The sequence below is a fragment of the Pocillopora damicornis genome, chromosome 14 (genome assembly GCF_964200805.1).
Source record: "Pocillopora damicornis chromosome 14, jaPocDami1.2, whole genome shotgun sequence".
Classification (NCBI taxonomy): domain Eukaryota; kingdom Metazoa; phylum Cnidaria; class Anthozoa; order Scleractinia; family Pocilloporidae; genus Pocillopora; species Pocillopora damicornis.
In genome coordinates this window covers 13,953,659-14,022,677 of record NC_142683.1, presented here as the reverse complement: position 1 = coordinate 14,022,677, position 69,019 = coordinate 13,953,659, and the positions used below count along the sequence as shown (strand labels likewise).

At 37.1% G+C, this 69,019-nt stretch overlaps 10 protein-coding genes and 2 pseudogenes across 20 annotated transcripts in view; 7 read left to right on the top strand and 5 right to left on the bottom strand.

Moving 5' to 3' along the window:
• Positions 1–5,397: 5,397 nt before the first annotated feature.
• On the bottom strand, positions 5,398–7,785 carry LOC149034588 (high-affinity lysophosphatidic acid receptor-like). The gene has a single exon (XM_089193496.1). It carries the CDS (start codon positions 7,268–7,270, stop codon positions 6,344–6,346), a length of 927 nt encoding a protein of 308 aa, XP_089049622.1. The 5' UTR covers positions 7,271–7,785; the 3' UTR covers positions 5,398–6,343.
• A 510-nt stretch (positions 7,786–8,295) lies between these two features.
• Positions 8,296–9,688, top strand: LOC113665809 (uncharacterized; annotated as a pseudogene).
• Positions 9,689–15,185: 5,497 nt separating this feature from the next.
• LOC113665807 (tachykinin-like peptides receptor 99D) lies at positions 15,186–20,609 on the bottom strand. 2 transcript variants are annotated; one of them, XR_016182931.1, is made up of 2 exons: positions 17,718–20,609; positions 15,186–17,042 (listed from the first exon to the last, which is right to left on the bottom strand). XR_016182931.1 is itself a non-coding variant. In XM_089193824.1 (2 exons), the coding sequence occupies exons 1-2, from the start codon at positions 17,767–17,769 to the stop codon at positions 16,060–16,062; spliced, it is 1,035 nt and encodes a 344-aa protein (XP_089049950.1). In that variant the 5' UTR covers positions 17,770–18,792; the 3' UTR covers positions 15,186–16,059. The 2 variants fall into 2 exon arrangements, 1 of the variants encoding a protein (XP_089049950.1); XM_089193824.1 differs by having other exon boundaries at positions 17,718–18,792.
• Positions 20,610–22,934: 2,325 nt separating this feature from the next.
• LOC113665814 (sphingosine 1-phosphate receptor 1-like) lies at positions 22,935–25,313 on the top strand. The gene has a single exon (XM_027181535.2). The coding sequence runs from the start codon at positions 23,520–23,522 to the stop codon at positions 24,456–24,458; it is 939 nt and encodes a 312-aa protein (XP_027037336.2). The 5' UTR covers positions 22,935–23,519; the 3' UTR covers positions 24,459–25,313.
• Positions 25,314–26,145: 832 nt separating this feature from the next.
• On the top strand, positions 26,146–27,167 carry LOC113665815 (uncharacterized; annotated as a pseudogene).
• Positions 27,168–29,324: 2,157 nt separating this feature from the next.
• Positions 29,325–30,524, bottom strand: LOC113665797 (uncharacterized). The gene has a single exon (XM_027181521.2). It carries the CDS (start codon positions 30,158–30,160, stop codon positions 29,552–29,554), a length of 609 nt encoding a protein of 202 aa, XP_027037322.2. The 5' UTR covers positions 30,161–30,524; the 3' UTR covers positions 29,325–29,551.
• A 2,934-nt stretch (positions 30,525–33,458) lies between these two features.
• LOC113665799 (uncharacterized) lies at positions 33,459–35,561 on the top strand. 2 transcript variants are annotated; one of them, XM_089193823.1, is made up of 3 exons: positions 33,459–33,594; positions 34,342–34,467; positions 35,061–35,561. In XM_089193823.1, the coding sequence occupies exons 2-3, from the start codon at positions 34,383–34,385 to the stop codon at positions 35,342–35,344; spliced, it is 369 nt and encodes a 122-aa protein (XP_089049949.1). In that variant the 5' UTR covers positions 33,459–33,594; positions 34,342–34,382; the 3' UTR covers positions 35,345–35,561. The 2 variants fall into 2 exon arrangements, with proteins under 2 accessions (XP_089049949.1, XP_027037324.2); XM_027181523.2 differs by having other exon boundaries at positions 33,459–33,599.
• Positions 35,562–37,327: 1,766 nt separating this feature from the next.
• Positions 37,328–44,468, top strand: LOC113665780 (uncharacterized). 6 transcript variants are annotated; one of them, XM_089193816.1, is made up of 5 exons: positions 37,328–37,623; positions 41,266–41,471; positions 41,585–41,786; positions 42,602–42,807; positions 43,373–44,468. In XM_089193816.1, exons 1-5 carry the CDS (start codon positions 37,518–37,520, stop codon positions 43,586–43,588), a joined length of 936 nt encoding a protein of 311 aa, XP_089049942.1. In that variant the 5' UTR covers positions 37,328–37,517; the 3' UTR covers positions 43,589–44,468. The 6 variants fall into 6 exon arrangements, with proteins under 6 accessions (XP_089049942.1, XP_027037304.2, XP_089049943.1 ...); XM_027181503.2 differs by lacking the exon at positions 37,328–37,623 and adding an exon at positions 38,814–38,999; XM_089193817.1 differs by lacking the exon at positions 37,328–37,623 and adding an exon at positions 39,413–39,430.
• LOC113665782 (regucalcin) lies at positions 43,661–51,618 on the bottom strand. 3 transcript variants are annotated; one of them, XM_089193821.1, is made up of 13 exons: positions 51,463–51,618; positions 51,020–51,226; positions 50,720–50,756; positions 49,928–49,998; positions 49,797–49,830; positions 49,457–49,500; positions 48,472–48,546; positions 47,933–47,977; positions 47,405–47,475; positions 47,146–47,230; positions 46,644–46,709; positions 45,978–46,099; positions 43,661–45,719 (listed from the first exon to the last, which is right to left on the bottom strand). In XM_089193821.1, exons 2-13 carry the CDS (start codon positions 51,158–51,160, stop codon positions 45,611–45,613), a joined length of 900 nt encoding a protein of 299 aa, XP_089049947.1. In that variant the 5' UTR covers positions 51,161–51,226; positions 51,463–51,618; the 3' UTR covers positions 43,661–45,610. The 3 variants fall into 3 exon arrangements, with proteins under 3 accessions (XP_089049947.1, XP_027037308.2, XP_089049946.1); XM_027181507.2 differs by having other exon boundaries at positions 51,020–51,618; XM_089193820.1 differs by lacking the exon at positions 49,457–49,500 and having other exon boundaries at positions 48,472–48,542; positions 51,020–51,618.
• A 392-nt stretch (positions 51,619–52,010) lies between these two features.
• LOC113665781 (regucalcin) lies at positions 52,011–61,102 on the bottom strand. Of its 2 annotated transcripts, none has more exons than XM_027181505.2 (13): positions 60,888–61,102; positions 59,543–59,579; positions 57,760–57,830; positions 56,653–56,686; positions 56,440–56,483; positions 56,278–56,296; positions 55,922–55,977; positions 55,098–55,142; positions 54,528–54,598; positions 53,886–53,970; positions 53,246–53,311; positions 52,850–52,971; positions 52,011–52,475 (listed from the first exon to the last, which is right to left on the bottom strand). In XM_027181505.2, exons 1-13 carry the CDS (start codon positions 61,035–61,037, stop codon positions 52,367–52,369), a joined length of 909 nt encoding a protein of 302 aa, XP_027037306.2. In that variant the 5' UTR covers positions 61,038–61,102; the 3' UTR covers positions 52,011–52,366. The 2 variants fall into 2 exon arrangements, with proteins under 2 accessions (XP_027037306.2, XP_089049948.1); XM_089193822.1 differs by having other exon boundaries at positions 57,760–57,920; positions 60,888–61,082.
• A 4,243-nt stretch (positions 61,103–65,345) lies between these two features.
• Positions 65,346–68,030, top strand: LOC113665798 (histamine H2 receptor-like). The gene has a single exon (XM_027181522.2). The coding sequence runs from the start codon at positions 65,726–65,728 to the stop codon at positions 66,638–66,640; it is 915 nt and encodes a 304-aa protein (XP_027037323.2). The 5' UTR covers positions 65,346–65,725; the 3' UTR covers positions 66,641–68,030.
• A 196-nt stretch (positions 68,031–68,226) lies between these two features.
• The window catches only part of LOC113665802 (beta-2 adrenergic receptor-like), a 1,759-nt gene continuing 966 nt past the window's right edge, over positions 68,227–69,019 (top strand). Inside the window, exon 1 of the mRNA XM_089193815.1 lies at positions 68,227–69,019. This exon is cut by the window's right edge and continues 966 nt beyond it. Within this exon, the coding sequence (XP_089049941.1) occupies positions 68,928–69,019 (92 nt within the window). The 5' untranslated portion in view covers positions 68,227–68,927.

Genomic DNA, 69,019 nt, shown 5'->3' with positions numbered 1-69,019 from the left:
AACAACTAAACAGACACTGTAATGACAATTGTAAATGTAACAGCTGTAAACGCTAACACGATAAATATGTTTTTAACAAATGGAATCTCATCAGCAGCAACATTAACAATGAATAATTTTAAACTAAGTTATGTTGCCGTACTCTGGTGATGTCTGATTACCTAAGTATCAGATACTAGAAAGAACTCTTTCTTGTAAGAGGGTCACAACCGATGCTGTGATGAAAGAATTTGTCACACTTGGTTGTATAAATCGTAATAAAGTTGTAATTTCTGAAGGTGGAATAGGAGTTAATGAGCTTTCAATTTTAGATTTAATGTTATATTGTCATATCACAGTACTGATATCCTTCTATTATTGTTTCTCGATCCACCTTGGGAAGCCCAAGTAATAATATTTCTTGCCATACATGTACAGATCAAAAGTCTACGTTTCTATGCTCTTCAGACGACCACAACGATAAAACAATGATATTTCAGCGGCAGCGATAGTGGCAGTTTTATCGCCCTTGGCGGTGGTGAAGAATGGGTTGATTTTAGCGACGATTCGGAAGAGGAACTTTGCGAGAACTTCGTTCCATATTTTTCTCGTTAGATTGGCAATGACTGACTTTTTGGGTGATCTAATCGGTGGGCCCCTTCATGCTTTGAGCATATTGGTTAAAGCTTTTACAGATTCGACGTTGTCACAGGATAACTAAGCGCCATTTGTCCTCAGTTCGTGAAGCTTTGTCTTTTTTTTGCCACAATTATTATCTTTACCATGACCTTGATGTGCTTTGAAACTTGGATGCAGATGTCTCGATGATCCTTTAAGAAATCACTCCTTCTGATTCCAACCGTTTTCCTTTCATTTTTATATACAAACGATCTAGCTTTTTTTTTTAATATATTGTTAATAGGGGTGAACTCAGAGATTTCATTTTGTTCTCCTGGGCAATGCTCGCTTATTTCAAAGTTTATCGGATTATTCGCCGTTATAATAGCAAAATTCAAGGCGGCGGACTTTTTCAGAACTTTAGTTAACCCGCAATTGACTTATCAAAGTAAAACAAACCTGTAGCATCTATGCTATGTATTTTATTGTTATTCTCAATCTGTGTCTTGCTGTGCGTTATTTCCACTACGGTACGTGGATATGTTAATTCACAACGGCTGGCAAGGGACGAAGAAAGGACAGCTCTCTGCCATGGCACCAGTGATGCTGATGTTTTTGTCATCGTCTTTCAATCCAGGGTTGTACCTTTGGAGAATAAGAAATAATAGTTATGGTCTCAGGAAAACAATTTTTCAAACTGTTAAGGAAAACGGTTTTTCTGTTGCGTTTTGATTGATTTTAAGTCAAGTTAAATTGATTTTAGTCAAAGTAATTTCCGAAAGAGAGTATTAATATCATACAGGTTTTCATTAAGAGGCTTTCTTGGTAAAGTAGCCTTATTCACATTTAAAGTTGTACAATAAATTAAATCCAAAGTTTAATTAACTTCTACATTTTTTCTTCGGAGGTTTAATATAAATTTAAAAAATCTGTTTGAAGTTTTCCTAACAATCTATAACATACGGGTTTTGGTTGGACGATCTTATTTAGTGAAAAAATTAATTTCGGACACTAATGCCAATAACAATGTTATTAAAATGGGGGCATGATCTGTTATTTAACTTACAGCATTGATTATGCAAACATTGATTTGTGTTAGTGATCTACAATACGCTTTGCATTTTAAATTATCTAAAGAAAAAGAAAGGGATTAAAACGGAAACAGCATGCGGCTGCAAAAGTTAAAACAATGTATTCGTTTGAAAGGCTGCGCTTTATTTCATTACTTTCTAAGAGGAAACAGGTGATAAATTAGCTCATCAGTCGATGAAAATTCAATGTAGAGCGTAAACCTTCGAGGTTCATCGGACAGCTACAAAAAAGACTTTTATTCTAACGTTCACTTCAAAAGCTTCATTAAGCTGCGAACACAGCGTTGTATAACTCAAGATAATTTGGCCGATGTTACCAACTGAGTCGATAGTGCAAATTACCACCGTAAAGAGTTTGTAAGTCTAACATTTCAAGCGTTAGCCCTTCGTGAGAGCAAATGTATAACTCAGACGACCATAATTGGAAAGACAATGACAAATTTCGTTCGGTAGTTATTTTTTCAAAGGCAACCGCTATAGCTGTGGTAGGAAATGCGATCATTTTGGCGACAGTTTGGAGAAAAACTTTTCCACGAACAACCTTTCATATCCTTTTGAGTAGAATAGCATTAAACGATCTTTGTACAGGACTCATTGCTCAGCCATGTTATGCAGCGAGCTTTCTAACATCTCCAACGAAGAATTCGAAGGTAAAGGATAATACAAATCTTGCTGCCATCTTGCATACCGTAGGCGAAGCAACTGCCCATTTCTTTGTCTCCGTCACAATTCTAACCATAACAGCGATGTCCATTGAGCGATGGCTGTATATGTCTCGAAGCTCCTTCATCACATCCCGTCGTAGATATTTCATTCTAATTTTAATGCTATTCCTCCCTATTCCCAACGTTGTAATTCGGGTTTTAATACATCAAAACTTCCGATATGAAAATATATATGAGATAACTATGGTCTCAGAAATTTCGTTTTGTTATATAATCATATTATTCGCTTATTATAAAGTTTATAAGATCATTTGACATCATCAACAGCAGATTAAAGCCAGCGAAGTGTCAACTCAAAGATTTGGTCAGAATGCAATAAATATGGAAAAATACAAAAGATCCGTTGCCACTATGATATATATTTTATTGCTGTTCTCTGTATGTTTCATACCATTTACTGTGGCTGTTCCTGTCGATTTTATTACACGTTCGAAAGCTGGAATGGTCACCGAGAAAGTCTCTGTTGCGCTTGTATTTCTATCTTCTTCTCTCAGCCCAGTTTTGTACTTTTGGAGAATGAGGGATATTCGGGCTGGTCTGAAGCAACTGTTAACCATACACAGATAAAAAAGAAATTCGCACCAAATTTAAGTGACGCCATTTTCTTTTCATCAGTCCTTTTAAACTGCATTATGCTATAATTTGAAGCTGCCAAAAAATTGTGTTTCTGCAGATATATAGTCCATCTGCCTGATTTAATGGCAGGGTTTATTAAAAGTTACGAGAAAATAGTCAAGGAATCTGTAAATAATAAAGGTTGTCTCAGTAACTGTATGAAAAGCATTAAGCACAGTTTATTCTAAGTTTTTTCGTTTCGTTATGTAATGAAAACGAGGGACAGAATGAAGAAAAACTACCATGATATTATTCAAAGTATTTACATGATGTTTTCTTGTCTTTTAAAGCTAACTTGTAGAGTTATCCTGTAGAGTCATAGTAATGATAACAGTAAATATAATCACAATGCCAAGGTAAAAAATAAAATGAAACTGTTTCATTTAACAATAACTCTGCCCTGATGGTAGTTCTTGCTTGGCATAATGTTTGGCGGTTCGTGAAGCTTGATATTCCTTGCTCAGCATTCGAGAATGAAATGAAGGTTCTGCTTATATGAAAAGCTAAATTATGCACTATGACTGGTTCATAGATACATATCATCTATTGGAAGACAGACACATAGCTGACACCACTTTTTTCAATATTTTGCTTTGTCATCATACAAAACAAATAGATTCCATGTTGCCGTTGATCTGTACAGTAGTAGATCACAGAAGACGTTGAAATGCGGTAAGTACATCAGTGACATACTTGGCTGCTTCTCGTCAGTAAACCTTTTTTTGTTCTAATCACCTTTTGACGTCATCTGTGGTTTATCACTAGGGACCTTTAACAGTCAGGACAGCAACGCTAAGGGAGACATCGATTTAAAAATGAATTTCTGCCTTTAATTAGAATTTTAAAATGGCTGCATTTGTTTACCGTCTCATACGGCGTCACACTTCAACTTCACCATAACGTATAAAAGAAATATTGAGTTCCAAATGGAAATTAAAATAATTTGCCGTCGCGGTTTCGGTTCGCAGACGAAGCAAATTGGGGGGATTTCAAGTTGTTGTTTTGCATGGGATGGCTTAGAAATGTACAAAGTTTTAAAACGCACGTGCTAGGCTATTGTTCTGCCAATTAAATCGTTTGTTTTTCTATGTACTCGTTACCGTCGCCGTCGTGGTTTGCGTGGTCCCATACTGAACACGTGCACGGTAACAGGACTTCTATTTGTCATAGATTGCACAGTGAATTATATGATGAAAATTTAGAAATTGGACATGTTGAGCTGGCTCACGTTTCCTTTGGGTATTAGTGCATTGCTGCAATCCCAGATCCCTTGTGTTACGTTCGAGGAACTTATCACAACAGAAAATGTCCCTAAAGCCTTTTCGAAAGGACTCATGAAATACCGCATAGACGATGGGATTTACTGCACTGTTGAATATCTTCAACCAAATGGTGAAAGGAATTAGCCATATCTAGCTGCTCAGCAAATGAATGGAGCCACGGAAAAACAAGTTGTGGCGATCGAGCAAAGAAAGATCTTGATGACATTCTAAGGATCTCATGTGACACGAGTCAGTACAGCTTAAATCAGGAATGCCGAGAGTCATCTGTGTGGTTGGAGAGCTCTTGAATATTCTGATCCTGAAAGTACCTCAAATGCTTCTTGTTTTATCCTAAATTAGAACTATCTGGCAGAAGGCATACCACCGAGGGTCTGTCATGACTGTTACAAAACGTTATTGCTCATAATTTTTTCTCATTCTCTAGACATAATGACATTCACAATGAAAAACTGTCTAAGTTTACACCCCAAACTTCACACGATATTAGTCGTTTGAATTATTTTCACAAAATTCGATTAATATCTTCTCTTATCTTCAGTTTTATCTTTTTGGTAAAATAAAGCAGATATATTGACAAAGAACTGAAATAATCAGTCCTAATCCAAATTCGTTAGCATTTCAAAGCTAAAAGCGAACAAAGTTACTTTCGCTTTACTCTGCCACCAAATTTTATAGGAGAGTGACTCCTCTTAGAGTATTATTTTTCACCCTACCCACTGTCGACGCACTTTTGTTGCTCACCCTTAATACCTTTTCCGATTGCTTCTCCTGCTTGTAGAATTAAATATGAGTGGGCTTCTGTGTACTGATTTATGTCCTTCGAATCCTTTTCTATAAACATTATGCTTGCAAATTGACCCGGCGAGAGCTTTTAATTGACTTCAAGTTCGAATGTTTGCCAAGTATGGTGTGATGTTGCATCTCAAACCTTGTTGAACTTTATCTAATCTTAGTAACGTCAAAGCTGCGAAGGCAAGATTTCCGTTGAACCTATATTTCATCATCCATGCAAGTCTTTGATAAAATAAAACAATGACGCCTTGCGCCAATGGGCCTCGATACATTACTCTTAATAATAAAATGGCCTGTTAAGGTTTATGCGAGTTTTATTTTAGAAGTGTGTTTATTCATAATTAAAATTTTATTACCCCTACAGAAGCTATCACCGCTGATATTAATGTTTGCCCTCCAGATAATATAATATATATAATATTGAGACGCGTTTGTTTTAATGCTGGCGAAAACCAGCGAAGTTTTCAACCTATTCAGTTATTCATTGGCACAGAATCCTCCTGTAATAAAAATAGGTTTGTATGGGGTAATTGAATCACAGCTCTGCGAAAAATTAAAACTAATATCATTTTCCATATTGAAGCAAAGTCGCACCTCTCTTCGATACGCAAATGCACGTAGACGCTAAACATGATCTTCTTGAGTACCACAACCTGTTCAAGTCGTGATAGAGTTACTGAGCAGAGGTTTCAAAAATGAATGGAGAAAAAGGGGAGGCTTCTATTTCTGGGCAAAAGACATGAAACAGGCCTATACTGGTTGGCTGATCAGTTAATGAGATATGAAGATAAGAGGCTATTGTGTTGGGTGCTTTTTCCGCGGCACTAAATCTTCTCCGTGGCCATGGATAACCCAACTTCATTAAATAATTATGAGTTGTTTTGAGTTCCTTTTGCTTGTCGACTGCCTTCTAGGACGGTCAATGAAATATCCATGTGTGTGCAAACATGTTTTTATAAAATCTTGAGGTTGTTAGGCAATAAAGAAAGGTGTCTTTAAACTAATTACAGTGGTAGATTACTCCTAGTCTCTAACGCAAGACAAAGTAAGCAAAATCTTTGTTCCTAACAGGAATCGATCGTCAGACCTTCAGACTCCGTGCTCTGTTGCTGTATCAGTAACCTGTAGTAAACTCTTTGGTTAGCCAGGGTCATCACTAGGTTTATACATGTTTGGCAGCAGTTACTCCGGTTTAAATATTAAACATCGGCAGATCATGGACCTGGGGGGAGCAGCTTCTCTAATTACTTCTGCCCAACATTCGCTTAAGGCCAGTACGGATATCTTTCATCCTCCAGACATACAGCCCTGGGTTGAGTGTCGAAGACAAGAATACAAGCACCAGTGACACTTTCTCAGCAATGCAGGCTCTTTCTTCATATTTGGAATCAGGAGTAAATTTTAGGGGAGCTGCAACAATGTAAGGAATGAAACAGACAGAAAACAATAACAAAATGTACACCATGGTGGCCACAGATTTCCTGTTCTTTGCAAAGTCTATGGTGGGCCGACCAAAGGTCTGAGACGCCCAATGGGCACGAATTTGTTGCTGGTGAAGGCGTAAAATTCGGTAAACTTTGAAATAGCTGAATAATGTCATAAGATAACAACACGACATCTCTATGGCTGTGGTTACGGCAAACATATATTCATACTCCGGATCTTTATGGTTAGCTAACACGCAAATAACAGTGGCTGGAATGGGGAGAAAAAACACCATAATAAGGAAGAAGTATCTACGACGTGATGTACTAAATGATGTTTGAGACATATACAGCCATCGTTCAATGGACATCAACGTTATGGTAATAAGAGTTATGGAAATGAAGTATGCACTGCTGCTCTCGCCAATTGTGCGAATGTTTATCGAGTTTGTTAGAAGCGACGCAGCGAAAAAAGGTTGGGCAAGAAGTCCTGTTAAAAAGTCAGTTAACGCCAATCCACTTAAAAGAACATGGAAAGAAGTCCTAGTAAAAGTTCTTTTCCAAATGGTGGCCAAAATCAGTGCATTCCCAACCACAGCCGATGGTGATAAAACAGCAATGATGACTGATGTAGAGAAATCAAATGAACTGAGGAAGGAAACCTGGTGTTCTCTGCCACAATCATCTGAACTGAAATTAGCCGACTCTTGGTATCGAGAAGTGCAATTTGTGGTGTTGGACATGTTGTATTCCGGTTCTATGGTGCATGAAAAACACCACCGCCAAACATTTCTGCTGAATGTACTCGATTAGTTAGATTTGCCAAATAGAGTTCACCTTTCAAGCCTAGGCCTAAACAGCTGTTAGCCGGATAAAGAACCCGATCTTTTCAACACATTTATGATTGAAACTTGAACGGTTTTGTCACCAGCACACAAATGATATATTTATTAAAAATGCTGTATTTATTGCCAAAAATGTCCAACTCAACTTTTGTAAATATTTATTTCTTTTCTTATAAAATTAATTACGTTAGCAATGACTTTCATGAGGGATTTAAATCCAGTCTTGAAGATGCATCAGCTATATCGATTAGCTAGAGATCTTAATGGCATGAAAAGTTGATAAAAATTAATTCATGGTCAGCTTCATTTCATTTTAGATAAAATTACTTTGACAGCTATTAGCCTTCTTGCAAAAGTACTAAGCCGATTTGTTTTAAAAAGGTTACGGAACCAGGCAGTTGCCGAATGATGACATATTTGAAGATTTTAGATATATGAAAATTCACATATTTGCACTGCGGTGGAAAGATGAAATTAGAAGATCCTCGCAGCTAAGAACACTACTGAAACTAGTAGTTGTAAGTAGGACCTGAAAAAAATTTCAGGCCCGTACGGGATTTGAACCCATGACCTCTGCGATACCGGTGCAGCGCTCTACCAATTGAGCTAACAAGCCAACTGGGAGTTGGTCAATGAATTGGGTACAAATAAACATCCGAGTGAAAACTAAAATCTTCATTCACTCGGATGTTTATTTGTACCCAATTCATTGACCAACTCCCAGTTGGCTTGTTAGCTCAATTGGTAGAGCGCTGCACCGGTATCGCAGAGGTTATGGGTTCAAATCCCGTACGGGCCTGAAATTTTTTTCAGGTCCTACTTACAACTACTAGTTTCAGTAGTGTTCTTAGCTGCGAGGATCTTCTAATTTCAGATGACATATTTATTTATGATATATAGATTGTGCTTGCAACTGGCTCAAGATGGTTTATGAAAACCTCTCCATACCCATTGAAACCCGTGTAAACATGTAAGACCCCTGATTAATAATTTGAAAAATCATATTATTTTAAAGCTTGGGAATTTCGTGAATGACATTGTATTTACTCTCAACGTGATATCAATGAGTAATCAGTACAAGCTATTTTCGAGATGATATATCGGCGGTGCGTTTGTTCAAAAGACTTCGTCAAAAGACATTAATCAATATGCAACCTTGGCTTGAAAAACCATCAATTAATTAAAGCCGAACAGAAAGTCAAATGAACCGTGCCAAATTTGCGCTGCATATTTCTCGACAGAAAACGAATTGAAAAACCGTCGGGCAAATCGTTCAGGCCTCAAAGCTAATCTTTACTGACGCCGCACTCATCTGTTTCAAGCCGTTCGGGTTGTGGGCGGAAAAAGAAGTTCTTCCTAGTGCACTGACTATTTTGGTGTGGTGGCGTTTGCAAGAAATCCGATCGGCATCGTCTCGTTCATGACTGAAGCTGCGCCATTTCCGTGAACACTTCTTGTCATCATAAGTTTACTGATCAAAACTCTACCTCTCCAAGCTTTTTCGACGACTTCAACGACCAAAACCTCGATTCTCCTGGTGATGAACTCACCTTCTCGACAGCAGTGGCCATCGCTCTCCTATCAGCCCCAGCAGTAGTGGGAAATGCGTTGATTTTAGCCACAATCTGGAGGAGGACTTCTTTTAGAACATCATTCCATTCTATTTTCAATGGATTAGCAGTCATTGGAATAATCGCTGGATTTAGTACCGACCTCTTCGTCAAAATCACTATTGCTACCATGACAGTCCGTTGAACGATGGTTGATATGTCTAGGAGCTCTCTTACAACATCCCATCACCGATATTACGCTGCTATCATAATATTACTCTTTCCGATTCCTTCACTAGTTGTCTACATTTTAGTTTTGAAGGAACTAGCTTTTTGGAATACCTTATTTAAAATGACAATTGCAAACTTTTCGTTTTGTTATTTTATTACATCGCTCGCTTATTTTAAGGTTTATCGAATTATTTGTCGACACCAGCTTCAAATTCAGGCCAACGGAACATCTCAGAACTTTGGTCAACCCGCAATAGACTTAGTGAAGTATAAGAAATCTGTGGCAACTATGCTATATATCTTTTTTCTATTCTCTTTGTGTTTCTTACCTCCTTTTGTGTCTAGTGTGGTAGCTCTTATAACTACAGCTGAGCTGACAAGAAGCGCTATAAGGCTATCACTAGTGCTCGTATTTCTGTCTTCGTCACTCAACCCGGGGTTGTACATTTGGTGAATGAGGGATATTCTTAGAGGTCTTAAACAGCTATTAGCTGGCCTAAGAACATAAATTTATTAAAATATTTCCTTGATCTGACTAGCGGTATTCGTAGAAACACTACTGAACTAACTAGTGAGCTTCCGATAAACCGTCGAAAAAACGAATTTAATTGTACATAGCTATTCCAGCCCACAAGAAATTCAAATGTTATGTTTGACGCAGGTCTTTCTAAAATAAAGTATAAAAATTATTTCCAGAGAAAAAATTGTCCTGCTTAGGCCTTAGTTATGTAATGCCGATTCTCAAATATACTTGCCAAAACAGTTAACGAACTGAACGAAAATTTGATTGCGTCGTATAGTATTCTTTGCGGGTTTACGCGTATTTCCAAGGAGCTGTATAAAAATTCCTAAGAGATGGTACATATACAACTATATTTGGCATTAAAGTCAGCTTTCCTAATAATTGAAAGATGTAATTACGGATGAAAACGACAAATATAAGCTTTGGTAAACTTACATCACTTTTTCTTACAGTATTAATTGTCTATGCATTGGCTTTCGTGAGTTAACTACAATAGGTTTTGAACAGATGAACCTAATGATAATTGCAAGGTAAAAGTCATGAATATTTAAAAATTTTAAGCAAATGAAGATCATCGCAGTATATACTCAACTTAAGCAGTTGAGAAATAAGGCCTGAAAAAAATTCAGGCCTGAACGGGAATCGAACCCATGACCTCTGCGATACCGGTGCAGCGCTCTAACCAACTGAGCTATCAAGCCAACTGGGAGCTGGTCAATTGTGAGTTCGTTATATACCCGTAGATGGAGAAGGTGTGATAAGAATACATGAAAGTCATATATTTGTACTGCGGAAAATACATTTTAAGCAAATGAAGATCATCGCAGTATATACTCAACTTAAGCAGTTGAGAAATAAGGCCTGAAAAAAATTCAGGCCTGAACGGGAATCGAACCCATGACCTCTGCGATACCGGTGCAGCGCTCTAACCAACTGAGCTATCAAGCCAACTGGGAGCTGGTCAACTGCTTAAGTTGAGTATATACTGCGATGATCTTCATTTGCTTAAAATGTATTTTCCGCAGTACAAATATATGACTTTCATGTATTCTTATCACACCTTCTCCATCTACGGGTATATAACGAACTCACAATTGACCAGCTCCCAGTTGGCTTGATAGCTCAGTTGGTTAGAGCGCTGCACCGGTATCGCAGAGGTCATGGGTTCGATTCCCGTTCAGGCCTGAATTTTTTTCAGGCCTTATTTCTCAACTGCTTAAGTTGAGTATATACTGCGATGATCTTCATTTGCTTAAAATGTATTTTCCGCAGTACAAATATATGACTTTCATGTATTCTTATCACAATATTTAAAAATGTTATCAAGTAATGCTACTCATAAACAAATCTGAAAAGGAAAAGAAGAAATTAAGTTTTAATTTAATTTCATCTCAGTTTATTTAAACAGCTCTAAGGGGTCTTGAAAAGATAATAATTTCTTTCAACATGATGTCGATAAGTCAATACAAAAAAAACCAACTACTACAATAAAGAAAAAACACATGTCAAAAACTGAGTGTTTGTATTACTGTGGAGATGGGCTGATTTGAAAGATATCTGAAGCAAATCGATGAAAAGCGACTGGAAACACGCAAAATAATTATTTATTTAAACGTAAGCAGTAATGAAACAGTGAGATTAATATTTAAGAGAGTGTCTCTGTAAGAGCGGTCCGGTCGATTTTGCTTGAGTCACGGATTTCGCTCGTTTCTCGTGTGTTGTAAGACATTCATGTACCTGTACTAAAACCACAATCAGTTTGATCGGATCTCTTTATTTTTCAGAGTTTTACTGAAATTAAATTTCAATCGAGCGAAGGCTTGTCGTGACACTTTTCAAGACTTTAATTTCATACAACTTTGGAGGACAATTTACAAAAAACTACGGAACTCAGAAAAAAACAAATACCACAGCCATGTATGTTAACTCTATCTTATCTATCGAAGCGACTTTCGTAAACATCACGTGTCAATCAAGGAAACAGGAAGACTTGAATGACACCTTATCGGTTCGCCTAAATCACACACGCCAAAACCGATCAAATTCAAGGTAAATTTTTGAAAAAGTGAGGCGTTCTTAACTGATCCAACTAACATAGCTAGGAAGTAGGTGCCATAGAAAAGGTAACTACAGAAAAAAACTTTGCAGCCCGACCTTTACGAGAACTTTATAACTCCGTGAACTTACCTAATTTTCGGCAACATGGGGATTGTATGTTTAACGAACAATTTAAAATTTTTCCGCTTGAATTGAAAGTAAAGTTCATTTGAATTGCTTTCGTATGTATTTCTGACGGTTTTAGATCTACCTGCTTGATTTATATCGGTTACGCTTCATGTTGACGAGTCCCTCAAAATGGTGGCCAAACTTGGAGATTGCCGAAAATTAGGTAAGTTCACGGAGTTATAAAGTTCTCGTAAAGGTCGGGCTGCAAAGTACCATGGCTGTGGTATTTATTTTTTGCTGAGTTCCGTAGTTTTTTGTAAATTGTCCTCCAAAGTTGTATGAAACTAAAGTCTTGAAAAGTGTCACGACAAGCCTTCGCCCTAGTGAAATTTAATTTCTGTAAAACTCTGAAAAATAAAGAGATCCGATCAAACTGATTGTGGTTTTAGTACAGGTAGATGAATGTCTTACAACACACGAGAAACGAGCGAAATCCGTGTCTCAAGCAAAATCGACCGGACCGCTCTTACTGAGATACTCTCTTAAAAACTTGCTGGAAAAATCATTTAAGCAGTTAGCTGCAGGAAGTCATCAGATTGTAAACGTGAAAAAAGTTCTTGTTCATCATTTTTGGCCCATAGGTTTAGCAAGAAATCTGATTGAGATTTTCACGTTTACTCCCCAAGCTACACCATGTTCAATAAGACTTCTTGCTATTCATATACAGAGCAAAATTATACATTCCTATGCTCTTCAGACGACCACAACGATATAAACCTCTATTCCCTTGACAATGCATTTGATATTTCAGCGGCAGCGGCAGTGACAGTTTTATCGCCCATTGCCGTGGTGAAGAATGGGTTGATTTTGGCGAAGATTTGGAGGAGGAACTTCGCGAGAACTTCATTACATATTTTTCTAAATAGATTGGCAATGACTGACTTGTTGGGTGATCTAATCGGTGGGCCCCTTCATGCTTTGAGGATATTTTTTTCCAGGACTTTGTACTCATTTTCTATGACTATTTGTCCTCAGATCGTGAAGCTTTGTCTTTTTCGTCACCGTTACTATTGTTACCATGGCTTTGATGTCAATTGAAAGTTGAATGCAGATGTCTCGAAGATCCTTTAAGAAATCACTCCGTACATATTACTCCTTCCATTTCCAACCATTTTCCTTTTAATTTCATGTACAAAAGATCTAGCCTTTTTTAAAATATATTGTTAATAGGAATGAACTCAAAGATTGTCACGTGTTTTCCTGGAACAATGCTCGCATATTTCAAAGTTTATCGAATTGTTCGCCGTCATTATAACCAAATTCGAGGCAGCGGAATTTTTCAGAACTTTGGTCAACCCGCAATTGACTGAACGAAGTGCAACAAACCTGTAGCGTCTATGCTATATTGCGTTGTGTTGTTATTCTCAATCTGTCTCTTGCCGTATTTTGTTTCCACTGTGTTACGTAAACAAGTAAATTTACAAAGACTGGCAAGAGACGAAGAAAGGATAGATCTCTGCTGCCATTACAGTGGTGCTAATGTTTTTGTCATCGTCTCTCAATCCTTTGAATGAGAAGAAGAATGAGAGATATCCATTATGGTCTTGAACAACTATTCAGGAGGTTAAGTAAAAAAAGTTTTTCTGTTGTTTTTTTCATTGATTTTAAATCAAAATTTGATTTTAGTTAAGGTAGTTTCCGAAAAAGTGCATGAAAGTATTAATATTGTAGAGGTTTTCATTAAGTAACTTTCTTGATAATATAAGTTAGCCTTACAATTCAATTCAGATTCAAAGTTATACAGTAAATCGAATATAAAGTTTAATTAGGTTCTACAATTTGCCTCGGAAGGCTTAGCATAAATTTGAAAGAGCTGCTATTTGAAGTATTCTTAACATTCTGTTACATACGGCTTCTGGTTGGACCGTCTCAGTTACTGAAAAAAACTAATTTCGAACACCAATGTCAATAACTATCTCATCAAAATGAGGACATCGTGTGTTATTTGACTTACAGGATGATTATGTATACATTAATTTGTGTTAGGGATCTACAATACGCTTTGAATGTTTACTTATCTAAAGAAAAAAATGATTAAGACGGAAACAGCGTGAAGATGCAAAAGTTAAGGCAATATATCTGTTTGAAAGGCTGCACTTTATTTGATTAGTTTCTAAGAAGTAACTGATGAAATATCGGCCCACCACTCGAAAAAAATTCAATGCAGATCGTCAATCTTCGAGTTTCATCCGACAACTACAAAAAAAGACTTTTAATCTAACGTTCACTTCAAAATCTTCATTAAGCTGCGAATACAACGTTGTATAACTCAATATAATTTGCTGTTGTTAACTGAGTCGATAGTGTAAATTACCACTGTAAAGAGTTTCTAAGTCTAACGTTTCAAGCGTTAACCCTTCTCGAGAGCAAATGTATTACTCAGACCACAACTGGGAAAACAATGACAACTTTCGTTCGGTAGTTTCTTTTTGGAGGGCAATCGTTATGGCTATGTTATCACCCGTGGCTGTGGTAGGAAACGCAATCATTTTGGCGACAATTTGGAGAAGAACTTTTCCACGAACAACGTTTCATATCCTTTTGAGTGGAATAGCATTAAGCGATCTTTGCACAGGACTCATTGCTCAGCCATGTTATGCAGCGAGCATTCTAATATCTCCAACAAAGCATTCTAATGTAAAGGATAATCCAAAGCTTGCTGCCATCTTGCATACCGTAGGCGAGGCAACTGCCAATTTCTTCGTCTCCGTTACCATTCTGACCATAACAGCGATGTCCATTGAGCGATGGCTGTACATGTCTCGAAGATCCTTCATCACATCCCGTCGTAGGTATTTCGCCCTAATTGTGGTGCTGTTCCTGCCTGTTCCCACCGTTGTAATTCTGGTTTTAATACACCAGAATTTCCGGTATAGAAAAATATATGAAGTAATTATAATCACACAATTTTCATTTTGCTATACAATCGTATTATTTGCTTATTACAAAGTTTATAAGATCATTCGACGTCATGAACAGCAGATTAAAGCCAGCGAAGTTTCAGCTCAAAGATTTGGTCAGAATGCAATAAATCTGGTAAAATACAAGAGATCCGTGGCCACCATGATGTATATTTTATTGCTCTTCTCTCTATGTTTCACACCATTTGCTGTGGCTGCTCCTGTCGATTCTAGCACACATTCAAAAGCTGGAATGGTAGCAGGGAGTGTGTCTGTTGTGCTTGTATTGCTCTCCTCTTCTCTCAGCCCAGTTTTGTACTTTTGGAGAATGAGGGATATTCGGAATAGTCTGAAGCAACTGTTAACAATACACAGATAGAAGAACAATTTAAATGACACGATTTTATTTCTATCATTCCTTTTCAACTAAATTATGCTACAATTTGAAGCTGCCACAAAAATTGTGTTTCCGCATATATATAGTCCATCTGCCTGATGTAATGGCAGCGTTTATTAAAAGGTACGAGAAAAACGTGAAGGGATTTGTAGATGATAAAAGTTGTCCTAGTAAATGTATGAAAAGCATTAGGCATAGTTTATTCTGAGTTTTTTCGTTTCGTTATGTAATGAACACGAGGAGCATAACGAAGAAAAACTACCATGATATTATTCAAAGTATTTACATGATGTTTCCTTATCTCTTAAAGCTAACTTGTAGAGTTATCCTGTAGAGTCATAGTAATGATAACAGTAAATATATAATCACAATGCCAAGGTACAAAATAAAATGAAACTGTTTCATTTAACAAAAACTCTGCCCTGATGGTGGTTCTTGCTTGGCATGATTTTTGGCGTTTCGTGAAGCTTGATATTTCTTACACAGCTTTGGAGAATGAAATGAAGGTTCTGTTTATATGAAAAGCTAAGTTTTATATGCACTTTGACTGGTTCATAGATACATATCATCTTTTGGAAGGCAGACACATAGCTAACACCACTATTTACAATATTTTGCTTTGTCATCATACAAAACAAATAGCTTCCATTTTGCCGTTAGTCTGTACAGTAGTAGATCACAAAACACGTCAAAATGTGGTTAGAACATCAGTGACATACTCGGCTACGTCTCGTCAGTGAACCACGTTTTTGTTCTAATCTCCTTTTGGAGTCATCAGTGGTTTATCACTTAACACGCCCACGGCACCAGGAATTCTAATGGTCATACATTCCACAGTAAGTTATAGAATTGAAGTTTAGTTATTGGACATGTTCAGCTGGCTTACGTTTCGTTTGGGTATTAGCGCATTGCTGCAGTCCCAGATCCCTTGTATTGTGTTCAAGGAACTTGTCACAACCGAAAATGTCTCTAAAGCCTTTTCGAAAGGACTCATTAAATACCGCGTAGACAAAAGGATTTACTGCACCGTTGAAAATCTTCAACAAAATGGTAAAGGGAATCAGCCATATCGGTGCTTTCATCACTAGCTGCTCAGCAAATGGATGCAGCCACGAAAAAACAAATTGTGGCGCCCAACATATGAAAAAGATGACTATCACTGTGATCATCATAAATGTGACTCTTCGCGCTGTGCGATTTACTATTCGCTGTTGCTGGGCGTTGATTTCTCCTGGGACCTTCCTCTTCCAGAGACGATAACTGATCAAGGGATAAAGAACTGACATTAACGTAAACGGCAGTAGAAAACATGACGCAAGTATCATGAAATTGGCATGGGACATCGTAACACTACACGTAGTGTTCCCAGACTGATTGGATATTTCATCTATTTCCAACAAAGTACCAACTGGCAGCAGAAAGGACGTTGCCCATATGACCGGAATGGCTATTTTGGTCCATTTTGAACAACGCTTGTGTTTCAAGGGTCGACTGACTGCCATGAAGCGATCTACTGTTATACCAACCAAGCTAAAAATACATGCAAGAAAGGAAACCAAAGCAATGTACAGGCTTGTTTTACATAACAAAATTCCAAATCTCCCGAGGGGCCAAACTGATGTAAAGAGCAAATATCTGATTAACATAACACCAGTGCATGTCGATATCACCAAATCTCCGCACGCCATGTTGAGTATCAGCAGATAAGTGGTAGACTTCATGTTTTGGCTTTTCCTAACAATGTGAATGACTGACGAGTTACCAATGAAGGAGAAAAGAAACAGCACACCCGCCAGGAACGAGAATGCTACTCTGGAACTGAGAGAATAGTCCAGTAACCCTGCTGGAAAAAAAGTATAGATATGAACATAATCAATTTTGGAATGATATGATTCTGAGATCTTCTAAGATTTGAAATAAAGTTATCGAATGACGTTTTAAACTTTTCATCGAACGTCACTGGAAGTATTAATCTCTTCTCATACTGAGATACAATTTATGAGTCGACTTTGTCGCCGATCGAGCAAAGAAAGATCTTGACGATATTCTAAGGATCTCATCTGACATAAGTCAGTACAGCTTGAATCAGCAATGCCGAGAGTGATCTATGTGGTTGGAGAGCTCTGGAATATTCTGATCCTGAAAGTACCTTAAATGTTTCTTATTTTGTCCTAGATTAAAACTATCTAGCAGAAGGGATCCCACATAGTGTCTGTCATTTTTCTCATTCTCTAGACATAATGACATTAACAGTGAAAAACAGAGTCTAATTTTCCGCTCTAAACTTCACTCGATATTAGTCGTATGAATGATTTCACAGAGTTCGATTAATATCTTCGATCTCTTATCCTTATCCCCTTAAAGTAGATATATTTACAAAGAAAATTAAATAATCAGTTCTCGTCCAAATTTTTTTTGCATTTTAAAGCTAAAACCGAACCAAATCACTTTCGCTTTACTCTGCTCCCAAATTTTTAGAGGAGAGTGACTCATCTAAGAGTATTATTTTTCACCGTACCCACTGTCGACGCACTTTTGTTGCTCATCCTCAATATCTTTTGTGTTTGCATCTCCTGCTTGCGGAATTAGATATTTGTGGGCTTCTGTGTACTTATTTTTTTTCCTCGAATCCTTTGCTATAATCAATATGCTTGCAAATTGACCCGGCGGGAGCTTTTAATTGACTTCAGGATCTATTGTTTGCTAAGTATGGTGTGATGTTGCATCTCAAACCATCTAATTTAAGCGACGTCAAAACTGCGAAGGCAAGATTTACGTTGCATTCAGTTCTTTGGTAAAATAAAACAATGACGAAAATGATAGATTATCTTTGGAACTTGGGCTTTGTTTTAGAATGGTTTGAAGTTGAATGATTATCTGTCATGGTAAACTACACCACACTTAGTATAATCAAATGGTCTGTGAAGGTTTTATTCGAATACGGAAGCTTTTCTATAGACGTGTGTTTATTCATGATTAACATTTTTATTGCCCCTGCAGAAGCTATCACCCCTGATATTACTGTTTGCCTTCCAGAAATATAATATTGAGACGCGTTTGTTTTAATGTTGGTGACTGACACCCAGCAGAGTTTTAAACTTATTCAATTATTCATTCGCACAGAATCCTTTTGTAAGAAAAATTTATTTGCTTGGGGTAATTGGATCACGGCTCTATGAAAAATTAATCCCAACATTATTTTGCATATGAAAGCAAAGTTGCACCTGTCTTCGATAGGCAAATGCATCCACATGCTAAATATAATCTTTTTGTGTATTACAACCTGTTCCAGCCGTCCTACAATTACGTACTGAGCAAAGTTTTAATAAATAAGTGGAGAAAAAGGAAGGCTTCTATTTCTAGGCACAAGACATGAAACAGGCCTTAAATTTTTGGTCGGCTGATCAGTTGATGAGATATGAAGATAAGAGGCTATTGTATTGGGTGCTTATTCCGCGGCACTAAATCTTCCCGGCTGTCATGGATAACATAACCTCATTAAATAATTGTGAGTTTTCTTGAGTTGCTTTTGCTCGTCGACTGCGTTTTAGGACGGTCAATAATATATTCATATATGTGCAAACATGTTTTTATATTGTTAGGCAAAAAAGAGACGTGTCTTTAAAACTGTTTTCATTGGTAGATTCCCGTTGTCTCTAGCGCAAGACAAAGTAAGCAAAATCTTTGTTTCGAACAGGAATCGAACGTCAGATCTTCGGATTCCGTGCTCTGTTACTGTACCAATAACCGGTCGGAAACTCTTTGGTTAGCTAGAGTCATCACTTGGTTTATTCATGTTAGGCAACAGCTATTCCGGTTTTAAAATTGATCATCGGCAGATCATGGACCTGGCGGGAATAACTTATTTAATTGCTTCTGCCAAACAGCTGCTTAAGGCCAGTACGAATATCTCTCATCCTCCAAACGTACAGTCCTGGGTTGAGTGTAGAAGACAAAAATAAAAGCACCATTGACACTTTCTCAGCAACGAAGGCTCTTTCTTCATATTTGGAATCAAGAGTAAATTTTAGGGGGGCTGCAACAATGTAAGGAATGAAACAGACAGAAAACAATAGCAAAATGTACACCATGGTAGCCACAGATTTCTTGTTCTTTGAAAAGTCTATGGTGGGTTGACCAAAATTCTGAGACCCCCAATGGGCACGAATTTGTTGTTGGTGGTGGCGTAGAATACGATAAACTTTGAAATAGCTGAATAATGTCACAAGAAAACAACACGACATCTCTACGGCCGTAGTTACGGCAAACACATATTCATACGCCGGATCTTTATGGTTAGCTAACACGCGAATAACAGTTGCTGGAATTGGGAGAAAAAACACCATGATAGGGAAGAAATATCTACGACGTGGTGCATTAGATGATGTTTGAGACATATATAGCCATCGTTCAACGGACATCAACGTTATGATAATAAGTGTTATGGCAATGAAGTATGCGCTGCTGCTCTCGCCAATTGTACGAATGTTTATCGAATTTGTTAGACACGACGCAGCGAAAAAAGGTTGAGCAAGAAGTCCTGTGAAAAAGTCAGTTAACGCCAATCCGCTTAAAAGAAAATGGAAAGAAGTCCTGGTAAAAGTTCTTTTCCAAATGGTGGCCAAAATCAGTGCATTCGCAACCACAGCCGATGGTGATAAAACAGCAATGATGACTGATGTAGACAGATCAACTGCGCTGAGGAAAGAAACCGGGTGTTCTCTGCTACAACCATCTGAACTAAAATTAGCCGACTCTTGGTATCGATAAGTACAATTCTTGTTGTCAAACATGTTGTATTGCGGTGCTATGGTGCATGGAAAAGACCACCTCAAAACCTTTTCGCTGAAAGTACTTAGTTAATAAGATTTGTCAATTAGAGTTCACCTTACAAGTACTGGTAAGTTTTTGACATCGCCAAGCTGTTGTTAGATTCCGTGTAACTGTTCGCTCAAAACGCATTATATGGACCATCTTAGGGCCTTTTCCAAATGTCGTATGATAACCTATTTATCACCTGTGCTCAAATGTGTGTGCAGGTTTTCAATTACTTAAACTGCAGTGTCACGAGCCAAAAATATCCCCTGAGCTCATTGGAGAGTTTTATATCTATATCGCTCTCCAAGATAGGTTATACAAATGCTGTTTAGTTGCTTATGTCAAATTTGCGTCTTCTAAAATCCATGACAAAAAGATAAAGCAACTTTTTATCAAGAGCCGCATGAGGGCGACAAGCAGTAATTAAGAAGCTCTAACTTCTGTCATAAAATTGCGAGGAAAGCGTAATTTTTTGGAGAGTTCTTCGGATTAATTTAGAGCAAAAAGTGCTCTTCGTAATGGCTTTACCAACAGATACAAATTAAACAATTACTTCTGTTTGTCTTTGTGCTACTCTTTAAATTAAACGTTATTAAAAAAGCGCTAAAAAAAAGCGCTAAAAGCGCTTAAAGCGCTCTTCGTAATGGCTTAACCAACAGATACAAATTAAACCATTATTTCTGTTTGTGTCTTTGTGCTACTCTTTAAATTAAACGTTATTAAAAAGTGCACTCCAAAATTTGTTGCTGTGAAGATTTTCTCCGAAGGATCCTGTCTTTATTTCAGTTAATGTGCGGCCCCAACTAGAGGTTTGTCTTTTTACATTCGCGGACAAGTCAAGTCGATGATAAATCTTGATGATAGAAAAACCCGCTGTTTATCACTTGATAATATTTGTGTTGTTATTAGAGGGTCTTAATGGGGCGGTTGCTTTTATGGTTTGAGGTTATCGGTTATAATTTTGGCTATTTGTTGTTGTTACAAGAAATTTTCTTTACGGTTAACTTTTTATGACGACTATCGGTTACAGTTTGTCAATGTTTACGCCTGACGGCTAAAGTTTTTGGCGGTTTTACGGATATCAGTTGACCCCGTTGAGAACCTCTTATTAACTTTTAGATTAAGTGCTGATTATAAACGAAAAATAAAGCTGCCTGAAGTTAGATAACTGAGGCCACTGAATCTTTAAAATGATATTAAAATACATTTTTCAGAAGACACCAAAACATGGTTGTAACGTGTTTTTGCAAGGCATGATTGTGATGTGTACTCGCAATGCATGACTGTCAAGCGTCCTAAACGTAGAACGGTTTATCAGGCACGATTGCAAAGTAACGTTAAAGTAAGTGACTGTTTAGTTAACGATGAGCAATAAACTATGAGCTATACTAACACATCGCCATGGGGGAGGCTTACGAGATAATTACAATTAAAATTAACAACTTTGTGACTAAAGTAATTTCAAAATCAATCGACAGTTTAAATGTTTTCTTTTCCCTTAAACTCTGGTATATTGAAGCTGTAAAGGCAGTCGCTGAGCCACCCTACACTCAACACAGCGGCGCAACTCAAGTGGTTGGGAGTTCACCGCCATGACTGCAAGAACTGCTCTAGGAGCTGACCTCTAAATCTGTGCTTAAAACCTACGACTGACTTACGAAGGTTAATAAAATCGCCTAATTAGTTCGATAAGAAAACAATTCTTTAATCAAATTGATTTGATTTGATCTGCCCAGCCAGAATCGGTTTTAAAAAGTGGAATATTTGGAAGCCGAGATTCACGGGTTGTCCCAGAGTTATCTCACTTCTTAAGCGTTCTCAAATGCCTGATTGCAAAGTTTTACTGTACCTTAGTTGAATGAGTAATAATGAAATGTCCTTATATCGGAATTTTGGTGGAAGAGTAGTTCGAAAATCACGCGCATGTGTAAACGGGAGGCGCCTGGTGTCTGATCAGGAACAGTTTTTTTTCGCTCTCTGAGACTCTGTCTCTTTCTTCTCTAAAATTCAGCCCTAAGTATACGCTCCTAACCCTTTCATTCCCAAGATATCAAAAGTAATTCTCACAGTCTTACATACAATTCTCAAGATGTTGGTTCGGAGAATTTGGTATTGGATCAATTAACAATCCTGTTATTGGTATTTTTTCTTCATTCTCCTTACTAGTTCGCTTGACAATATTGCTATTGTAAAGAGAAATTCTGTCTTGTTCACAGTTATGGGAGTTAAAGGGTAATTAAATGCCGTATGTAGGCATGTTTGGACTTACGGGACAACTGACCTTGGAAGAGTTCACATATTTTTAGAACGTTAACCAAAACAATCTCACGTAGCATTCGAAATGAAAAACAAAATACTTGAAACTGACAAGCAATCTTCGAGGACTAAAACCTAGACAAAACTTCCCGTTGAGGACTCTAAGAAAGATCAAGGACAAACCCAAAAACGACAAGCGATGACGATTATCGTACTAGAATTAAGCTATTATACAAAGGTGAAGGACACATCATTCAAAGGGTAAAAATAAATTTATGGTCTTGCTACTCATAACAAACCAAGGCTCGCAAGACTAGCATCAGGATTTCAAAATAATCCAACAGGCCTAAACAATTCCCAAGAATTTTGCCCAACCGTGTGTTTACGAGTTACGGTAACTCGTGAACACACGGTTGGGCATCCCTCTGCGATTGAGGGCCAGACTGCTAATATCTTGTCTCCGTGAACGGGACTTTGAGCGCGATGCCCTATGAGTTCGCTATAAATTTACGAAAGGTATCTGATGATTCTCTTGGCCGCGACGAAACGCCGCATCATGTCAGCCACGAATTTTTCACAAGTAAGTGGTTCATAACACTGAAATGCACAATTGAAAAGAATCCGCACAATGCACAAGTAATAGCTGAGTGACATGAAACGACCTATGATGAAAAAGCAAGATCTAACTGCTGCTGCTATTGGCAGATGGTTTTAGCCTAATGAAGCTTTTATTAAGGGTAACCTAATTTGTCGAAATCAAACACAATTTTTTCAAGGTGTAACGGCAGAGCGATAGGGGATCATTGAGTTTTTTCTATATATCGTCTTCACTGATAATTTTAGTAATTTTTATGCCGAAAAGCAAAACAATATTATTTGCGAATAATAATGTCTTGCTTCCATCAACACAGAAAGAATAACATAAATGCTCCGAAAAACTTTAATTAAGAAACTGCTTAAAGGAAATGTTGATACCTTATTTACCCAAGTCATTGTTTGAGGCTAAAAAACCTGTGAGCAAATAAAATAAAAATGCAAATATCAATCAACCTTTATTCGTTCCAACCTTTTATAGCTTGCTTATCTTGAACACATGGACAGAATTTGGATTGTTTCGTCTTTTTCTTCAAGGTTTCAGATTCGTGCATGAACACTACAAAAATATATTTTTAGGATTCCCTTCAGATTCAATCATCTCGTAGCAAACTTTGATTTTATTATCGCAGCATGATCTAGGCGAGTTGATATGACGAACAACACGACTCTCTCTTGTGAAGAAAGGCTTGTTTCTCTTACTACTTCTAACGATGATGACTTCAGAACGAAACAGGTCTCTCTCTCCACCTCTATCATTGTTGCTGCTTTGTCACCAGTCGCTGTAGTGGCAAATTTGCTGATTCTGGCGGCAATTTGGAAGAGGAACTTCTTGCGTACACCATTTCATATCCTGTTGAGTGGATTGGCGTTTAATGATTTGTGCACAGGACTCATTGCTCAGCCTCTGTACGCTGCAACGCTTTTGATTTACTCGATAAGCTCGACAGTAATATGTCAAACACCAGTGCTTGTTATAACGATACGTACAATCGGCGAGAGCGCTGCAGTTGCCTTCATTACCATGACGATTCTAACCATCGCAGTGATGTCCATTGAAAGATGGCTCCACATGTCACGGCGATCTCTCATAACATGGCATAGCGGATGTCTCACCGTCCTCATCGTGTTGCTTTTTGGGATACCTATGGTTGTTGTTCGGATTTTAGAGAATAATCATGGACGGACAACGAGATTACTTTTCATTGCCCAGATTTTATTTTGTTATCTAATCACAATATACGCACATTTCAAAGTTTACCAAATCATTCGCCTACATAAGCACCAGGTCCGAGCGAGCACAACTTGTCACAGTTTTGGTCAGCCGGCGATAGATCTGGCGAAGTACAAGAAATTGATAGCAACTATGATTTATATTCTCTTGCTGTTTTCTATTTGTTTCGTGCCTTATATTATCTCCACTGTGATGTACTATGGAGTTAGCAGAATGACTTTGGAAACATATTTTTCCTTTAGAGTATCTGTAGTGTTTTTATTTCTGTCTTCGTCTCTCAACCCAGCGCTTTACATTTGGAGAATGCGAGATATTCGTCATGGAGTTAAGCAGCTACGTGACTGTTTTGTTTTTTAACGGGAATTACACTGATTAAAGTAACGTCATTATGAATTACGACAAGGACGAAGGACGGAGATGGGAAATACTTAAAACTAAACTTACTTGGTCACCTGGTGTAAGTGGTTAGCTTAGTATCGTCTGAACACATATCGTTGTCACTTAGACGTGATTTAAGCTCATCAGAAATGAATTTTCCAAAGGGGAACCAGGTTTCTTGAGCATGTAGCACAAATAATTTGCAAAGTACCAGGGCTGACAAGCGTATGGAAAATTAAACAGATTGGATAAGACGTTCTGTTGATCTGTCTTAAAAAGCGATCTTTCCAATAACTAAAATTATAATAGCAATCTGATAGAAACCTCATTATTTTAAAAAACAAACACCGAAATGCCTGCTCATGTTTAGGCCTGATTAGTTGTCACATTTAGGATTTGTGAAGAATTGTCTCCATTATTAAAAGGAAAAGGATTAGTCAACGACGTTAACCATTAGCCCTAGCAATTCAAGTCTTTAGTCAAATTTTGAAAAAATTTAAAAAATTTTATCCCGTGTATTTTCCATCAGTTTCGATACCAACCGATAACGCATCTAGACGACATTCAACTAATCTGTCACCGAACTTTCCTTCCATCAAAGACATGTCTTTTTTTCCGTTTGCAAACATTATTCCAAGTGAATCTAAACCATCCTTGCTTAATATTTCTTCCTCAAATAACAACTAGCCCAATTTCAATTTCCTTAATTAGTTTCCTGAGAAAGAAAAGCTTGCTCTCCACTGGGAAAGCTTTGACGATATATGTATTTCATCCATAAACTTAAAAAAAGGATAAATTATTTATTCATTAAAAAAAAAAAACGCCAGATTAGAGTCATTGTTTGTCAGAGCCTGTTATTTTAGCGTGCACTTGCCTTCAGAACGGAACATTACGCCAAGCACTTTGAAATATTTGGTTTTCAAAACAGAGCATCATTTTTAACTTTATATGAAATTGGTAGGAAAATGTTTGATTCTTAATGATTAAATAAAAAAATATTTGCTTCTGTAGAGAAAAAGTAAGAAGACTCTATAGATGCACGTATTTCAAAATGCATGCACCACAAAGATACATCTTTCATACACTTAGTTAGCGTTTGCAGACCATCGATCGATATCACTAAGAATTAATTAAAAAAATTAGCATGAAAGAATGACTCAGAGAGTTGTCAATTTTAAAAATATTTGTCTCTCAACAATTATTTGAAAGGAGTAAGTTTGATGTCAAGGCAAAAAAACATTTCTGCCCTAAAAATAGAGATGATCGCAATACAGGATTAAAATGAAGCATAGGCAGTGCAGGGAAAGCTTAACAGCAGTCTTACAAAGAACTCTTTGAGATATCTCGCAAATTTTGATTACAGAAAATTGCTTTTCTGACATGAAAACTCTTAAAGGAAAAATATTAAATTGGCACCGGATGAGTCCTTACAAGAATGTATTAGTTCTTTCCATTGTTAATGTTTGTTATCCACCTCCTTTTCAAGAGTTTGTCAAAAAACAAGAAAGCTTCTACATATTCTCTAAACAAGAGAGGGTGCCTGTTCTATTGACTGCTTCGCCAAGCTCAACCTAGAGCAAATTATCAAGCTAACCTCATGTGCAATAACAACACGACCTGGCTTCCTCAACAACTACCTTTCGCTTCATGCCATCTGGAAGAAAACATGCGGGACCGGTTCCTTCGACAGGTCGATATCACAATATCAACACTCATCGCAGTATTGTCAGTGATAGCAGTCCTTGGAAATCTCCTAATCTTGACGGCAATTTGGAAGAAAAATTTTTCACGAACACCTATTCTCATCATTTTTAGTGGGTTAGCCCTGACTGACTTGTGCACAGGGCTCATAGCTCAGCCGGTGTATATAACGTCCACCATTGTATATCTGGAATATCCTCGTACAGGAATTATCAACATGGAGAAATTTAGAACCATGGACACAGTCAACAGTGGTATCACCATATCCTTTGTATCAATCACGGTTTTTTGGTGGCAGTCATGTCTACTGAGAGATGGCTGTACATGTCTCGAAGAGCTTTGATTACTTTACGTCGAGGTGGTATCATCGTAGGAGTCATGTTGCTCATCCCCATTCCTCTTGTACTGGCTCGGATTCATTGGCGTCCAAAGGTTGTTGTGTCGTTGATTACCATCGAAGTACTCTCTTGTTATTTTATAACGTCGTTTTCGTACTTCAAAGTTTACCAAATTATTCGTATTCACCAGCGGCAAGTTCAGGCAAACGAAACGCTACAGAATTTTGGCTGAACGGCCATCGGCTTGGCAAAATACAAGAAATCTGTGGCCACCACATGGTACATCTTACTGCTATTTACTTTCTTGTTTCTGCCACTTGTTTTAAGTTTTATCATTAGTCTTAGCTCCAAGTCAAATTTAATTGCAATCAATAGAGTATGCTTAGTTCTTCTATTCTCTTCCTCTTCGTTCAACCCAGGTCTTTACTTCTGGAGAATGAACAACATTCGTTATGGAGTAAAACATATTTCCAAGTAGGAGAGCCAATAGGAAACCATATCAGCATGGTACTGAGAATGCTAACTACTTTAAAAGTCAAAGCGGTATCAATATTAAACTTCACACCTTTGCTCCAAACTTGTAGTGTAAAGATCATTCGTACATGAATTCGAATCGCATTTGTTCCAAAGTAATCTGTTCTTTTCTGGTTTCCTTGTTTGAGAAATTTGGACATCCCTGAGTTTTTCTGCCTGATTAATGAAAAAATCGTCAATGGAGAATTCCCGGTCGGCTTTTAGTATTGTACTTATTTCAAGTGTCACCACTTACACGTCATGAATACCTGCTCGTGATCTCAGTAATATGAAAAAATATATATACTTTTGCAAAATGCTTGATTTTCGAAACGAAAAAAGTTGAAAAGAATTTGTTGTTACATTAGGATTGTTGCTGAAAATAGATACTATAATTACTTAGAAAAAGAATGATCGATACATTCAGTTACCTTTGTTGTACAAGCGTTTGTAATAAGAAGCAACTGACAGAACCGACTTTACTTATCTTTCAGCATTCATTTCCTTCACAGGAAATTGCAATCATGAACACTACAAATATATTTAATTATTCACTAGCCAGAGAGGAAATTTTATGACGACTTCTACATGACATATGACCTGACCATTTTACAGACTTTTTTAGATAGCGGAACTTGAAGCTCTTTTATTTGATCATCTTTATTAGTCAATAAAGTTTTCAAAATAGACAGCAAGAGATCTAAATAACTTTGAAATGCCACCTAGCTATTACTGTTAATAACAGTGTTTACTCTCTCGTTGCTATTATGTTGTCTGTTGGGATGATTACAATTGTTAATTTAAGAGCACTTGTGTTTTCACTTACAGCATTGCTGACTGAATGTCAATATTAAAAAATTTACAGGACTAAATAGCAGTCCTGTGCTTACTAATTGAACCTAGTGAAATTGCTACGGCTTTCTGTAAGAATTCGTAAACAAACTTTCCCTTGCCAGCCTTTTGGGTAACCTGTGAGAAAAATCTCCAATGCCCATAAATGGAAAATGCCAAATTGAAAAAGGAGAGAAATCCTCCTGGAATCGTGAGAACAGGGCTGAGCGAAATGGCATACCTAGTCGGATTTGAACCTCAGACAGAGCTGGTATGGAGCTGCATCTAGGGCATACGTTGTGCCTTTGTTCAATCTTAAAGACATTTATTGAAGGTGAAATTTTGGAGCCTTGTCACGAACATAAGAATGGTTTAGAAAGTGTTAGGATTGACTTGTTTGTGTTTATGGTCTATAGAAATTTATGGAATTAATCTAAAAAAAATTGTCTTAATTTGGGAAAAATATGGAGACATTAGAAAGTTCGATGAAGATGAATCACGTGACTTCCCTCTCCTCCTCCTTTAAATCTCGAACGTACAGAGAGGAGTATTTTACAATTTTTTCTTTCCTTCAGATGAAATGTTAGCCCGACGCTGAAAAATCTCATCAACTACTTATTCAGAATAATTTTTTTCATAATTTGGTGCAAATTTATCGTATAGTTTTGCAGATGTTTAAACGAGAAGTGATCTATGAATTGTCTTCCGTTTTTATAGGACTTGAGATGTCACGAAAGCGGAAACATAACCGCAAGCATTTTACTCTTAAAAGCATTTTACTATCACATTTTTATTTAAAACTTCAGCAGATTCAGCAGGTTCATATATTTTTTTTCGAAGTCATAAACACCCTGAAACGACTCTAACAAAGGGCCATCTCTTAGCCTGTTTCAAGGTTAAATATGATCAAGAAGTTCGAATTTCACCGGCATAGACTAAACAAAAGCTTTCCTTTCATTATTTATTCAAAAACAGGATCATGAATAACAATGCCACAAAAATGGCATCGGTTATAACTAATAAGTGGTGAAGATGTTCGCACGTGATTTGAAGATTTTGTCTGTTTTCAGGTTGAGTTCACACACTTTCGAGGCTTATTGAAGGCTCAGATTTTTGCGATTATTTTCAATGTTCATATTGACTTTGCGCGGTCGTCCTTTCGTTTGAAAGCGATTCATTTGACGAATGCAGCGTTTTCTGACTCATTTCGCGAAATTTCCACAGAACTCTGGACGATTTTGAGCCTTTCAAATTTGCGAAATTGTATCCATATTTGTTTCGAAACTTTGTTGACAGACACAGTTGTTAAATCTGTCTAATCCCTTGAAAATTCGTTGCAGCTTCTTTTAGATTGTTTTTCTAATATCGGTGGAAAGTTCCACCCATTCCCATCCTTCTTCCCCTCCCAAGTTTGCTATCGCGAAGTTACGAAATACACATAAGAAAGACCGCAAAACAAGCATGTTATTTCAAGTTTAATGAAGAATTTTGAATAAATCAAAGCGTTTAAAACTGACATTTTGAACGCAGTTTGGTGAAGGTTAACAATATACAAACTGCTATCTCGCATAGCATTACATCGCAACATATCAACCTAGTTTAATGTAAACATTAATAAAGACAAAAAAAAACACAATCGCAAATCCTTTTTTTTTCGCAGGAATACCAAAACATAGTAACACGTATCCATCATATCATTTTGGCGCATAAAACTCGTTTCAAACAAGCGTTTTCTTTAAGGATGATCATAAGCTCTGTACGCATTCGCAAGTTCTCTCTCTCAAGGAAAGCCGCTTTTAATTGCGTTTGCAGTTCACGAAATTTCCTTGCATCACGCGACTTTTTCGCCGAGGCATTGTTTTTCCTTCGCCGTTCCCAGTAGCTCTCCTTTCCCTCTTTTCCGTTATTTGTATCATCTTCGTCGTATGAATCTTCCTTCATTTCTTTCTCTGACGGTTTTTCTGTTACCTCATCTGTTTTCTCGAGATACTTAGCGCCTGAGGTTTTGAAGCCTCTTCCCATGCTATGTGCGTAGGTTACTACCTGAGCTGCGTTCTCGAAATCGGCGAATTCTCCTCCTAAATATTTCCCTCTGTTCGCGTAGCTACCGCAATCTGTGCTTTTTGCGTATCTCAAGAAAGGTGGAAACATCTTCGATTCTGGAAGGCCTCCATAGTTCGGAATTAGATTAGAAGATGACCGCTGTGTGCGGTTCTCTGCATCTTTACTCTCTGGACTGGAGTAGACTTCTTTAGTTTTGGTCAAGACAATACGGGTACCGTTGGTAGAAGTAAACATTTCTGGAAAATGCTCTGATAAAACCTAAATACTTTCAATGCGACGATCGTCTAGAGCTGGTCTTAGCATGATTCTTGATATTTAAAGCTCGTAGTGTTTATGAATCCTTTTTATTTCTCTCTATCAGGAAGCAACGGGCAATGGACAGGTGTACTTTACACGTGAGTTCCACCATTACTTTGTTATATAACACATACGTTCCGTGTTACAGCGACTGATTGTAGCATTGTTTTGCTAAAAACAATTTTCATTCTCACTCGTCTTTAGCTCTTTGGCCTTATCGCGAGCAAGTAATTCAATATTTCCCACAACATGGGGCGAAACTCAGTTCGTCTTTGTAATATAAGCGCTATTTCATATACCGTCGAATAAATGTATACTTTTCATTTATCCTTTTCATAAAACAAAACATTCAAAGAAACCGGCTTTAACACGCGTTTGTTAATGATTACACGATTAATAATAAGCTGAAAGCAGTTTGGTAAAAGGTTATGTAACGAAATCTATGCTGATAGCACCCCCTCACTGCCAATTTCTGCTAATGTTATGTTAAAACATGAGACAGACAGAGCAATATGAAACAGAGAAACAAATCAAAAGAATACTGAACAAAAGAAAACAAAAATGGCAAAGCATTAAGTTGTATATTGTCTCGAAAGTAATAAACTATTCTTTTCGGAGACGATGTTTCATGGATTGGAAGGTTTGTGTCGGGAATGGAAAATATCACGCGCGGGTAATTTAGCTGACGTTAGATCGCGCAAACTACCTCAGTGTTTTTCATCTCCAGCTGCGGCTATTTTTAAACTTAATGACAAACTGAACGTGTTTTAAAACGTGAGCTTCTTGGTTCAACGGAAGCAAAAACAAAAAATAAAACTTATTACTGATTACACAACATGAGATGAAGTTGACCCCCGCCTGTCCACGTACGAAAGAAAACTTACACGTGAGAAAGAATTGTATTAGAAAGTAAATATTTCTTATCCTTATTTTTAATCATTAAGTTGGCGTCAGTTTAAAAACTCAGCTACTTTTCACTTTCTTTCTCTCTTTTCCTCTTTTTCTCTGTGGCTCAGTATTATTTTATATTATTATTATTTTTTGTCACATTGGTAATCCGATTTGAATGAACTAACTGCGGGATTTGTCTTCAAAATCATTTCAGGTATAGTCTGTAAATGTTTGCATAAGTATTGCGCTCAAGAGCACATTACAATTATTTTGATCAAATATTCAATAAAAGAAGGGGAAGCAAGAGAAATTTTAGAGAAAAATTTGACAGGGCAAAGGTCATAGCAATCATATTTACGCAACCTATAAGCTGATGAGATTTTAAAACTTGAATAAAATTTAGGGTCGAACGGGGTCCGAACCAAAATCAGTTTGCAATATATTTGTATCTTATTAGACGTTTTGAGGTGTAATATCATTGAGTATTTTTACGAGTTTTGCCGTATTCTGATGAGCCCTAACTATGAGTAAAAAATTCAGCGATCTGCAGACCAAAACGTCTAAGTAATTATTTATTATCCAGCTGCTTTAGTTTATACGCATTTCTTAAAAGTGAGAAAAACGAGGCAGATTGAGAAGCGTAACGCGCGCAGCCGACCAGTTAAACCGGTTTTTTACTACAATACGAAACAGGCAACTTTACAATAAGTAATTTGCTCGCGCGCGATTGGTCTAAGCGCAGCACGTGACCGATTATCCCCAGCTGAAACTAAGTGATATACGAGAATATCACCCAAGCGATATTCCCAAATTTTCAAACCTTACGTCCATTAAGATAAGTATTCGTTTCGAACTTTATTGAAGATGAGAGAGCGTTTTATGTTTGTTACAGAAGAGGGCAAATATTTATTTTTCATTTTGTGCGGAAATATGCTCGTATATTTCTCCTTGGACGTTACAGTTTTTCACGAACTTCGATCTCGGAAAACTGATCACATCTTGGTACAGATAGAGGCTATCGTTCATATATTTCCACTTGATTCGCGCATTGTTCGTACTCTACTTAGTACTTTTACTTTGGATGGTAATGTGGCGTTCTCACCAATTCACTGAGATATCGCACCAAATGGCAGCTTATCACTGGTTAAGTTTTAAGTAAGCGAGATAGATGAACACATTACAACGTATATTCATAACGAACAAACAGACTTCTTTCATAAATGGCGCGGCTAACTGCTACATTTTTTACATTCGCGTAATTTACCCTCTCTGGTCTCGACAACATGGTTAATAACAATGTCTAGAATTTTCATTTGCAGGCACGTGAGCATGCAGGCTAGTAAGAGAAGGGTCTAGAACCAAGAGCACTGCACAAGTATCACAGAGCGGTCATGGGTCCAAATCACCATTCTTTCGTTGTTTTCATTGTTCAGGCTGTTATGTCCTAAGTTACGATTTTTCCTGAGGTATTTACATCGGTTCATGTTGTGGCCGAGGTTGATAAATAAATACAGCAACGCAGCTGGCTTAGTTCACAATAGAGTTTTTCTGTCGCTGTGGTAGCGCATTGGAGAGCGGAATACGATCCCCTGAGGTTCAAATTCTGATGGTTAATCAGATTTTCTTCTTTGTTTCGCGATTTTGAAAATACAAAAAAACATCTTTTTCTATATCTTATCAAGCTCAAAATTTACCATCTTCCGTATTCTTGTTTACGCTCATGACGCATTCGACAATACTGATCCCAGCAGTATGCAGGACGCGTGTCACCTATGAAATGACCCAGCTGCTCCCTGTGGCTCAGTGGTAGAGTAGTGGTAGAGCATCGGAGCACGGAATTCGATCTTCTGAGGTTCGAGTCCTCACCAGGACTCAGAATTTGTCCTTTATTCTACAATTTTGACATGATCAAAAGACATTTTCCTTCTTCAAACACAACTGCCTTAATAACATCCAAACATAGCGCGTTTTTTAAAGAAGTCGAAACATTTGAGTAGCCCTTTTCTATCTGTTGTAGCCTGAGTCTCATGATGACACAAATGATTGAACGGTCACTTTTCTACAAAACCACATCGAACAACAACATTCTCTATAAAAATTTTCTCCCTCGTTTCTTTTTGTGATTTTGAATGTCAGTTAGGGGCTTACAAGCAGATGTTACATACTCCTCATTCCTACTGAAAAATTTCCGTCTACACAAAAGTGACTTGCACATCTCTGATTGGGTGAAACACTAACTCCTCATAACAACGCCTGCATTTGATCATTAATAAGCTGAGGTTTTTCGAATAAGCACATGAACACCTGTCACAAATCGAATTCAACGTTAATTCGTTAAAAATTTATCTGTCTATTTACCTGAAGCAGAGGCAAAGCGCCGTTCAAAAGCACTACGATTCGTCGGTGAAAATTTCGCCATCGCGCTTCATACTGTACTTTATACTCTTAAAACATTTCGACAAAGAAAAAGCAAGCAAGAAGTAAGGTAAGATTTTTAACTTTTATTTCATTATCCAGCTGATTTTCTAAGAACAACGAGCCAAAATAAAACGAGTTGTTTAGACTATGACAGGTTGAACTCTGCTATGTTCCATAATTTTAATTAGGGCTAATCCAACCCAATAAACTTCAAATAACATTTGGAAAAATTACTTTATCAATCCTTATATATTTAGCTTTCTTAAGAATTTTTCATTGGATTTTATTACAAATAGAATAACCTTCGACAGTGATTTCAGTTAGCAGGTGTCACTGCTGGTATAAATACGAAAACGAGGCATAAGTTGAAATACCTGCTGCTACTATTACACACAGCCGTACGCCACACTTTAGGGAAATTCTACCTTTCCAGCCCTCTCTTTTACTTCATTGTTCGAGCGAGATCTGGGAGTGTCTCTCTGTGCACATGGGCTCACAGTCGAAGGTCCAAGACAGCCAAGACCCAAGCCAAGAACACTCACAGACTTGGCTTAGGCTGGACCCCTCTTTTCCTTGTTTCCCTTTTATTTTCTCTACTTCTTCTTCTTCTTCTTTTTTTTCTTTTTTTTTCTACTACAACATGTACAATACAATCTCTCGTGAAAACTCGAGAGAATCAAACCGAAAGGACCAATTTCGTTCCCACGGAGTTTTCGCCCCATTCCAAGGGTCTTCTTCCTCCTGCTACACCAGAATATTGCCATCTCAACGGCAAAGTGTCAACAATATTGTCGCTGATTGTATTCTAGGAATAGGAAAAAGCTGACTTGATTTTGTTCTGTGCCTTTTGATGCGGTTTGACGCTCTACGAAAGATGACAGCTCGTACACTAGTTTGCCTTTTGCCGTTGCTTCACACAATTCTCTCTGTGAAAGGTTAGTGCTTGCGCGCTTGAGTGACCCTAGTGTAGCACATTCTGCACACGTAACTTACAACCATTGAAAGAATATAAAGGAAACTTCTACCGATGATTTCTCTCACAGAAACCATCTCTTGGGGCTTTGACGGTTTCAACCTAAAGCACGTGTACTTATGAGCAAGAGTTTATAAACTGCTCAGTTTATGTAGGATATCTTGTAATGAGTCATTAAGAAGATAATTTTTTCTCTTATCTAGAGCGTGGGACAAAGGGAAAATTTTGAGTCCCCATGAGGAATCGAACTTAAGAACTTCGGATTCAGTCCGTGCTCCGGCGCTGTACCGCTGAGCCACAGCTAGAGAAATCTATAGTAAATTCGACCAGAACTTGCGTCGGTTGCGTTAACTATACAATTTGGGCCTTAATTGCTTGACTCAAGAAAATTTGAACGGAGGATTCAAGAGCTCTACCGCTGAGCCACAGAGACTTTACGGTTAGCTAATACAGTGTCCCCATATCTAACACGCACCCTACAGACTGCTAAAATCAGTATTGTTGGAAGCCTCCCGTGAGTTAATTGAATGATTATAACAGGAATAATTTTCACAGGTTGTGACCACTGCGAGTGCGACCATAGAGGGGCTCTGTCGTCTTGCCAACTGGTTTCCCCTCAGTGTAAGCCCCATCATGATCTTGTCCCTGAAGCAACAATGTGTGATGCAAGGGGGCTGAAATGCTGCCGAATGACTTGCGATGGACCTGGAACGATGTGTTTACCTGAAGAGGGTCGTTCGAGTTCAACATATGCTGATTTAGGAACCAAGACTTGTAAGGAAGGATTTATATGCGTAAAGGCTGCGTCTCGTCTTAGGAAAAAGTTACGGATTCCATGATGTCATTGCTCATGGTTAGGATAATTCAGGTCAAATATATAATTTTTTAAAATTTCTTTTGGACGCCTATGAGATGTGAATTATACTATTCAGATAGGTAGTCATCGAAAACAATCAATTTTATGCTTGTTTTCAAACAGAGTATCTTTTGTTTAAACTGGTAAAGAAAAAATTTGTAAACAAATTACGTAGTTTTGAATACATTAAAAATCATCCAGAAGTTATTGTCAGGTATGAGTTTCAAAGGAAAGGAAATCTTTTATCTCCGTATCTCCTGTGTGGTTAGGCCATCTACCATGATTTGAACCGTCAAGGTATAATTTAATGAAGAAGGATAACCGAAAAACCCAGTCATTCGTTTGTTAAAAATTAAAAAGTAACCCTAAAATCTGCAATCGAACGGTTTGCGATTTGAAATTTCAAAGATACATATCCTTTCGAAAATGGTGTTCTTGGGCGTAGTCCTTGTGTAACTGAATTTCAGGGAACTGAAGCATGCTCTCTCGAACGCGTGTGAAACAAAATCTAGATTTCCCATCTCTGACTAGCTGGAATGAATGTTTGCTATGGTCCCTACTTCAAACTCCGGTAACAAGTATGAGCGAAATTCGAACCCAGGACCTCCACAATGCGCGCCCCACTCGCTGACCTCTCGTCAACGCCGTAAAGGTTTTTGATTTGACAGTTTTTTTCTCGTTCTAGCCTACACTGCCATAATTTAAGCTTGATTCGAGTTTAAAATGGATAACCTTTCAAAAAGGATAATTTAACGCTGTGACCACAAACAACTGCAAGCATGTGTATGAACACTCGTTCTTAAAGCCGCCACTTACACAGAAACCTATAATGATGGCAACCAAGCACAATGGTCTTTACGCTCGTTCTATGGAAACTATCGTGTTTCACTGTAATTTGCGAATTACTCTCTCTCCAAAAGACTTTTACCGGCTAGAGTTCTCAAATTCGTCAATGGATTGCTAATAGCAATTTTTGTCATAGGGGTTTTGATTTTAAAATTCTTTTTCTCGTTTTAGCCTACACTGACGTAATTTAAGCTTAATTCGAGTTGAAAAATGGATAACCTTTTGAAAAGGATAATTTAACGCTGGGATTACCAACAATTGCAAGCATGTGTCTGAACACTCGCTCTCTAAGCCGTCACTTACACAGAAATATTTTAATGATGGCAACCAAGCATAAAGGTCTTCACGCGCGCTCTATGGAAACTGTCATGTTCCACTGTAATTTTCGAATTACTCTCTGTCCAAAAGACTTTTGCCGGCTACAGTTCTAAAAGTCGTCAATGGATTGCTAATAATAAGTCAGCAATTTTTGTCGCTAATGGCAAACTTGATCGTAGTATATTATTTCAACAGCTGGGCAAATTTCCGTTGGCGTCGGACAACAATTAAAATTGTTTTGGTCAATTATTTTAAAACTGTACAAGATTTTCCGAAGCTTTCGTCCCGTTTATCTAAAGAAAAATATTTGAGTCATGGCTGATACAGTAGAATGATTACAAGTAGAATATTATCAACTCAAGAAACATCTGAATTTTAGTAAACGTGCTCGACGAAAAATTTAATTCCATCTAAATGGAGTTTTTTTTCAAATTTCCGTCACCAAGACACATAACTAAGGGTTCAGCTTTTCTCTCCCAAGAACTCAAGCGAAATTTCCGATGGGATTTAATCCGAAAATTTAATGCTTCGTCTAAAAGTGACCTCTAGCTGACGTTTAACTTCACTTGAATATCACTGTTACCTTATACTTGAGAATGCATTAACATTGTAGTAAGAAATTACTTATCGGTCACTGTTAGGGACTAGTCTTTATATTTGAGGGGGTGGGGGGGATCAGATGGTTTTAACTCTTTTACTACCTCGATCTAAAGATCAATTCTCAACAATGTATAACACAAATTGTAAATATTTGCTTTCTCTTAGAATTTTGGTTCTATCAAATTTCTTCCTCTATATGCTATTTTTCCCTACTTCTCATTTCCTTTACGGGTGAAAAAGTACTGAAATTGTTAACAGAAAGTCTTCACTAGTCCCTCGTGAGAGAGCTGTTCGTATCAAATAGTCATCGCATTTTTTTCATGAGAGAAGCATTGCTGAGTGCTGCCAACTAAAGTGAACTACTACAGCTAAAAATTATTCATAAAGTGAAAATGATGAACTTCAAAAAGCTGAGAAATTCTTTGGCTGAGGAACTCGCAGAATCTACAGCTCTGTACGAGGAAATGTCAATTCCTCCACAACCAAATGCACCGCCAAGTGAGTCAATCATTCGTTTCATCAACTTAGGAACGATCGCAGAGTACAGTATAATAATTATTTCCCTTGTTCCTTTTTGTGGACCTCAAGTCTGTTCTTCTTCAACCCCTTTGGGCTATTTTCCTTATCTGGCCTCATAACCTTTTATTGTTCACTGGTTCTACACTCTTGCATTTTCAAGAGGGTTTGAGTCTCAATGGGGTGATGGTTTTTACAGCTAACGGTTAAAAGTTTGGCAATTTTACGGTTAATTTTTTCCCATTAAACCTAACATAATTTTTTTTATGATTAATCCTTTTTACGCCTTAGAGTTAAATTTTGTCGGAGAGCCCCACACAAAAATTGCCCTCCTCGCCGGGTTCTTGCCAAATATTGATCAACAATTGGTTTCCTCACATTTGGGGGAAGCTGTTTCGGGAGGGGGGAATTTGACGGGTTTAGAATTGTTGAAAGTTTGCTTGAGTGCTGCTAACACATCTTTACTATTGGAGAGCTGTGCATACTGCCATTACGTCAAGACCAATCAGGCGGAAAGATGAACCACTAAATAAATTCTCCGCCATGTCTCCTCTCGAGAGTAACTTGGGCTCTGAGCGTGATCAAGCGGAACGGAGCACAATGTTTTTTAATCGCGACTTAATCAGGTCGGTCGTTGGACCTTAGACTCAAGAATAAATAAATACTGAAATAATTTGTACGCGTTGGCTCGAGTTATAATATTTGCTTATTAAAAACTTTGCAGACGTTTTCTTCAGACAAAACCATTCTGCATTTCATTAACCCAAAGCGATATTAGTCTGGCGCTTCTTAACTAAAGCATTTGTTTCAGCAATTTCCTCGAATTATGAGAGCAAGGTAAAGTTTTTCGAAAAAACAAAATCGGACCTTACTGTTTTACTCATTTCAATACAGAATTTAAAATAGGGCTTTTTATTACCGAGTTCATCGAAAGATTTACGAGCTTTTATAATTCGCTCTAACACGAGGGTTCCAATAAGGTCACGGCTTTTACGGCCAACGGTTAAAATTTGACACGTTTTACGCTTAATTAACGGCTAGTTTATTTTATGCTATTTTACAGCTAAAGGTTTACTCCATTGAGACCTTAATCTGAAGAGGCGTTGATACTGAATATCACGGACGTGTCTATGCTCATAAATATTCCTGACCTTTTCCGAGAATTTCGGTTTTTTTCCATTCCTCATTCCCCAATCCCCGTTCCCCCATTCTCCGTTCCTTATATTAAAGATAGTCGGCGGAGCGCTCTGTTAGCATGAGCTTCAAACGGCTTAAAAACACCGTTAAAGAGGAACTTGTTGGTTCTAAAGTGGTGTCTGAGGACATTCCCATCCAACTTGAAGCTATGGCCTCTCCTGGTGAGTTTAAAGTTCATAAGTATTCGATATTACGACTGAATGCTTGCCTGAAACGTCCGCAGAAGGTTAATAGTCGAGCCAGCTTTTGAGTATAAAACACAGAGTGAGGGCTTTGATCAACCTCTTAATGAAAATCTTTAACTTATATTTATTTCCTTCACCGCTTTTCAAACTGTGAGAATGTTTTCTTCAATTGCCGGGCTATCCGAATTAGTAGAAAAATAATTGAATTCTTAGAATTTGACCCAATACAACCTGGGTATCTATCGATCTTTGTTCCACATCGCCGGCTTCGATGATACATTCAAGTTGAACAAAACCAAATTAAAAGCAGCAAATATTGATTAATATGCGTCGACTTGCTTTTACGATTAGGAGACCATCAGGCTAACTTGACACTGGAAAGGACATTTGATCTTCACATTTTGAAGGTTCTTTCATGTTTATTTGGTTTCCTTTTATTTTTTCTTGAAAGATTTACCTTTCCACTCCCCAGTCAGGTCGAATTATCAGTTTCCTCGAGGGTGAGCTGGATTTCAGAAAGCTGCGAAATCCTTAAATCAAGCGTTCTTAAAACTTGAAAAGCTTTCCTACTTGAAAGAAAAACATTAATGATAATGTTTGGATAAACTTTATGAATAAAGAAGCTTGTGAGGATTTAATTTCTCCCCTTCCCACCCTGGACAATAGCAGTTTGTTCAATTTTTCTGAGAAACGGCCGCGTGGGTTTTCAATTCTTTCTAAGAAACATCTTGCGCGCTGGTCACAGAAGGGCAATTTCATCGGAGCGCTCATGAGCTACGAACGAATCTCAGACAGTAAGAGACGTGGAAGTACGAGTAGCAGTGAATTTGCAGAAGACGATAAAGAAGTTCCTTTGCCGTGCAAAATACCTCTGCTGAAAATGGCTGAGAGCAATGTAAACTTCGACGGTCCTTCCCTTGCCACTACTGGATCCAGTAAGCTGTCTTTCTAATTGCGAGCGTCATGATGCAATATGATATTGCAACTGGTATTGAATTGTCTATAAACTGGTTAAAAAACGATCTTATAAACCTTGGGCTCCTAGTCTGAGTCGTAAATCACATGGGTAACTTGCAGTAAATGAATCTTTAATCTCGAAGTTCGTGTAGTTTGTCCTACGCTGTAGTTAATATCCATGTGGTCACGCAGCGAAGTGAGACACGTCGGAAATATCACAATATCTTGGGTTAGACAGGAACAACTGATTGTTATTGAACTTCGCCTTGATCCAAAACCTTAACATGCGATAGTTATTTCCATACGAACCTGCGCTTATTTTAAAAGAGAAATATCATTTGGTGTCAATTCGATTTGGACTCATCTTTCGACTGGAATTCCAAGGGAAATTTCATTGGAAATTTGCACTTAGGTCAATGGAACAAATCTCTTTCTGTTCTAATATTAGTGCCTCATTATGTTATTTTTTTCCTATTAAGATCGAAGCAAGCTGGGTCACTGACGCGAATCGAAGCTTAGCTAGATTAATTTGTCTTAACGCTGTAGAGATTTGAAGCATCAAAGATTTCGCCAAAATAATTAGTCCATAGTCGTTGCGAACTTTACGTCTGTGTTGGTGAAGTGAAAGTTTGTTGGGAACAAAATTTGGCTATTCTGAAAGTTGAATTTATTCCTATCGGTAGAGAAGTATTTATCTCTTTACTAATTTTGTAAAACGTTTGATGTTTGAACAATGAGTATTGTGTGCAAAAGTGATCTTTCCCCTTTTCTTATTTGGCTGTCCAAGCTGGTTCTGGTAGACCAGCTAGAGTCTATGGAGGATATAAATACCATTTAAAAACCAAGCCCAAATTCTACCCAAATGATCTCTGTACTTATCACATTTTTAATTTGTTTCCTTCCTGTTTACAAAGAAAAATATGGACAAATGTCTAATTCCCAATTTACCTGTTCAGGCCCCTCATTAACCACTCAACTCCCAGGAGTGACCAACATATTAAGTCTCCTTGTAATTTTTAATTAAATGTCTAGTAGATAGTTATTGGGAATTAAGAGAATTATCAGCTCGGGGCTAGTGTCTTGATAAAACACCAAATTCTCAGGAGTAGGCAACAACTGTTTGTATGGCCACCAGTTTAGAGAATTAGCTTTCAGATCTTGCAAGTGAAAGGGTACTGTGAAAGATGTGTCCATATGATTCTAGCTTTAGATCAAGCTCACAGCTGCATGCAAAGCACCAATGAAATTCCAAGGTGACAATATTTTTTTTTTTTCTAATTTGCAGTTGACATGGATTTCTTAGCTACCATTGCCCCTCCTGTGGTCACTCAGCCACAGGCCTTCACAGATGCAATGTTGGATCCAATTTCCAGAGGCCTTATGACATCATTAACCACCAAACACATGAGTGGAGCAACTCTTCAAAGGACATTGCGGCATAGTGCGGATCAGCTTCAACGCACTGTTCAGGGCCAATTTGTGTCTCTTAAGGTTTGTGAAGTGAGGTTAGCATAGGAGCTTCTAGTGAGCAAAATAGGGCCTCTTATGGAGAAACAGGTTATTATTTCTAAATTTCACTTTTCTACTTTTATTTTCCTCTACAGGGAAATATGAGTTATAGAGATCTCTTGGCAGGACTGATCTATGAAGGGGAGAGTTTTCAAGCTCTGAATCAGTTCACTTTCATGAACTACACGCATGTGCAGTTCTCTGATGAAAATTTCAAGCATGTTAGCCAGAGAAGTGGTGGCATTTGCCTTTTAACGAACAAGAGAATTCTCTTTTTGTCTTCACAACTTGCTGTGGGTAGGTTAATTTTTTCATTTTTAGAGTTACACTGTATGAGACAGCACAGGTACTGTACGAGTCATTTTGATCTCATTTTAAGCTAGAACAATAAATTAACAAAAAGGGGGAAGAGAGTACATGTATATGCAACTTTCACAACATTAATTAGATTTTTCTTAAGTGAAACAATTTTGAAGGGATCTCAAATTGGCTCACGAGGCTGATAAATTGAAGTATGCAACATTTGGTAAATTTTACCACAAGATTTAATTTTGTAATAAACTGATTTTTACCTTGAACAATCTAGTTCCCAATTTTGAACTCAAAACTTTTAGCTGTGAATATTTTGTTAACTGAATCAGTCACAATTTTTAGCGTGTTGAACCCAACTTATTGGTAAACATTTTCATGAGCCAAACTTGAAGGTTCTCAATCCTCTCTGCTAAAGTGTTAATTGTAAAATGGTAAAATGGTAAAATGTTACAAGGATATGGATTAGTGAATGTTGCATCATAATAGGGACAAGATCCTATACATGTATGTGTGTGAATGTATACTTCATTGACCATGACCCTAGTGGGGCTTTTCAGGGTCCAAATGAATGATTGAAGGAGCACTTTGTTAAAAAATGGAATCTAACAGGAAGTAGACCAGTTGGTTTTGAACACAAAGTGCAGCCAAGGTGTTGAACTTGGCACATTTACCACAGACAAATCCAGTGAGTAGCAGGGTGGAACCCTTTGAACTGGGACCAGCAGATTAATTATAAGCCCAGCGCTCTAACTACTTGGTCACACTGCCTCATAGTAATGACTGTCACCACTACTTTGCAGGCACATCCCTGATAGAGTGGGGTAATGCAAAGAAGCTGCCAGGAGGATACAGCATTCAGACGTCATGCAATGATACCACTTATTACCTCCCAATCCCACTGCGTTGTCTACGAAGTGTAGAGATGCGTGGGGAGACAGGTGTGCGTGGAGAGATAACAGTCCATGGAAATCCCCCTTGTTGCTTTGGGTGGTGTGGACTTTGTGGGGTATGAAGATTTTTCCTTTCTGAAATTTACAGAAAGCATGTAATTTCAGATGTACTTGACTACGCATGTCATATTGCATAGCTACCCATAGTTTAACCTGCTAGTGTCCTTACCCATAAATGTCTTTTCTCTACTTGTAATCAAGTAACATAGTATTACACAGTTAACTGTAACTCAGAATTGTTTTCAGTTCTCAACCATGAAGCTTTACTATCACACCTGTACCTAAGAGGCAAGATGTGAGACAAAGTGTTTAAAAGTAATCAATCAATCAAAGAACATCCCATGGAACAATTCTGGGAATGTCCTTTAGAATGAGGATCCTAATAATTAGTCTTCCAGTGATTTAGTGACTTAGGGAATTTTAGCTCTCTGTCAAAAAAAGATTGAAATTTGTTTGTTTGTTTAGTGGTGTTTGTGTTGTGTTCTGCTTTGTTTCGTTGGATTTTGTTATGAGGGCATAACTTAAAAAACTTAAGAATTAATTATTTATCATACATACATGTGTTGTAACATCACCAAATTAAAATGTCTGTTAACTGCAACTTTTATATTTAATTTTCAGTTGACCTGTTGCCAGGATTCAAACTTAATGAAGCAGTGGGACACAAAACCTGTGACTCGCTCACAGGTGCAAGAGATGCGAGTCACCCTTGGGGTCCTGATGCCACCATGGGAACGCAAGATGTTTCTCGACGTTCACATTGACCCTAATGTGCCCTTGCCAGTAACTAGAGATTTTGTGGCCTTGCTGCAAAAAAATTCCCCATCACTCAGCTGAATGATCACTGGTGATTGATTTTCTGCTTGGACATAATCACCAAATGAAGATAAAGAAGAATACAAGAATTAATTTCTCTAAAACATTGTCATTAGACATTTAATGTGACTATAGTTTGAATATGTTGTGGAGGTCTTTTCAGTTTGTTGTTTCAAGAAAAGAAATGTTGATGCTTTCACCCTAAGGGGAGTTTTACCCAAAGGGGAGTTTTACCCACTAGCCTTCTCATGTTTGGAGTGCCTATAGCTCCAAGGCAGTAACACTTATTTTCAATTGTAAAACATTACATCATTAGAATATTTGCCAATGCAATTGGCAAATAACCACAATGTAAGTTAAGTACATGCACATTGTACATGGATTAATTTTACTAACAGTATCTGCAGAAGATAGTATGGTTAGGTAACTTTCAATGATTTTCAAACAGATCTGTGGCATAATTTAATGTTTTTCTATAAGAATTTGTTTTGCTTCAAGCAAGTAACACCAAGTCTCAAGTTGTAACAGCTTGAAAAAAGTAAGCATTCGTGAGTGAGAAGGCTGGAGATGGTAGAAACAATAAAAATGTTTTATCTAATTATCTTGGTTATCTTTTAGATGAGAATTAAGTGGTACCCAGCACAAACTAAATTATTAGTATTTAAACACCTTGTTAAATTACATGCCAGGCTATTTTCCCAACATGTCATAAACTGAATTTTTTACATGTAAACATAAGTTCAGACATGAATTTCCAGGCATGCATATAGAAATTAATTTTCCACTGTTGTTGAATAGTTTTTTGACAAGTTAATTATTCTTAGAATTTTTGGAGTACAGAAACAAAGGTATGTTGTGATAATAAAAGATATATGATTAAAGGTGGATTGTGAATTCCAAATGTTTCTAATTATAACCAGGCTGGTTTACATTAAAAAGGTGTGCAACAAGAGCGGAAAGAGTGAGACAACTAGCTTCGAAAGCATTGGCTTTTCCACTGCTTCTTCCACAGATTAGTGACGAAGAATTTGTTAAAGATCATGTGTCTGTGTATGTGTATGTGATACTTAACCCTTTACACCCTAACATCAATATGCATATTCTCCATACTGTTTTCTATATAATTCCTAAGGTGCTGACAAGGAGAATTTGTTTATCAATCAAGAGAAAAGTTAGTTGGTGATCATTTCCTGTATTCTCATGACCTTACTGTGTGATACAGGGGTTAAACTGTTGGGAGAAATAAGATGCCAGTCACTCGGGGGTTAAAGGGTGAAGACTCCTAATGCATGAAAACTGAAGGGATGCCAAATCACAGTTATTTATAATTTGATTAAAAACCAATTACATACTTATTAGTGATTTGAGAAGGGGGATTTGAATTAAATATTTATTTCATAATTTTTCATTAATATCCTTAAAATTTTAGTTAATTTTTTAAAACATTCAAACCAGACGTGCACCCTTTGAACAATGAACTGGACTAAAATTGCATTATTTATACTCCAACATGTGAGTGTTCATTTGCATATGTACAAGTCTAGTTTAGCACAATTTAGTCTCTCTCAAATGAGTTTCATTTTGCCACAAAAGTTTTGAATAAATGATTGTGATTACTCCTTTATCAAGTGGAATATCTCCTCTCAATGTAAAATAATGTGGTTTCCCTGAAACCCTAGGAAACTCACCATGCTTTCCTATTTCTGTTCTCAATTTCACAATTTGCATGTTAATATAACTACTGCAATACAAAAAGTGAATACAGAACTAATGTTGGATATACTTTCTCAACATCAGGACTGGTGCATTCAAAAGGATTTGTGTCTGGTTCACTCAAAATTTCTAATTGCAATTGAATCATTGATTGTTGTGTGATTTTTGAGTATTTTATTTGAATAAATGTCGCATCATGATGCAACATTTATTTGAGGGCCACATTTATTAATATTTCTTCTTTAAAATGCAGCATTTATTCAAAGTGGCTTTATTCAAGGGTGGCATTTAATCAAATGAATACGTTATTTCAAAATTAGTGCACTCTTTTCAACCATCAAATGCTTTAGCTGGTGATCCATGTGTCCCAAGATTCTTAATTCGGAATACAGACCCAGCCAGAGGTTGAGTTTTCTTTTCCTCTGGAGATAACCTCAAGCTAAAAAGAGAATAAAATGTTACATGAAATGAACTTTCTATCAGTAGAAGAGAGAGAGAGAAAGTAATTCAATAAATATTACAGTTACTTGTACTTCACAAGATTACTTATTGTCTTAGCTAAATAATAGAATTTGAAAAGAATAGAGTTCTACAGAAGATAGAGAATGGCAAAATATTATACATGTGCATCACTCTTTATTTAATATGTACCTTAATTTTAAAATAATTTCATGTAAGAAGTGGTTGGATGCTGTACCTTTCACATGTAACAAATAGTTCATCTAGATTTGGTCCACCCCAACAACAAGATGTCACCTTGGCAACAGGCATATCTACTTTTCTAAGCATTGCACCAGAGACTGGGTTGAAACTCACTACCTTTAAGAAAGGAATCGGACAGACAATATTACTGGTTGCAAAAACAACAAATACAGACAGAATTACAATTTTTGCTTAATGAGAAGCCCCCAAACCTGGGTACAGTACCAGTAATTATTGGAAGTAGCATTATAGTAATCATTGATAAAGGAAAACTGTTTGAAATCCAAATCAGAAAGAACTGTTAGCTTAAATATAAAGGGACAGAGATATAGAAACCTCATGTTATTTGCAGATGTATATGATTGAATACCCTCCCCTCCCTCATGTTACTGGCAGATGTATATGAATACCTCCCTCCCCCCCTGCCCCTGCCTTGTCAAGATATCTCACAATTTCCACTGTCTTAAAATTATCTTCATTTGTGAACATTTCTTCAAGGCTGAGACCCCTGATTTCAGATACATTTGAACAATTAACAACAATTGTACATTAATCTGATCAAAGGTCAGGACCACAAGTATACGTATAACATAATCATCATAGATAAAAAAAATATATTTTATCTTCTGTTACTACATATTTGAGTATAAGTTTGGCCTACTTTCCATCCATCATACATGGCTACCCAAAGCATTCCTTCTGAATCAATTGTCATACCATCTGGATACTAAAAAAAAACCCAACAAATTAATCATAATGTCCATTGCATACAGTTACTTTAAAGACAAGAATTAATGTTGAAACAGTTTTCATGAGATCTGTGCATGTAGGTCAAACAGGATTGGAGACATTAAACATTTCCAAGTCCCCTTCTATATTCTTATCATATTAATTTTAAACCTCACACAAGGCTCTCAACATTGTTGGAACATGAGCAATCTGATAACAGTTCTGACAGTATGTAAAATGCATGGCACAAATTATCAACCTAGTTCTCTGAAAAGTCTTTCTGGCTCTTTGGTAGAACTCTGAGGGTTGATTCTTTAAAGGGACTAATAATTTTTTCTTTGTAAGAAGGTCACAACAAGACAAAGAAACACCTTTCTGTCCCATACTTTTAAACATTTTTCACGCAGTGCATGACACATAATCTGTAAGCTTACCCCAAGCGCTGGATCAATCTGCACTGCAGTTCTGCGATTTGATATGGCCCCAGTTTCATGATCATAATCAAAAGCATCAATTTTACTATAGAAGGGATTAAAAATTATTTTCAGTCATGCCATCAATCTGCACTGCAGTTCTTCAATTTGATATATATGGCACCAATAAGACACACTTCATTAAAGAAAAATTAATATTATCATAAAAATAATCATATAAACACACTGAATTGGGAAAAAAAAACTAAAAGGGCTATACCTAGTCACTGTGTCTATGTAATAAAATGTCTTCTTATCCAGGCTCCATGTCATGCCATTAGATATTGTTATCTAGTAAAAAAAATTTCTATGATTAAAATTGATCAATTTTTCCATTAACTTTTAAAGTTAATTTGCTGCCTTGCATCAATCTGTCCATTACTTCACAATATTGATTCAACTCATGAAAAAGGAACACTGAACTTGTCTCCTGGTAAATGTGCTGTTTCATGAAGTTTGTGATCACAGCAGTGCAATAAATGGATGATTTTATACACAACACTTTTGTACACTAACTTAATATTCATCACAGTATAAATTGCACATGTTAGGCACCCCTCAAGGAAAGGGTTTTGTAAATTGGTTACCTGTTTCATGTGAGAATTGGCTTAGTATGATGGAATGCGACCTTCCTTAACTTGATTCACTAACATATTCACCATGCAAACAAAATCATGCTCTAACCAAACCCAAGTAGCATGCATGATGTAATAACAAATCTCTAACATACACAATTTAAATTATGCACCTTATCTATCCACTTTGTAAGCTTTCTGTCACCATTGAGTGAAAACTGAAATTGCAAAACACACTTAGGACTCAATAAAAAATATCGTATTTGCCTAATTTAGATTTCCTTACGTAATTCACTTACAGCCACAACATGGCATTAACCCTTCAACTCCTAAGATCTGATTGTTAATTCTCCCCTCTTGCTGCTACACATTTCCTTGAAAGTTAGTCACGAGAATTTGTTGTTAGGTCAAGAATTATAATAACTTCCACATGTACCTGATAAGATTGAATATTCTCATTAATGTGTGCATGTGAAGGGAAAAGTTACATGTTAATCACTTCTGGGGGTTAGAGGGTTTTATACTTTGACCTTGAAATGGAAATAATGATAACACATCTATCACAAATGGCCAATAAGCAAATGAGCAATTAAACAATCTTAACTGTCCTTCCAGCCACTGACTTCTGGAATTAACAATTTAATTCCAAAGAAAAATTCACCAGTTTTAACTCAGTTTTAACTAGAAGGCATTCAGCATCATGCATACTAACCAGAGACCCTTGCTCAGGAGGGAGAATTCCTGCACCTGTTTCCCGGCCTTTTGTGCCAACCCAAAATCTTCCTGCCTTGCAAAAAAAAAAGAGGATTCATATTTCACACCAGGATAGTAAGCCTTCTGTATCTTATGACTTAAACATAAAGCAAAAAGATTATGCATGTTTTACTTTGTTTTTAGATTTTCCAATATCTGCAAAACTATGTCTTGCATGAGCACTAGAAATGTCTAACTGCAAGTTATCTACCATCCTCATGACTGCCCAGGTAACAAAATTTGAAAATGTTGCATTTCCTTAATCCTTAATACTCTTCTGTTTGCATAAGAAATTGCAAAAAATTATTTTCCAACAGAAATTTCTGACATCTTGCTGACCCTATAAATTTGTCTCTGTTTCAAGATAATTGTAACTCCCACAAAATTTACAAGTTGCACAATAGATAACGAAGTATGCAAAACACAAAGGGTTGGTTATTTACACAAGGTCTGACTGAGACCATGGTTTTACCCAATCAGTGGACTTTAGGTTTTCCCTGTAAGAGGATTGAGTTAACCCTTTATCTTGTAAAAGTGACCTAGACAGAATTTCTCCTTACAATATCAATTTGATATCAAGCAGACAAGTGATGAGATTAAAGAAAATATCAATTGGGGAATGATGAGTTGATCCATTACTAGATTCTCTCAACTAACATTATAAGAATTATATGGTTGATAGTAAGGAGAACTGCAAATTTGATCTGGGAGTTAAAGGGTTAACCAAATAAATTTTCTTTCTACTGTTAGCTGTCAGCCCCCTTGACACAGTTCAAAAAGATAAATGTTCAGATAAAAGACTTGACTAAATCAAACATGGTTAAGAATGCAGTTTTGTTGCATTAAACAATAAGCTTTTTTTAAATAATCTAAACAAATATTTCTAATAACTACCAACATTTCAAGTACAGCTAAGTAACTTCTGTAGTTATCTGGTTACTCACTGGATCACACTTTCCATCATTAAAATGATTTTCTGGTTTATCTTCTGCAGAACAGACAACACATTAGAAAAAAAATTCTAAAATTCTAGTGCACTTCTTAATCGCTACTAATACCTCATATAAACCTAGCATCTAATTTCACCTAACAGCAGTTTTGCTCAATCATCCATTTGGATCATGAGAATATGGGAAATAATCACCAATCTGAGAAGCTTTGATTGTTGAACAAATTCTCCTTGTTAATACCAAAGGGGATGTGTAGAGATGAGTATTGAGATTATGGATATTGATGTTAGGGCGTACTACATAACAAAATTGAAATTAAGACTTACAAACTTACCGTCAACTGTAGCAACTATTTCCTGCTGCCCAGTCTGTAAAAAATTATCAAAGAAATATTTAAACATACTGCAAGTGTTCACATTCAGAATATCTTGAACAAGGTATTAAATGGTACAAAACTCAGCCAACCTCAAGATCTAAAAACCTTATAGTCCTCTCACATGCCAGAATAACAGAACCACCTCTCTTTCTAGGAACAACTGAGAAAAAAATGTGGAAAAAAAATTAATGAAAGGCATTCATGGGACAAGAGTCAAACTATTATATAACCACCATCACCAAACAAAAATTCAAAACTTTTTCTGTTAATCAACATACTGTAATTAACAAACAAACATTCTACAGTACATGTCAACAAAACTCTTGAGCTAAATTAATATTCTAAAATTGGCAATCTTATAAACCCCACTGTATCTTCAAATGCTTTCCATTCAATGAACTTATTTTTTTAAAGGGGGTAATAAAGTTTCTAAAGGAACTGTGATCTGCATCAGTGGGAGAGTATAACAGGTTAACTGAGAATTATCAACAGAGTTGATAATGCAAATTGGCCACCGTAAATTGGTCACTGTAAAGAATTTCAAGTTTTCCACTTTGACGAAGGGCTAATGCTCGAAACATCAGCCTTGAAACTCTTTACGGTGGTCAATTTATGTAATCAACCCGATTAATTATACTAGATGACACTACTTTATCTTTTTGTTTTCTACGTTACCAGCGTAGCTCTATCTTTCTACAAACCACACACAACTCATAACTCCTCTACTTCCTCTGACAAAGGGCTAACACCCAAAACGTTGGCTTTAAAACTTTTTACCATGGTCTCCAATTTAGGGTACGAGTTGTGGGCCAAATAAACTCTTAAAAAGGTAAAAAGTACATCACATGATTTTTTACTTCTGATATTCAATTAACACTTACCACATCCAACTATTCCATCCAGCTGATAATTTTTAGCCTAATAACAAGGAAAAGATATTACTATATTAAATTGGTGAGGTTTTCCTGCCCCGGAAGTTTATCAATCCAGGTATTTAGGTACATCTCCCTTCTATCGCATTTAACTCAGCAGGAATAAACTCTATTTGGGTAAAACTATAGAATAGAAAGTCATCTTACGGCATCAAATGCCAGTACTTCTCTCCTCTATGCTGTTAGACGTACAACTATGACTTCCTCCGAAGTAAACTTTGCAGCTACTTTTTTTGTTTCTCTCAATACCTTTCCCGTTTCAACATCTAACACATGGACACTGTAGGCTAAGGCGTCCACAAAAAATAATTTTTGCGTAGCTGCATCCCAAGTTGGTCCTTCTCCGAGCTTGGTACAGATATCCCCGGATACGACCGAAATATCCGCCATATTGAAGGGGCTGAACTGAGAGAGACCGGGCACTAGAATTAAGGTAAAGAGAAGCACCCTCGTCTCCTGTAAGGAAATTAGCATCCAAATAGTGAAGTATCGGTGAGTTACTCAAAAATTAAGACTTTGTCGATGGTTTTTCTTCATGTAAAACGTACTTATACATTTCAAACGCAGAAAACATTTTAGGAAGCTTTTGAACCATTGAATTTGCCTAAATATCGATGACCGGGCAACCAAACTAAACAACTTCTTGAAAGTTGGAAGCAAATTTCTTACCTGAAAAGTTGTAATTCAGTTACCTTTTTACTCCACTGACCCCCAACCGACTAGCCTTAGTTTTCGACCCGCTTCCGCATTTTTTAGTAATGAGAAAGTCATATGTAAACACAAGTTTTCTTTCAACATTAGATAAAATGACGAAAACATGGACACTTGCAGAACGCGTGAGTGAATGCGTGGTAATTCCCGCCAAAAACGATCTAAAGAACAACCTTCCCAGCATTCGCGACAACCCCCTAGCGTCCTGACCACGTGATTACTCCTCTGTACTCGTATGAAGCGCATTCACTCTACATAGAGCCTGGATCTGAATAGAATCAAAAACCATTATGAAGATAAAATGGCCCCACTAGGGAATTCTTGAGTTTCTAACAGTCAAAAGGGGAAAATATCGAATAAGCTCCTCTTGATGAAGCTATCTTGCGAAAGAAGGCTGTGAAACATTTGTCACGTTCGTAGAAGCTTTTCGAGAGTCGGACTGATAACTAATTAGATTTCAGAGAAGCAGGTCCGTTTCACGCGAAAGGAACAGGGGAGTGTACCAGTATATATGAAAGGCGGTCTTGTATACAGACTTCGAATTCACCACTTTATTAGTAATCAAATACATGCAACTTGACTCTGTTATAAATTTCCTCGCCGTGGCCAGTTTGCAAGCCCCACCGAATTTCGATGGCTGAAAAATATCTGACAAAACAAACTTCTTAAAAAGACCAATTTTAATAATACTAGCCCTAGAATGTTTCTTCTATTCTTTTAAATACACTTCGTGGACTCGTGAACAAATTTTTTTTGGTAACTAACAGACTCAGTTGTAATAAAAAAAAAATTTCTTAAAACACCTTCATCCCTTTCGAAAGGTTTAAAAAATTTATGAAAACCCCATTTATACTCCTTTTCATGTGTAAAACAGCTTTCATGTATTCAACCATGGAAAGCAACTGCTGGTGAGCCTGTGGTACCTAAATTTTTCACTCGGAAAATCGAACCTGCCAAGGGCTGTTGTTGTTTTTCTTCTGGCGTCAAGCGAGCACTAAAATTTAGAGAAAGATTTAGGTTAGGAATAAAAAGAAAAAAAAAGAAAATAAAAGGAAAGAGAAGTGACAATGAAGAAGAAAAAGAACCTATCCCTTCCCTCCCATGCTGTCACATTTTTGATTCTTCTCGCCCCACGTCTTTACGCGACTTTCATTCATACGGCATGCAGTCCACGTGACTCTCGCTGAGTTCAAGAAAAACGTCTAAGACTGCTACCTAAGCAAAAGAGTCGGAGCAAAGACCTTTCGCAATGGTCTTCTCATACCTCACACCATTTTGTTGAGAATTTCCCTTTCTCGTTTTACTTTATCACTCCATGATTCAGCGCAAATTCTCAGCGACTCTGCAAGGCCCTGAGCGACGACTAACCTTTCACTAGTGACTAACAGTTCATCATAATTGGTGCCGGCCCAGCAGCAAGAGGTAACTTTAGCTATTGGAAGATCTACGTGGGTCAAGTATTCTCCACTACAAGGATTAAACTTTGCCACCTGCAAAAATATGTATATATATACCGTTTTAAATTCAACGACGGGGAAACATAAAGTAATTCTTGATAATGGTATAAAAAAAAAGATGATCGAAAAAAGTGGCCCATCTAGTCAGACCTTATCTGACTTTCAGGCAGCTGAAGGGGGATTAATCATCGGATTTTGTGAGACGAGTAGTTATGCTCTTAGCAAAATGTTTTATGCCTACTCTGGGACGCTAAGTCGCCTTCAGTCGCCTTAAAAGTAAAGAACACTCATATCTTCATATGAATACCTTCCATCCGTTGTACATAGCAACCCATAACATTCCATCTTCATCAATGGTCATTCCATCTGGAGCCTGAAACAAAAACAAAATTTTATAAAAGACATCTGCATGCGAGCCAAATGCCAGCTACATTGCCCATATCTTCTCTGGTTAAGTGCCTCTAGTTGCTTCCCAGGAAGCAACTAGAGGCACTGCTACTACTCTGACATGAGGTGCTAGTACCTCGTAGGTTATTTCCCGGCATTCCATCGGGTTTCCCCGGCGTTTCATCAAGGAAAATATGTTCCTTTTAGGACGAAGTCATACACCATTAAGGAACATAAAATCGCGAAATCCACATTGGGTCTTTCGCTGTAACGATACGAATTGGGGGCTAACCGGTAGAGGGCGAAGTTGTCATGAGGCGAGCTTTTCATGGGATGAAACCTCCAAAAACTTTTACGATAACAAGAGCAACAGCTGTTTGTGCTCCGGGTAGTATGAATCCTGCCAATTGAGCTTTGCTTAATTTGTGCTTAGCCCGGTTACTGAGGTATTTTAAAAATGGCGGCGTCCATAGTCGAGTTTTCCGCACACTGGAAGATAGTTTTGGAAAGATGAAGTTGCTCGCTGGAGTCTCAAAACAAAGTCTAAGCTAATAACTTACCCCAAGGGAATGGTCCACTACTATAACATTTCTCCTATTAAATATCGTGCCGCTCAATTCGTCATAATCAAAAGCGTCGATTTTGCTATAGGATCAAAAAAAAAGTACACTTGCAATATTTAACTGTCTCGTAATAATATTTGGAATTTTTATCCATCTGTATTAAGCAGGGTACAAAAAACGCACGAATCCAGTACAAATATCACTTGATCTTTAAACAGTTGGTCATTTTGTACCGGAAAAAAATCTGTTCAATCGGACGGCTGTATCTAGTAAGAAATACCATATATGAAATGCACATAAATTAAAGCAACTGGATTATAGATAACTTATTAGACATTTTGGTTCGCGTATCGCTGGGTGTTTTTACTCGTTCTTTGTGTTTTGCCTTGCCTTGCGTATTCGGCGTCAAAATGCAGCGCAACTCGTACAAATACAGTTTCAGCGATACTACTCACCAAAACCTGTAATAAGAAATGTTTATCTCGGGGTGACTTTTTATCTACGGTTAAATAATCTAAGGTGATCTCTAACGTGAAGCGATTTGAAATATTACTGATCCTCCTGGTCAAAAAAGGCTATTCCAGCGCATATTGCCAAAATAACTTTTTCAAGTTTTTCTGGCAGTTCAATAGTACTTACTTTTCAAAGCTGTCAACGTGATAAAGCGTCTTTTTGTCTGGAGTCCAAGCAATACCATTGGATATTGAGAGCTAACAACAGAATATGTAAATTCAAGAAGGCAATACGATAAATTAGTAGATAAATCTAATAATATTAAAGGGAAGAATGGAAACTAACTTAACGTCCAGGAAGATACAAAATATCCGCTTCACGTCGTGCTTTTGAGCTGCATACTTTCCCCAGTAGAATCTTTTTCCTTCGCGTTTCTCTCACAACACGTTTCAAGTCCAAAAAATGTTAAAATCTTAAATTGCTTTCATTCATTTAATTTTCAGAAGGGAGAGGATTTCTGTTCAAGCCTTTTCATCGCGCTACTGGAAATTCATGCTTTCCGCACGCGTCAATTACTTTTGTAAAACATCAACATTAACTAGAAATGTGCTTTAATTATCAATAAACTAATCCGTTCAGTTTATACTGTCCCACCTTGTTACAATCACATGTTCTAGTTTTAGGATACTATTACTGCGACCGTAATCCAGAGCATATTTGTGCAAAACTATATTCAACTGTTTGCAATCAACTAACCTTGTCAACCAAACTTCGTACAGCCATATTGCAATCTAAAGAGAACTGAGAAACAAGTTGAGGCAGAATATCAAAACAAGAATGGAACGCGGCAGTAGTGGGGTTTAGGAGGTGGAATAGGTCTCACATATAAACTGGAGAGATGGGCTGATAGGAAATGCAAAGAGTAAACTAAGGAGTGGCTACAGCTTTGCTGTTCTTCAGCAATAAGCAAGGGCTAGTTGGATTTTCAACCAATCAATCCACAGGGGGTGTCCGAAGAGAGTAAGATACTTTTTTCCTTTTAATCAAATCGTATACTTCAGGTTAGCCAGTGAAGCCGGCCGTTTTTTGTGCTCTTTAAAACAATGAAAAGCGAGACCCAAGCCTCACGCAGCTTCGTTGCTGGTCATCACGGCTCCACTGCTTGACGCCTCAAAACGTACACAAAACCGTTGGCTACGCAGGCAAACTTAAGACATCCGAAAAACACGCGGAGCCGAGTCAGCAATCTTCAAAGCACACATAGTCAGTCTTTCCCGCCGCATGATTACGAGACCGCTTATACCTAACGTAGAGTAGCGGCATAAGTCACATCACATTAGGCTCGTGGAAATTCGTCGCTGGGAATCCCCCTCCTTTAAAGAAATCCTAGCCAGCCCCTACTCACCCTAAATATCGCTAACTTTATTTCCTTTCTTATCGTACCAGCATAGCCGCCATTATTCCTCACAAGGCCACTTATTAGAGGGAATAAAATGTTATTAAGTATGGAGCTACACTGCACGCGTAATGCACGCAGTCACAGCTCCGCTACCATTATGATCAAGTCACATGTTCAATACCAGGGATCCTTGATGTGGTTTTACACACACTGGCCTTTCTTCTGGACCCATGGTACCTGTTAAGACAAGAAGAATCAAATTCTCATTTCTTCTTCCTTCTACTGGTATAGGCTAAGGGTGTGTTTGTAGATGAAGTGTTACGTTAATAAAGAAAAATTATTGCATGACTCTCTACTTCGCGAAAGGTCTCACTTTGGCATTTTACCTTCTAAGTTTACCCGCACTTTATTTACTTATTTAGTAATTTAACATATTAGACAGTTTATGAATGAATACAACACAGTCACATAAGCCAGAACCGGAACACGGAATAATCCTGGACATATTAAATATAAAGTATTTTCCATGTGATTTACCTGCCCAAAATCGCCCAGCCTGAAAAAAAATCCAAGAAAAATTGATATTAATTATATTTTAGTAATATCAGACAAGAAACAACAGCTTTTGCTTTATTTTAACAAATTCGATTCAGTTTATGGCATAAATATGTCCATATTTTGCAAAGTGAAAATACTTACTGGATTACATTTTCCATCATTGAAACGATTTTCTGGCTTGTCCTCTAAATGCAAAAGAGGTTAAAATTGTTTTGATTTCATGATAATACATTTTTAATATACTTATATATATTTTTTAATGTAGACTATTTAGTATTCAATTGTAGCACAGTTAACTAAAACAAAAAATAATTACAAAATACAAACTTGAGGCACTTCTTAAGCAATACTCACTATCAACTGAAGCTACCACTTCCTTTTGTTCTGTCTGAGAAATAATTGATTTAAATGGATGTTTGTCTGTTAAACATATCTATCACAATGGGTACTAAAGTGCGTCTATGAAATATTGATTTCTTAGACAGTGAACAAAAATTTTTGATAATCAGGCTTCAAATTCCTTCAGGTGTCACAGCTTCTTTAAAAACTTACCCTTTTCAGAAGCTAAAGAAGTTGTGACTCTGCATCTGCAGGAAGTATTAGAAGATAATTTTGCTTTATGGACTGAGTTGATAATGTAAATTGGCCTCCTTTAAGAGTTTATAAAGCTGACCTTTTGAGCTTTAGCCCTTCATCAGGGTGCATTGTTTATGAATTTTCTGATGCTTGTTTTGAGCCATTTCAGGTTTCCAGTGCACTGTTAGCTGATCCAAAGAACCTTAAGATAGTAGATCTTTTGTTCATTAGCACTGCACTGAAGACATGTGTTTCTCAGCCCTTGAGAAAATATCAAATGAGTCAGGTAAAGGCTTGTCAGGGGGGTGCAGCACTAACAATCATCAGCACTAGACCCTTGTGGATCTCTCACCAATTCATATCATTCAAGGCCTCTCACTTTCCCACTAGGGATGAAATGCTTTTGTTGAAGGGCTTACGATGATGGTATGATTACAGGCTAAATACAATCAAGAGAATATTATACACTTAATGTGTGGTCATGAGGGAAACAGTTAGCTTTGTTTTCCCAAGAGTCCTGATGTTTCCTGAGATGACATTGAGGGAAACATCAGGACTCTCGGGAAAACAAAACTAACTAGTTTCCTGAGGGACCATATGTGAAGTGCTTTGTTATATGTACACTTTGCAGTGTACATGTAAATCTCAGTAGGTATGAAATAAAAAACCGATTCTCTTGATGAAATCTGATAGAGCAGAGGTGCAATTTTTCAGCACATACTGTAATTCTTGCTGGAAAAATCACTCTTTTCAGCTACATGGTGAATATTTGGCAAAACAAAATCAGAATATAGTGTAAAGTAGAAATTAAAAACACTCTTTTTTCAAAAGCAAAGCACTTACATGTAACTTAATAAACATATTCAAATAATTCATGGTCCTAACCTCAAGATCAAGGAATATAAAATCTCTATTGACTGCCACCAACAAAGAACCACCTCTTTTCCTTGGCACAGCTAAAGTAGAGAATAATAATGACAACCTTAACCATGACATCAGTATCCAAGTTCTCCATACACTTTCCTAAAAATTTTTCCATGCATTTCCTATAATGCTGACAAGGAGAATTTAACCAATCAAAGCTTCTTAAGTTGGCAATCATTTATATTAATATTCATTATCATGACCTTAATGAATGATTCAGCAGTATGACTGTAAGGAGAAATCACATGCTGATCACTCTCAGGGTTTAACCCTTTAACTCCCAGATCAAATTTGTAATTCTCCTTACTGTCAACAATACCATTCTTATAACGTCAGTTCAGAGAATTTAATATAGTATTTATTAATACCCCCAAATTGATATTTTTCTTTATTCTCATCACTTGTCTGGTTGATATTGTATTGATATTGTAAGGAGAAATTCTCTCTTGGTCACTCATGGGAGTTCAAGGGTTAAAGAGTTAAAATAAATTTGAAAAGTAATGATAAATCTGTTGAACAGTATTAACTTAAATTCAAGGGTCTCATTAAGGGCTGAGCAGTGAAAAAGCTGACCAGCTCTAGACTGAACTTTGCCCAGCTGCTTTATCATTTTTTAAACAATTATAGTAAGACGGTTTTTTTTGATATCCAGAATAATGATATCCAGAATAATCAAGGTTGAGGTAGAGGTTATCAGAGGAAGCCAAAGGCTGAGGCTGATAACCCTCATGGAGACCTTGATAATTCTGGATATCACAAAAACTGAATCTAATTACATGTATTGTTTTATTATACACTAAACAAAAAACAAATGGTCATGGTAGTAAGTGGAACTGATAATTTATTTCTATATGTGTAAAAATATATAAATCGGCAAGCAACACAAAGCACACAAGCTTTACATGATTACTCTTAGAAATCATGCACTGTGGTCATGCATGACATGATTAACCATGACCTTGATTGTCCTTGACCTGATTGTTGTATGACCTGCTGCTAGACGACTTTCCAGGCACTGATTTCCCAAATTCAATGTACGCTTGTCTCATTGAATGTATAAAAATGTATACTACTGTCCTTGTCTTTTCTAGAAAACTATCCAAGAGTCTCCTTATAAAGAAGTCTTTACTGAGTGCATGTCCAGGGACCCCTACGCTTAGCAAGACCTCTTGTCATAATTCTGGTGCCCTCTTGTTAAAGCTCTCATTGAAACTCTCCGTTAGAAAAACAAACTTCTTTTTAAAGTCTAAAAATAAACTGTTCTTAATCCATCCAATAAAACTGTCATATTTTAGCATTAATTAAATATATTCCTATGAAAGTTCTGAAGGATTCCTATGTAGCCATTCTTGCTACTTCATAGATAAAGGTTAGATTAACTCCAAGATCTGATTGTTAATTCTCCCTTCTAGCTGCTACAGATTTCCTTGTAGATTAGTAATGAGAAGTTGGTGTTAGATCAAAATAACTTCTATCTGATAAGTTTAAGTATTCTCATTACCTGTTTGCTAGATAATATATAGATATTATAGGGAGAAGTTACATGTTAATCTCCTTTGGGAATTAAAGGGTTAAATGAAATTTATACTTCAAACTGCCTTCTAGCTATTATACAATATTTTGTTACCATACATTATTTAAAAGATATGTTTATTCATTCTCATCAGCTGATTGTTGGATAACAGATTGACAGTGATGGGAGAAGTTGCATTTTAATCACAACTGAGTTATGGTTTTCATTTACCTGCTCCAACTGGTCCATCAAAATGATATTTTACATCCTAAAGATAGAACACATCAGAAGGTTGTTATGCATCAATCAATTCAAAGCTTCAACAACCTCCCTCTCCCTCCACCCCCATGCAACCCTCCCTGGCATTGAACTTTTGGAGATTGGCTTGTTCAATTTAACACCTCCCCTGGGCCAAAATTGCATTCAAAATGCCCCACCCATTATTTGGTGATCCATTGTATTAGTTTTTGGTACTGCTGTTTGGTCTCACTTGTAAGCATCATTCTATGATGAGAAAATTGTCTTTCTTAGCCATTTCCTCTTGAAAGGAGACTCTTTAACCTTTAAATTCCTCTATTAAAACAAATTCAAACTCCTTACCCTTTGGGCACAGAGAGCAGTAAAAAGCCTGGGGTTTGCTCAGGAGAGAGGGGGAATTGAAGCTTCAAATGGATCTGTACATTACCTTAACCCTTAAAGCAAAACCATCTGAAGAGATTTTTTTGTCGCTGTCTTTTGGCCTAGTTCAGGGGTAAAAACTTGACACAATTTCCAAACAAAGATAAAAAAAAATCTAAAATGTTCCACTGTCACTGACTAACTAATTCTCTCAGCTTTTGGATTCTACAGTTTAATTTGATTCTTATCGTTTGACACAATCACGTTTGGGACAAAAAGATCAGCGAATACATAAATAAAATCATATTGCCTTCCTCGGTTGCCAAGCATTCTACTTCGCTCCCGAGAATTTGATCTTTGTAAGGAATTGATAGGGCTGTAGGCTCCAAAAAGCCCAAAGGCAATTTTGAATGCAAAACTACCTCACCCGGCAGATTTCGAGATCACAAATACATAATCAGAGATTTCCACGAAATAAAAAAATCGCAAACTAAGAAGGAACAAAATTGTCGCAAGGCGTAAAATATTGAAGCAGATAATTTTGCAAATGATGAACAACAAAGATGTAGATCCCATTTTTTCTCGATCAACAAAGCGTAACTTACACCCTCCTGCCCCTATTTAACTTACGACCGAAATCTTCACTAACGAAGGGTTAAAAAGAGACAACCGAAATGAAGTTATTAATCTTTCCAAAGGTGTTACCTTTATATTACTCGCTTTATGTCATGTCAAACGTCAACTACCACAAAGCGTAGGGCAGGTTGTTTGTTTATATATCGTTAAACACAGAGACGCATAAAATTATCGGTAAAATTTCCGCACAGCCCCATCCTACATTATGCATTCAGTTCTTGGATAGAGAAAACAATGACAAAAACAATACATTGCCGTTGGGAAAACAGATTTGTTTTACAATAGTATGGGGCTGTGCGGAAATTTTACCAAATTATCTCACCTTTCCCGTTACAGTATCAAGTAGATGAACGCTATGCCCCAGAATATCCACCCATATGAGCCGTTGTGTCGTCTCGTCCCAATGGGGGCCTTCTCCAAGCTGTGAACAACTCTCTTTCACGACAGAAATCTGAAATGGAGAGGCTGCCATCTTCCCTTCACGCCTTCACATTATTAGTCATGCCTTTGTGCGTGACCACGGGAGTCACGAGACCAGAAGAAGGTCACGGCTTTGGGTGTTGCGTTACGAAAATTTTCGGGCGGCACGAATTTACCGGAACTTGAAACGTTAAAAATCAACTGTGAACTAAATGAACTGTCTCGATGTCACGACGAAAACTGCCGCGTTGTCGAAAAATAGCGGTAAACTTCGATTTTACGATTTCTGCGAATTATGGTTACGTCTATGATTTTGAGAACGTTAAAAGAATTATTTGAAGCCACAAACGACAACGAAGTTCGCATTGCTCAAAGCTCCAAAGTATTTCGGGCGGAAATGTAAGCTGCAGTCCTAATTTTGTAGTGAAAATAAAGCAGTTCAGAGTCGGTTAAAGGAAATTAAATTGTAATTAAATATTTTCCATGGAAGGTCAGACAAACAAAGAAAGGAAAGTTTTTTCTTCCAAAAAATTAATTACCAAATTAACATTCGAAAACATCTACCTAAGGGTCGCTGTTTCATTTAACATCCACTTAAAGGTATTTAGGTTAAAGGTCAGACAAACAGGAGAACAAGACTTGACCACAAATATTAAACGCGAACTTCTTATGTCAGAGTTCTACCAATAAAGGTAAAAAAAAAAAGGAAATGTATATTTTTTGTTTGAAACGTAATCCATGCAATATATCTGGATGCATTCATTTATAATTCAACAACACTGTAGAGTGCGGTATAAAGTCGTATCCTATTTCATCGACTTATTAACCGCGCTAAGGCATAAAGGCTGTTTCTTTGAGTGCATGTCGACTTCTTCCGTAGCCCGAATAGCAAGCTTCAGTAGCAGAGACGTCTGTCGCAAGTAGTTAATTTGATTTGTACTTTTTTACTTTTTCATAGAGATCCGCACCGAACCACAGAATTTTCTGGGAAGATCCGCAGCCTGTCAATGGACCGAAATTAAATTTCGACGGCATTCCTTTTATGATTATCGGAACACCCGTATGTGACTGCCATCAGGGAAAAGACAGAAATGTGGCGTTGAAGAAGCGCATCTAAGGAGAAAAAACTAGGGTGGGAAGCAAAATCTCCAAAGTTAAACATCGAAAACTTTAATGCAACAGCTCTTGATTTGAATAAAAAAGGTTAATCTTTAGTCTTAATCTATCTTTACTTTTCGTTTCGAAAATGAAATCTGGAAATCATTATGGAGGGGCCATTCCTACAGAGTCCCACAACATACAAAGAAACTGGCCTGTCCAGCACAGATCATTGTGAGGGAAGTGGCCATGTTCCCGTCATTTAATGTAGGGCGCTGTGAAACGAAATGATTTTCGCAACAGTGCAACCCGTTTATATTGTAGTTCTTTATATTCCACAAAACTTTTCCTGATTGAAAAAACCAACCAAAGCAAAACAAAACAAAGCAAAGTCAACGAGTAAGTGTTGGGTCTATAAAATGTATTGTAATTTACCTTACTGTTCGAAATAGATCGAGGTGGAAAAGAACACAGCAGGAAGTGTCCAAGCATTTAAGATCAAGTCTCAAAAAGTCGGCTTTTGGGGAAAGGAGATTCTATATACAGTTGCCTCATATTACTGACCATCAAGGCCACGCCATAGGAAAGGTACCAGGTTCAAATTACTTTAAAATACCTTTAAAATACGATTAAAGAGAAAGTGAACAAGTAATTATACTATTATTCATATTGTCAGTATCAGAAATTGAAAATTTAAAAAAATTTCCTCATCGCGTACAGCTGTCTTCATCTATCAACGGTAGACATCTTACTTTTTCTTTATCTTGAGATATTTGTAAGGAACTGTGAGGGGCATGTGAGAACTTACGTTGAACTTGCGCCGTATAAGTGCATTATTTTTATTATTACTATTATCATTACTACATAATAATGATAATACTATTATTAGTAATAGTAATAACAGCAACAATAATAATAATCTGTGATAGATCCTCATAGCATTGATGATATTGATGCAAATGGACAACTTTAATCAAAACTTGATTATACGCAAATGAATAAAGGGGGTAAGTTTCTAAAGAAACTGTGGTGCTGCGTCGGTGGGAGAGTATAGCAGAGTAATTTAGTGTTAACAACTGAGTAAAAAACTTAAATTGGCCAGCGTAAAGAGTAAAAAAGCCGACGTTTCAAGCGTTAACCCTTTTGTTAGCCGCAAACACTAGAACAAAAATTTATCTTCCAAATCGGCACTCTTAATCTCCACGGTATCAACGAGCGCTTTTCCTTCAACTAATTTATTCTTGCTTTCTCGTCACCATACTCCCACCAATAGCGTAGCTCCAATTTCTGCATAGAAACCCACACACAACCCACAATTCCTCCAATCGCTCTGACGAAGGGCTGACGCTCGAAACGTCAGCTTTTGTACTCTTTACGGTGGCCAATTTACGTTTTCAACTCAGTTGTTAACACTTAATTAATTATACGCAGATTTTTAGCAAACCAGATGATTGGTCCTTTTAATAGTCAGTAGGACTCCTTCAACCTATCGACAAGCACCTGAAACGGAAGATTAGTGATCTAGAAGCAGAGGGCGTTCGCAGCGTTCTGAGTATCAGGTTAGAAATTTAAACTATTTGCAGTTGGAAATAAACTTGAAATAAACCCAAACAACTTCCAATCTTCTTATGTACTATGCACTCAAGGATCGTTGCAGAAATACAAAAACATTTTAAATGCTTTAAGTATTTCGCCCTTTCACCGCTCAGATCTGAATGTTAATTCTTCGAACTAATACCGTTCATTTTCTGTGCTGACTAGTCCTGAGAAATCTGGAGTTATATCAAGCCCACCTTGTTGATAATTTTCTTGATTCTTGTTATCTGTCTGCTTTTGAAAATGTAAGAATAATTTACATACCGATCACTCCTGGGAGTCAAAAATCTTAAGGTTTGCCTCCAATTTATATGATGCATTATCTGTTAACATGGCATTGTTACTGACACTTTTCCCTACAATGAAAAGTTTGAATGATAATTTTAGGACAAGTATGAGCCCCTCCCCCACCCTGGCCCCCCCCCCCTCCCCTGCTTAGGATGTCATCATGCATCGCGTTTTGCAAAATGTTTATAATAAAACACACAGTGAAGAACCTCTTAAACTCAGGCTTGAAAAAGAAACGGAACTAAATACAGCCAACGTTAAGCTCAGGTCGGCAAAGGTTCCTAAAACTTAAAAATGACAAAAACCATTTGCAGTATCTTACCTCCTTTACATAGATGTTAATTCTCAGCGTGTCTTCCGTTCGGTAGATAGTATAATAATACTTGCATGGATACAACGCTGAATACAACAAATATTCGATAAATTTTTCCGAGGTCGCACGATTACTGAAATGTACACTTGGAAATGAGTGAGTCGAACCCCACCGGATTACACAAAGTACGTTAATGTAACTCAGACCGTCTAAGAACGAAATTGTTTCGCCAACAATACTTCTCAACTTCCAGTGCAATCGGGCCGTACAAGTGATGTCTTTGTAAAAGAAATCCGAATATGTGACCTCCCTGTTGGTCGATGTTACTTTGACCAACTTTTGTTACGCTACCCAGGAGAAATGTCAGGAATGCGCAAGGGGATGTCCGCGCGCGCGCTAATCAATATTTTCCCCGCTTAAGGAATAAGAAAAAGCCGCTGTCACTCAAAATATGCGAATAAAAGAATTGAATCGTTCATAGAAATCTGTGAAAGGAAACTAAAGAAGGGAAAAGGGAAAACTTGCGACGTTTCAAACACGGGTTTCCTGTTAATTTACCGCTTCGTTCTGAACTTTGTCGAAAAATCACAACGAGTGCGCATGTACAGACATTTGAACGCTGTTGTCTCCTCTATTGTTCGGCCGAGGAAGGTCTGAGTATAAGATTCACGGTGTACCCATACAAACCTTAGGGAGCGGTGGCTGCAGTACTACATGAGCTAGCTTCGTTAAAATGTGACGAACTTTGATGGACGTCACTGTATATTGACTTTGAGGCTGCAATGTACAAGAGATAGGATTTTCACAAAATGGGTACTACAAATTTCCCTCGATGCAGTGAAAAATTACTCGCCTTTTCATCTTACCTAATTTATTTTCTTATATTTTTAAGACACGGTATTTTGTCTTCAATTTGATTTTATATTACTTAAAAATCTGAATCCCTTGAACAAAAGGTCACCCTCAGCTCAATATTTCTGATGTCGCTGGCTCCTGTCATGGTTTGACTAGGAAACGCGCCCGCTAATCTAAAATTGTAACATGGCGGACCAGGTTTCATTTCGATTACCCTGGAGTGTAAAACAGCTTTACAATAGCTACCAGCTTCAACCTTTTTAATTTTTCAGCAATTAATTAAGGCTCAGTCCAGTTTTTTTTAATGAAATTTCGACATTTTGTCCATGGAAAGGAAAAATAAACAAATTGAATGTTAATTTTTGCTATTTGGTTCAGGTGAATTGACTTAAATTGCAGGTGAAATTTTTACATGCTGAAAGATCCATATAATAAACGTGATTAATTTTTAACAATTAATATATATACGTAACTGCCAATAAGGTTGGACATCTACGAGCTTGAACAGCATTTCACTTGAAACTCACGACAATGATAAACTAAAACGACAGAAACTTTTTAAAAAATGCTAGATTTGCCAAAGCTTCGAGATGGAGGACAACGACCTCAAAATTTCCAATGCAACGCATAATCTAGATATTGAGAAAGACGAAAATTCAACTGGTCCTTCGACTATCATCTTACTAAACTGCTTTCTAAATATTCCACTAATGCTGATATCGATTCTGGCAAACTCCTTGGTTTTAGCAGCCGTTTACAAAGCTCCTTCGCTTCGTTCACCCTCCATAGTTTTGCTGTGTGGTCTCGCTGTTTCAGACCTAGCCGTGGGCTTGATAGTGCAGCCGGTTTTTATCGCGAAAGAACTAGATTCAGTGAAATTTTTAGCCGGAGTGACGAGAATTTTGGGTGTTACGTTCTGTGGAATTTCACTCGCTACCATGTCAGCGATAAGCTTGGATAGATTTTTGGCTCTGAAATATCACATGATTTACAATTCTCTGGTTACCACAGGGCGCGTTAAACTCACTTTGATATTTATTTGGCTTGTAAACTTCTCAATATTCTCCGGAGTTCACGTCTGGTATGCACCTGAACAATTTTATATATCGTTTGGATTGGTGGGTTTCTATATGGTAGTTTCCACCATCGCCTATATTGGCATTTATCGAATCGCTCGCCGACACCAATTCGAGATCCACGCTCAGCAGCAAGCAATGGGAGTTCCAAGTATTAAAATCACCGCAAACGTGACTATTTTGACTCGCACGGCAGTAAACACTTTCGTATTTTACATATGTACAGTTTTTTGCTATCTGCCATGGAGCATTTATCGGCTTTTTTATACAAATATCGTTCTCAAAGATGCCAGCGATGCTTGGATCTTTACGGGAACTTTGGTGTTCGCCAACTCGGCCATCAATCCTGTACTGTATTGCTGGCGTCTTCGTGAACTTCGGGGGGCGGTTTTGAAGTTATTAAGGCAAATATCTTGCCATAAATCGTGAAAAAGCAGGAAGGAAATGAACCTTTGCTATCTCTCGAAGACCGCTTTCAGTTCGAAAATGCGCAGTTCTTAAAGTTAGCAATTTCCTGAAATTTATTTGTATGTTTTTGCGCGTTTTATTTACGTCAGGCCACAAAGTCTCATCTGAAATTAAATGATTGACTAGAAAATAGTACACACTGCTGAATAAATTCATAGGGACCGAAAAGCATGTAAAAAGGATAAATTTCATCCATTTGAGGAGAAACAAAAATATTACGTTTTTACTTTTTAATTTTCTCTCAACTGCAGAATGTCTCTGCATGCAGAGGGTAAATTTTGGTCCATAATGGTCCAAGTAAATATGTTTTAAAGTTTTCCTCTTTTTTCATTACACACACACGCTCAAAGAAAAAAAAAAAAAAGAAAAAGATTTTAAAAATCTTCAACAGGAAAACAGAATTGTATTAACATTAGTTGTCCGTCTCTTTGTCTTTGAATTAAAGCTTTAACCGTGTCACAATTGAGAAAAAAATAAAAATCTATCGTACCGCGATATTTATTAAAGTGCTGAAAAAACCGAATCCTTAATTGTGCCAACTGCTCATTAAAATGCCTTACAAGGCCAAAATACATAAATATGTCCATTATGAATGGTTATTATCAACGCTCCTGATGTTTTTACGGTTCTTGTTTGGATAACTATTGTTTTAGGCGAATTTATTAGGTCTATTTATCGTAAGTTTGACTTTTCTTCTTGCCGTGCACCTTAAATTCATCAACGCTGTAACAATGTTATCAAACTTATGTTTTTTAGAACCTTCGCCGAGAGCAATTTTCCGGCCCCAACGGACTATTTTCTTAAAAATATATATAGACAGTTGTATTTAGTCAAAGAGCTTACTTCATGTTTCTCCGAGTTAGGTATTATGATATTTTCTACCATAATACTCGAAAATAAATTTCGCATTCAAACACATCCATACTGATTAATATTTTCTTAGGAAACTTCTCAGTCAGGGTTCCGTCGCATGTAATTTTTTTAGCATCTTCCTAGCATCATTAAAAGGTTAAATGAAACAAAATAACCTCAAAGAAATTTAAGACAAATTTTCAAAATGCCAAACTGTCTAAATTGTGCTCGCCTGTCACCTCAGTTCAGTTAAAATAGAAAGTTATTATTTTGTCTGTTTGCACAGCTGCAAGTTAGTGTCCGCTATCATGAACAATCAAGCATCTTCATAATAGGTTTTTTTAAACAGGACTCCTACTCTCGCTAAATTTTCGCACTTTTATCCGGAATGAATGTTCTCTGTTGATTAGGAACAGTTCAATAAGATAGACTTGTACGCTCTAAAAATTAAGTGATAATTTAGTGTTTTATCACCCTTCCGACAGATTAAAAAGTGCGAATATTATGTAAACGAGAACGAATAAATTGCGCAGTGTAATACCATCTGTTTCCCCTTGTGCATTTCATGGTTGATAATTTTTATTTTGCGTGCGTTTTCGGCCTCTAAAGTACCTCATTACATTAAATGATGTATAGTCGACAACAATACATCCTAAAACTTCGCTCAGCAAAATTTGGAGCAATTATCCCGAGGTATATTTTTGAATGATGAGGGCACTAACCCATACATATCTGAAATTTGCTGTTACCGCAAATTATATGTCCATCTCAAGTGTTTCTGTCATCTCATCCTGAATGCTCTAAAAATTATGACTCAACGCCAACTTCATGACTCATCGCCAACTTGTCAGTCCCAAGTGCTACTTTAGTAGTGTCTTATGAAAAGCTGTTATGAAAAAGCTCTGAAAATTTGTCGGCATATTAGATATTTAAAACAGCGAACTCTCCGCGTATAATAAAGCCGCCAGTTGTCTCTTATATGACATCTAAAGAAGCGTTCTTAATCAGTTCGCCTTTCTTCAGCTACATTTCCCAAAGTGGAGGACAACAATTGTTCCCCATGTGAAAATTTGGATGCCGCAAATTTCAGGCTTTATGAAGGGTATATTTCAAAAAAACAAATTTAAATTGAACATGAAAGTGGAAAGAGAGAACCTTGCTTACAAAATTCGTTTTACTCATGGAGAAATTGACATCTTGTCATGTACCGTCATAAGTTGACTATTAAAACTGTGCACCTGCTAAACTGATTATAAACCCAACAAACTGGATTGTCAATACTGAACTCTCAGTAACTGCGACAAACAAGGCGGACACAATTTCAGAAAAAGTCACTTCTCATTGCAACAAGTTTGAATTTTCAGCAAAGGTGTGTCGGAAAGCTAAATTCCCTAAGATGCTCAACGCTAGCTTTGATCTATTGAATGTTTCAGTTTTTGATCAAGATTCTGATGACGACAAAATTCCAACTGGTCTATCAACTTTAAC

Coding starts and splice junctions, on each gene's coding strand:
- LOC149034588 (XM_089193496.1), bottom strand. CDS start 7,270: ATGTCCAACACCACAAATTGCACTTCTCGATACCAAGAGTCGGCTAAT.
- LOC113665807 (XM_089193824.1), bottom strand. CDS start 17,769: ATGCAAACACAAAAGATATTGAGGATGAGCAACAAAAGTGCGTCGACA. Junction 17,043..17,717: donor CAAAAGTGCGTCGACAGTGG/GTACGGTGAAAA, acceptor CTTTTTTTCCAG/CAGGGTTACTGGACTATTCT.
- LOC113665814 (XM_027181535.2), top strand. CDS start 23,520: ATGACGAACAACACGACTCTCTCTTGTGAAGAAAGGCTTGTTTCTCTT.
- LOC113665797 (XM_027181521.2), bottom strand. CDS start 30,160: ATGTTTACTTCTACCAACGGTACCCGTATTGTCTTGACCAAAACTAAA.
- LOC113665799 (XM_089193823.1), top strand. CDS start 34,383: ATGCGGTTTGACGCTCTACGAAAGATGACAGCTCGTACACTAGTTTGC. Junction 34,468..35,060: donor CACAATTCTCTCTGTGAAAG/GTTAGTGCTTGC, acceptor TAATTTTCACAG/GTTGTGACCACTGCGAGTGC.
- LOC113665780 (XM_027181502.2), top strand. CDS start 39,793: ATGAGCTACGAACGAATCTCAGACAGTAAGAGACGTGGAAGTACGAGT. Junction 39,959..41,265: donor CCTTGCCACTACTGGATCCA/GTAAGCTGTCTT, acceptor TCTAATTTGCAG/TTGACATGGATTTCTTAGCT. Junction 41,472..41,584: donor GCCAATTTGTGTCTCTTAAG/GTTTGTGAAGTG, acceptor TTTCCTCTACAG/GGAAATATGAGTTATAGAGA.
- LOC113665782 (XM_027181507.2), bottom strand. CDS start 51,244: ATGCTAATTTCCTTACAGGAGACGAGGGTGCTTCTCTTTACCTTAATT. Junction 49,831..49,927: donor TAAGGTTTTTAGATCTTGAG/GTTGGCTGAGTT, acceptor AATTTTTTACAG/ACTGGGCAGCAGGAAATAGT. Junction 45,720..45,977: donor CTATTTGTTACATGTGAAAG/GTACAGCATCCA, acceptor TTCTCTTTTTAG/CTTGAGGTTATCTCCAGAGG.
- LOC113665781 (XM_027181505.2), bottom strand. CDS start 61,037: ATGGCAGCCTCTCCATTTCAGATTTCTGTCGTGAAAGAGAGTTGTTCA. Junction 59,580..60,887: donor TTGATACTGTAACGGGAAAG/GTGAGATAATTT, acceptor TTCTATCTTTAG/GATGTAAAATATCATTTTGA. Junction 52,476..52,849: donor CTGTTAGTCACTAGTGAAAG/GTTAGTCGTCGC, acceptor TCTAAATTTTAG/TGCTCGCTTGACGCCAGAAG.
- LOC113665798 (XM_027181522.2), top strand. CDS start 65,726: ATGGAGGACAACGACCTCAAAATTTCCAATGCAACGCATAATCTAGAT.